Raw genomic sequence first — 70553 nt, 5'->3', positions numbered from 1 at the left:
AACCGTTAACTCTGTTTCTCTCTCCAGAGATGCTGCCAGTCCGGCTGACTGTTTCCAGAATTTTCTGTTTTATAATATTTAGTTTTACTTAAGTCAGTCACCCTAAACCAAACCAGTAAGGATAATTGTAAATGAATGGAATATGATCCCTAAATATTAAAAAGACCAAATCGCACCAGGAATGTTTTTGTGAGATGTACCTATACTGGGAAAGGGAAAATTACTTGACATAAAAGTGCCTAATTAAAAACATTATCTTTTGCTTTCCTCCAGGAAACACATGTCAGATATTTATGTCTCCTTCCTCCTTAACAATTGTTAAATCTTTATTGAGCCGTTGTCCCTATTTGAGGAGGCATTTGTAATACTTCTTTCCTTGGATTGAGTACATGAATTAAGATTGGCATCTGATAGATGATTCTTCTGTCACCCCTTGCCTTCAACCTTTCTCCATGTTATCAACAATTCTACGCTGATTGCTCCCCTGTACTTTCCGCCCTTTGCATTTTATGTTGCCTATGTAGAAAAGCATGGATTTATACAGTACCATTCACATTCTTAAGGTGTCCAAAGAACTTCAAAGCCAATACATTATTTCTTGAAGTATAACCATTGCTGTTATATAGGGTATGTGGTAATCAGCACACAGAAACATCCTACAAACAACAAATTATATTGCATTTAAAGCACAGAAACAGGCCATCCAGTCCAACAGGTTTATATTCCACATGAGTTGGTGCTTTAAATGACCGGTTAATCTGTTTTGGGTGCAAGCAAAATGTTGGCCAGCAAAATTCTTCTGCGAATACTACAACAGGATCCTTTATCTCCAAATTAGAACAGCGGATCATTAAGGTGTCAGCTGTGGCTCCGTGGTAATACTCTTGCATCTGACTCAGAATCTGTAAGTTCAGGTCCCACTCCAGAGACTCATCCAGATAATCTGTGCTAAAACTCCAGTGCAGTACTGAGGGAATGCTGCATTATCAGAGGTGCTGTTTTTCAGATGACAAGTTATGCTGAGGCCCCATCTGCTGTCTCAGGCAGACATAAAAGATCCATGGCACTATTTTGAAGAAGAGCAGGGGAGTTCTCCCCAGTGTCCTGGCCAATATGTATCCCTCAACCAGCATCTCAGAAACAAATGATCCAGTTATTTATCTAATTGTTGCTAGTGGGAGTTTGCTGTTTGCAAATTGGTTGCTGCATTTCCAACATTACAACAATGATGACATTTCAAAAGTAATTAATTGGCTGTAAAGCGCTTTGGGATGTCCTAATGCCATAAATGTGCTATATAAATGCAACTTCATTTCTTTTTTTATCTGATAGCAATGGCAGAACCACCAACAATTCAGCACTCCCTCAATACTGTATTAAAGCATAGACTGAGATTGCATGCTCAAATTGTTAACACCTGAACCTTCTAGTTTAGTAAGCAGAGCTATCACTGAACTAAGCAGGCAGAATAGTGCCGGTACTACAAATATACCCCAGTCCTTCTCCCCAGTGCTACCAAATCTCAGATTGCACTACAATGCTACAAAAACCCAAGAGAGATGTTGAACCCCAAATAGTACCACAGAGCAAGACCTCTTTCCGTGGCTGCAAACATTAGAAATACTACAGTAGTGCTGGCAATCTCCCTTACCCTGTTCTGCCAAATCAAAGTGCATGCCGTTCATCCCCAAGTGTTGCCAGAAAAGGGACTATGTGATCTTGTGGACTAGTTGTGATTGTCTAATGTGGTCAGAGATGTATTTTCCATATTATTTCACCCCCGCTCCCCATTTGCCTGGGTTTTTATGTTTTTTTGCCCCCTCCAGGAGATTATTGGTCTCCAGGCAGGTGGGGAGAATCTGTATTGAGATACACTAAGCATAGTATAGTGTTATGATCAGGTGAGAAAGGTATCTAGGGGTCTTTTACTGTCTTCACCTGGTCTTATTGTAACAGGGTTTAATTTGAAACACACTGTGTTTTGAGCTTCCCCCTTTGATGAATCCTTGTTCACCACTTTCCAATTATAAGGCAAAGAAATGAGCAAAACAGGCTTTCTTAGGTTTAGAGAAGAAAAGTGAAATTTATTAAAACTTAAGCTCTAATTCGATTAACGCTTACGGATATACAACGTGCCCACGCTAGCATGCACACGCGATACACACATGCAAATAGGGAAGAAAAGAGCAGAAGAAAAAATAAATGGAGAGGTTTGAGGCAATATCAGAAGAGTTTCTTGTTTACTGTGCTTCGAGCTCACTGTAGTCCTCTTGTAAGTGGTCTTGCTTTTCGTTGGGGCCCAGTAGTCTTATTAAACCTTGTCACTGTAGGAGACTTTTCTCTCTTGGGGTTCATCTGTTTTCAATGGTTTCCGAAGCTGATGAGAGCAGACAGGAGAGAGGTGTTCTTAGTCCAGGAGAAAACAGCTCTCTGATTTTAAACTCCCTGTTGGAAGTTCAAATTCAAAAAACTCCAACAGTCAGCTAGTCATGTGAGCAAACTGGTCTGACCACTTCTGTGTATTGGGGAAGCAAGGACTGGGTCCCTTGTTGCAACACTGTCCGTTACTAAGCAAATATCTTTCCAGTCAGGGGCTCCAATTGATTTTTAAAGCAAGTTCTTTCTTCAACAACAATAGTTTAAAATCAATGTTCATGTGGCGAAATTAATTTCCCTCATTCTTGGCAGGTGGGGGGCTTGCCTGACACCTCCACACCCAGGGGAATGAAATGCGATTTGAAAAATAAAAGTGCATTTCATTACAGGGGTTGAGAGAAATGCAAGATACAGAAAGATACCATGCATTTCTCGCATTCAATTCCATTCATTCATTAATCTTGAAGGCTATTAGAATGGTCTTTTCCGGGGTGCCAGGGCTGCTTTAATTTCCCCATTTTTTTCTCAGGAGAGTTAAAAGTGGGCGGGTCAATCCTGAACTCTGAGTCATGCAAAGACTTTTGACTTCAGGGGATGGGTGGTTCCCTTTTCCTCTGATTGTGGGGGAGGATTTTTGTTAATCTCCCCTTTGTTCTCTGGGACACACCTACTTGCAGGTATTTGTGCAGACTTGACTGCACTCTCCTGTGACACTTTGACTAGGTGAGGCATCACCCTCACAGTTTCTGTGTTCTCTAAAGGTCTCTTTTTGTCTGCAGGTTCCTGTAAATGCTGTTAGAAACTCTGGTGGGGTTCTTCTAGAGTTTGCATTTACATAGGAAGATGTGGAGTCTAACTTTTCAAATTTTTCAGGGTCGGTTGACCGGACAGTAGGAGTTTTCATCCGGGATTCCTTCCGGACATCCTTTAACCTGCCCTCTTGTTCACTTTTTCCTCTTTTCTTTCTAAACTTTTGCCAGCCGTGTGCTTGCCTGACTCCTTTTGTTCTCGGTGGGGCTCCCTTACAGTTCACCAGCCATCGGCTGGCGGGTCCTCCTAACACCAGTACAGGACTTAGGGAGGCAGGTTTCACTGTAGGTTGGGGTTTCCCCTCAACCTGACACATGTGGCAACTCCTGGAGTACTCCACCACATCTTTGTGGAGTTTTGGTCATTCAAACTGCTGTCTTATGTGGGTTTTGGTTTTTCGTATACCAGCATGTACAGCCACTGTAGTCTCGTGGGTCCTTCTTTATATTTCTCCCTGGTACCTTTGTGGTACCACTAACTGGTGAACCACTGTCCACTCCTTGCCCTCACGTCTGTGAGAACTCCATTTCCTTATCAGTACCTCATTCTTTAAAGAGTAGCAATCAGGGACTCCCTCTGCTTCACTTTCAGACTGGGCAGCCTGTGCTAATTCTCGCAATACTGGGCCGGCTCACTGAACCTCAGCTAGGGAAAATCCATTTTATTCATTCCCTGGGTCCCTAACTTTCCAAAGAAAGTCTCGGACAGGCAGGCCTCATGGTCATTTGCCTGCAGTGCCAATGCAGTCTCCTCTGGGGTAGCTGATTTGATCATGGCCTGATCCACTACACATTCAGGGACTCTGCAGGGGACCGTCTCCTGCCACTGCCCTGTTTCTCTGACCTCCTGTGGTCTTTCTTTCACTACTGGGGGGTTACCACCTTCACCCCCGCCAGATCATTACCTAGGAGCAGGTCAACCCCATCCACAGGCAAACTAGTGACAATCCCTACAGTCACCAGTCCCGAAACTAGGTCGCACTCCAGGTGCACCTGGTGTACAGGTACAGGCATACACTGCCCTCCAATACCATTCACCACCATTTTGATCACTGCACTCTCTGGGGAAAGGTCAGGCCTTTTCCCAGTAAAAAGTATCAGGTGGCCCCTGTGTCCCTGAGAATTACTATGGGCTTGCTTGCTGCACTCGAGGGATATGGGGTTACTTTCCCTTTAAACACAATCCTGATAACCTTCAGGTTTCCTATTATTTTTTCCTGCACTGGCCGTAGTAAGCTTCCTGGGTTGTACTCTTACTGCAGTTAAAGCCACAGCTTGTTCTGTGTTTTCCATTAGTGTCCTGTCTTCACTGAGCGGGTGTACCCTGATTAACCCTACCAGTTTTCCCTTTAGTTTCCAGCAGTCAGCTCTTAAATGCCCTGCCTTATTACAATGGAAGCACACAGGTCTCCGGGTCTCATTCTTGCTCACAGCACCTTCCTCTTTGGCTGGAGGGGGTCCCCTTGTGTCTCCTGATTTCCTTTCTCTTCCAGGACTGCCTGGGCAGATATCACCTTCCCACCCTTCGTCCTTTTCAGATTTGTGGGGGTGCTTAGGAAAGGTTCTCCCCTGGGAAACCGACTTATAAATTAAAGCAAACACATCGGAGAGAATGGCCGCTTACCGGGCTCCCAGAACCTGCTGCTCCTCGACGTGGGTCTTTATTGAGAATGGAAGAGAGTTTTTAAATTCCTCTAACAGGGTTACTTCTCCTGACAGTCTCATAGCTGAGCTGGATTTTTAAAGCCCTCAGCCAGTGGTCAAAAGCCAGCTGCTTACCTCTTTCAAACTCCAGATAAATTTGATTGGCTTACTTTTTGAGGGTTCTGAACTTTTGGCGATAGGCTTTGGGTACTAATTCATATGACCCGAGGGTAGCGTTTTTGGTCAGTTCATAATTTGGTGAACTCTCATCTTGCAACAAATAATAAACCTCATGGGCTTTTCCGGTTAGCTTGCTTTGCATTAAAAGAGACAAGGTCTCAGCTGGCCATTTCAGCTGCTTTGCCAATTTCTCAAAAGGCACGAAAAATGCTTCCACATCTTCCTCATTGAATTTTGGAATTAATTGAGCAAGTTTTAGCAATCTCGTACCCAGCCCTGCATTCTGCTCCTCCATATCAGCCATGCTTTCACCAGGGTTACTCTGTCGCCCCCTAGTTTACTCAAGCCGCTTCAGTTCGCTCTCTTCGGATTCTTTCTGGAATATTCTTTCTCTCTCTCTCTCCTGCCTTTCATTTTCTTCATGTTCCTTTTGGAAGGCTTTCTCTTTCTCCCTCTCCTGCCTCTCTCTCTTTTCCTCTTTCTTCTAATTTAAGTTTCCTCTATTCCAATTGTATCTTTGTTCACAGTACCCTGTCGGATTCTGCTTCTGAGCTTGTTTCTACTACTTCAGATTCAAGGGAAAAATGGTGGGCCACTAGCTTTAGGAGTTCAGACTTCCTAGCCTTGCCACATACAGTGATGCCACACTGCTCAGCCATTTTTCTCAGCTGCTTCATAGACAATGCTTTTAACTTATCCCAAGTTACTTCACCCTGGCTTGGAGAACTACTAGCTTCAGTTGCAGACATGTTAGTTTCCAATCACGCACAACCACAAAAAAACCTATATTGAAATTTGCTCTTTTTGATTGGGAACAATTCGGCTTCCCACTTCCAATTTCTCCCATTCGTCTGTGGGTAAATTTCCGGACGCTAGCACCCAAATGGGGCAGGCTAGATTGATCAGTGGATCTTTTCCAGCCTATTATATTCATATTTTCATACATGGAGTTCGTCAATGGATGTGGTAAGTAATCACAGAATGTTTGAGCACAAATGCAGCCATTTGGCCCAATGTACCTGTGCTGGTGCTTTGACAGTTATCCAATTAGTGCCACACCACCTCAACCCTCCACTCTTTCTCCATAACCCTAAAAATCTTGCCTTTTCATCTGTATATCCAATTCTTTTTTGAAGGTAAAGGGGCAATATTTAATAAAAATAGAACGTGTTGGAAATACTCAGCAAGTCAGGCAGCATCTGCGGAGAGAGAGAAAAATAGTGTTTCAGACTGATGACGTTTCATCAGAAATCATGTAATTGCACTGGAGAGGGTGCAGAGGAGATTTACGAGGATGTTGCCAGGACTGGAAAAATGCAGCTATGAGGAAAGATTGGATAGGCTGGGGTTGTTCTCCTTGGAACAGAGAAGGCTGAGGGGAGGTTTGATTGAAATGTATAAAATTTTGAGGGGCCTGGATAGAGTGCAGGGGAAGGACAGATTTACCTTAGCAGGGAGGTCAGTGACTAGGGGCCATAGATTTAAAGTGATTGGTAGAAAAATTAGAGAGGAGTTGAGGAAATCTTTTTTCATCCAGAGGGTGGTGGGGGTCTAGAACTCACTGCCTGAAAGGGTAGTTGAGGCAGAAACTCTCAACTCATTCAAAAGGAGTCTGGATATGCACCTCAAGTGCCGTAATCTGCAGGACCATGGACCGTATGCTGGAAGGTGGGATTAGAACAGGTGGATCGTTTTTCAGCTGGCACGACACGATGGGCCAAGTGGCCTCTTTCTGTGCCTTAAACTTTCTATGATAGAACTGGCAAAAGTTAGAGATGTGCCACGTTTTAAACAAGACCGGGAAAGTGGGTAGGGGAGGAAAGAACAAAAGGGAACGTCTGAGATAGGATGGAAGGTAGGAGTGATTAAATGACAAAACGAATGATGATGCAGGGTGAAAAGGGGGTGGTAGTGGGACACATAAAGAAACAAAAGTTGAGTCGTGAGGAGGTGTAAATGGTAACAGTAGAATCATTACCATCATTTGAAAAAATAGGAGCAGTGGTTATGATTTGAAATTGTTGAACTCAATATTGAGACTGAAAGGCTGTAAAGACCCTAATCAAAAGATGAGGTGCTGTTCTTTGATCTTCTTTGAGCTTTATTGGCGTAGTGCAGGAGGTCGAGGTCAGAGTGGGAGTGAGGTGGAGAATTAAAATGCAAAGCAACCAGAAGCTCAGGGTCATGCCTGTGGACTGAACAGAGGTATTCCACAAAGGGGTAACCCACTTTATATCTGATCTCTCCATTGTAGAGCAGACCACATTGTGAGAAGTGAATACAGTGTACTAAATTAAAGAAGTACAAATAAATTGCTGTTTCACCTGGAAGGACTGTTTGGGGCCCTGGAGAGTGGGGAGGGAGGAGGTGAAAAGGGGCATAATATACCTAATTCCCCTTTACAAAATACTGTACACGTTGTGCTGTCAGCAATCCTGAAGGGTGGCTAATGAGTAAATTAAAGTCAGGACAGATTTGTTTTGTGTTTGTCTAATTTCATCATCAATTAACTTGAAGTAATGAAGAGGGTTGATGGCGTATTGCAGTTGATGTGTATATGGACTTTCAAAAGGTATTTGACAAAGTACCACATAATAAACGTGTTGGAAAATTTTAAACCCATGGGATTAAAGAGGGACAGTGCCAGCATGGATACAAAATTAGCAAGGAGAGAAAACAGAGTACTGGTGGACAGTTGTTTTTCAGACTGGAGGGACATAGCCAGTGATGTTCCCCAAGGACCAGTATTATGGACACTGCTCTTTTGAAATATATTAGTGACTTGGACCTGGGTATACAGGGCATATTTTCAAAGTTTTCAGATGATACAAAACATAGGGCGGCATAGTGGCGCAGTGGTTAGCACTGCAGCCTCACAGCTCCAGGGACCCGGGTTCGATTCTGGGTACTGCCTGTGTGGAGTTTGCAAGTTCTCCCTGTGTCTGCGTGGGTTTTCTCCGGGTGCTCCGGTTTCCTCCCACAAGCCAAAAGACTTGCAGGTTGGTAGGTAAATTGGCCATTGTAAATTGTCACTAGTATAGGTAGGTGGTAGGGAAATATAGGGACAGGTGGGGATGTTTGGTAGGAATATGGGATTAGTGTAGGATTAGTATAAATGGGTGGTTGATGGTCGGCACAGACTCGGTGGGCCGAAGGGCCTGTTTCAGTGCTGTATCTCTAATCTAAAAAAAAATCTAATCATAGTAAATAATGACCAGGCTAGTAACCAACATCAGGGGGACATAGACACAATGGTAAAATGGCTAGTCACAGGAAGATGAAACTTAACACAGAAGCTTATGAAGGTAGAAAGAATAAGGAAAGGCAATATGAACTAACTGGTACAATTTTAAAGGGGGTGCATGAATAAGGAGACCTGGGTATATATGTATACAAATCTTTGCAGGCGGCAGGACAAGTTGAGAAGACTCTTAAAAAAGCATAAGAATCTTTGGCTTTTTAAATAAAGGAATAGTTGTGCTAAACCTTTATAAAACACTGACCTTATCTGGAGTATAGTATTTAGTTCTTTAAGACCTTGCAGAGCATGTAGAAGAGGTTTACTGGAATGGTATTCAAGAAAGGAGGGAGACAGAAAGCAGGAAACTATAGACCAGTTAGCTTAACATCAGTCATTGGGAAAATGCTTGAGTCGATTATTAAGGAAGAAATAGCAGGACATTTAGAAAAACATAATGCAATCAAACAGAGTCAACATGGTTTTCTGAAAGGGAAATCATGTTTGACAAATTTGTTAGAGTTCTTTGAGGATATAACAAGCAGAGTGGATAAAGGTGAACCAGTAGATGTTGTGTATTTGGATTTTCAGAAGGCGTTTGATAAGGTGCCACATAAAAGGTTATTGCACAAAATAGGAGCTCAGGGTATTGGGGGTAATGTGTTGGCATGGATTGAGGATTGGCTAACACACAGAAGGCAGAGAGTCGGGATCAATGGGTCTTTTTCAGGTTGGAAAGCCGTAACTAGTGGGGTGCCACAAGGATCGGTCCTAGGGCCTCAGCTATTTACTATCTACATTAATGACTTAGAGGAAGGGACAGAGTGTAGTGTATCAAAATTTGCTGACGATACAAAAATAGGTGGGAAGGCATGTTGTGATGAGGACACAAAGAATCTGCAAAGGGATATAGATAAAGTGAGTGGGCAAGAATTTGGCAGATGGTGTTCAATGTGGGAAAGTGTGAGGTAATCCACTTTGGTAGGAAGAATAAAAAGGCAGATTATTATTTAGATGGAGAAAGACTACAAAATACTGCAGTGCAGAGGGATCTGGGTGTTCTTGCGCATGAAACACAAAAGGTTCACATGCAGGTGCAGCAAGTAATTAGGAAGGCAAATGGAATTTTGGCTTTTATTGCTAGGGGGTTAGAGTTTAAAAATAGGGAAGTCCTGTTACAACTGCATAAGGTGTTGGTGAGGCCACACCTGGGGTACTGCGTACAGTTTTTGACCCCGTATTTAAAGAAGGATATACTAGCATTGGAGGCAGTTCAGAAAAGGTTCACTGGGCTGATTTCTGGGATGAAGGGGCTGTCTTATCAAGAACGGCTAAACAGGTTAGGCCTTTACTCATTGGAGTTCGGAAGAATGAGGTGATCTTATAGAAACATGTAAGATTTTAAGGGGGCTCGACAGGGTAGATGTTGAGAAGATGTTCCCACTAGTGGGGGAATCTCGAACTAGGGGACATAATTACAGGATAAGGGGACACACATTTAAAACTGAGATGCAAAGGAATTTCTCCTCTCAGAAGGTGGTGAATCTCTGGAATTCTCTGCCTCAGAGAGTTGTGGAGGCTAGGTCACTAAATGTATTTAAGGAGGAGGTAGATAGATTTTTGAAATCTCGGGGAATCGAGGGTTAGGCAGAGCAGGCCCGAAAGAGAAGTTGAGGACTGGGAAAGATAAGCCATGATCTTATTGAATGGCAGGGCAGGCTTGAGGGGCTGAATGGCCTACTCTTGCTCCTATTTCTTAAGTTCTTATGTAATGGTACCAAGGATGAGTGACTTGAATTATGTGGAGAGACTGGAGAAGCTCGGACTATTCTTACAGCAGAGAAAGTAAAAGGGAAATGTGATAGAGATGTTCAAAATTATGAATGGTTTTAATAGAGTAAATAAGGAAAACTTTCCACTAGCGTCAGGATGGATAACCAAAGGCCTCAGAATTAGGTTAATTGGCAAAAGAACCAGAGGGAGATGAGCAGATTTGTTTTCACGCAGCGAGTTGTTGAGATCTGGAATGCACTGGCTGAAAGGGTGATGGAAGCAGATTCAATAGTAACTTAGAAAGGGAAGAACTTTGTTGGGCCATGGGGAAAGGGCAGAGTGTGGGGGGGAGGGATTGGGACTATACGGCTCTTTCTGATGAAATGTCATCGACCTGAAATATAACTCTGTTTCTCACTCCACAGATGCTCCCTGACCAGCTGAGCATCTTCTGTTCAAAGAGTCGGCACAGGTATGATGGGCCGAACGGCCTCCTTCTGTATTAATTCCCCTTTGGGAAATACTGGAAGCAGTTTAGGAAAAGCAAGCCTGAAGGAGTCCTCCCGGACGGGAGGTGGCGCTGCGGCAGGAGGAGCGCGGGAGTTTTAGTTGTTCGGCTCTGCGGGGTGGGTGTGGGATGAGTTGGGTTTCCGCTGCGGCCCATGTGAGCCGCTCCGCCATTGTGTGAGGGAGGGAGAGCGAAGAGCGAAACGGAACAGAACAGAGCAGAGCGGCGGCGAGACGGCCAGAAGCGAGCGACGAGTCGCCATACAAGTTGAGGGGAGAAAATCCCCGGCGGCACCGCGGATCGACCCACCGGGACTCCGTCCGTCCGCCCGCCAGCCCGCTCGGTCGGTCAGGGGAAAAAAAATTCTAACCCGCGCGGCGCCCTCCCGCACCCTCCTCAGTCAGCGCGTTGTGCAGGCCGCTGGAGCCCAGCTCTCAGCCTCGGGACCCGCGTACCTACTCTTCCCCCCTCCCCCTCCCCATCCCCCGGCCTCGGTTCATGAAGAAATGTCGGCCACCAGCGTCTTGGATCAGGTAAGGTTATCAGTTGTATAAAACCTACCCTGTTCATCCGTTAAATCGTGCCGGGGTTTGTGGATTTTCCGCTGGCCGTTTTGCACGGAGGGGTTTAGGCCGCAGCCTTGGCAAGAGATTAATGTTTTTTTTCTCTCTCTCTCTCTTTACCCCCCCCCCCCCCCCCCCGGAAACCGACTGGCGCAGAGACCGAAAGGCCAAGGAAATAAGGGTAAGAAATCACGATCTTCTCCGCCCGGCTGTCTGCAGCCTTAGGCTGTTCTGTGTACTTTATTTTAAAATTGTGGCTTGGCTATTGGGGTGTGTGTTGGGGGGGAGACTTTATTTGAGAATTTATTCGTCTTAATAGATCTGTACCTGTGACAAGGCTGGTATGTTTGAGGAAGGGAAACAAGTACAGGCCTTAAAGCCTGGGGCTCGAGTAGGACCAAGCTTCCAATGTATGATAGTTTTAACCGCCGCAACTCTCCCTTTCCTCCTCCTTCCCTCTCCTGTCTCTTTGGTGGGCGGGAAATCGGTGCTGAGAACTTGATTTTTAATTCATAAAGATTTATGATATAAAATAGCCGTTTTCCCATGAACAGGAAGAATGACTAATGCATTTCATTGCCATCTTTATTATAGATTTCAGTTTGTAAGCTAGACAATTGCATTGGTGATCGCAACTATTTTTACTTTTGGAGGTTCCGATTTTCAATTCCCAAAAAATGCGAATTTGACACTAGACGAGAGTTATAAAAAGAATTGTACAAATTGTAGTATTTGCAAGACACTCCCTTAATTGGGGGAGGGGAGGAAATTTCACCATTTTTGTTGAATGAGTTTAGTGTCTTTGTTTTGCAATCAAAACTTTTTTACAGTGCACTTGTCAATAAAAGGATTGCTTCTGTATGTACATTTTGTAAATTCATTAACACTTTCAACTGTTTGGAAATATGTAACATTTTTGGCTGCATTTCTTTCCCATACTTGTATTGCAAATATCTGAGTTCAGTTGTAAAGAGTTCATGAATAGTTTTGACATTTGTAATAACTAGGCTGGCCAAAGATCCTTGCTGTGGCCTTTTTTTCCTCTACCAAGTCTTGGAACTGCCCATCCTTTGTTTCTACTGCTGTTAAAAGTCTTCCCTCTCAGCTTTTGTCTTCACGTCCTTTATTATTAGCAAGGAACCACAGACTTGTCAATGCTCATTCATTTGGAGCAAGCTTATAGTTTGAGGTGTAACCTATTTTGATGCATCTCTGGGGGGGAAAAAACTCTGTGCAAATGCGTTTACAGTTATAATGCTGACCTTATTAATCATAGATGTATAACTCCCAAAAGTTTCCCTGCTGTTGGTTACTCGCTTGAGAAGTAATCATCTTCTGTACAGCATGTGTCCCCTGCCCATCATAAATTCATTACCTAAGTGTTAAATCGCCCTGACCTCCCAGACAAATTACAACATTCACTTTCTGTGAGGCCATTCCAAAAGCATCCGTCTTTTGCTTGTCTGTTTTGCTGTACCAAAATGCTAACCGGTCACAAGCCTCAATCACGCAGTTTAAATATGCGTAGTATCTGAGGAAGCTATTAATGTAGAGGTGAGTCTCATGGCCACAATTCTTGTAGTGAATTAAAGTAAAGGCCTGTTAGAATGATCATGCTACATTCTTAAACTTGTGTCTTGTAAATTAATATGGTCTCTGGTATCCAGTCTATGGAAAAATCCTTCTGGCTTCTCTGCTAGTTTTGCTGTCTGAACTATAAACACATGGTTAGCAGATTCACAACTGTTTCTGTTGGTCTACATCTATGTTCATAAAAGCATGTGGGGCATATCACATTCTGTTTGTTACAGGGCTTTCTGGAGCCATTGGTTTATTTTTAATAAAAGGAATAATTTACCATTCCTAATTAAAATAATGGGTTGCTGAGTTAATAATGCGGTATAGCTGGGTATGTCTTGAAATGTCTGAACTAAACTTTTTAAATTAATTTCCAGTTTAGTTTCTCCTCCCTCTTCCCCACTGCCCCACCCCCAACAAAAAATTTCCGCTACTCTTAAGATGCTGTCTCCCACTGGGGTACAATTGGCCACCACTAGATATTGTGTTGGCATGCTGTTCAACTGGGAGAACCATGAAAACTGGGTCAGATCCTGTTTCATGGCTGATGCCCAAAGTTGTGCGCTTGTCCAGCAGGGGTCATTGGGTAGTGATTGGGGCAATTACCTTGACTAATTTGACACTTCGTGGCCCAGGGCTGCTGAAGCAAATTGTCTAACCTCTTACTTGCATTCTGGCACAGATTGGGTAATTTAAACCAGATTTCGGAAGTCTGGCGAAGCACCACACAAGGCAGTGCATTTATCAGCTGGAGCAGTAAATAGTTCTACTTTACTTATTGCATTTTCTTTTTTGGAGTTTGCAATTAGCTGTAAAGGTGTCTATATAATAGCACCCTTTATTTTACTGCAACCTGTATATTGCATTTATTATGGGAAGATGCTTGGGTTTTGTAATTCAAGTTGTGCCCAGTTATGAAAACATGTGATCGGAAAGCCAAGCTGCTATACATAGGTCTTGAGTTTGTTATCTTGGCAGGAATGCCGTATCTTTGAACAGTTGCACCATGTGCTTGTCTGGCCTACTGAGTAAATACACTGCATGGTGAGCAAGTGAGTCATGCTGACCAGACTCTTGGTTGGAAGTGCAGGAGTAGGTGCCTTAAGGATTGGAGTGAATTTGTCTGATGATTCCCTAGTTGCTGACAGTTGCAGGCATATGACTTCAGGAAAGAATACAATTGGAGAGGGAGCAAGACAGAAATGTGTTAGGTTTTAGTCTTCACCTGATTCTATTTCAATTCATGATTCTATTGTATTAACAGATCCAATGTTCATATAGCCTTTGAGGCGAACAGTGCTCTCCAGTCTGCTACTGGAAGACAACTGCTGTTAATGACCTAATAAGAATTCCAGTTTTCATTCAGTCTTTTTCCCCCCCAATTTTATTATAGTGCAGAATGGAGCAGTTCATCAAAAGGATGCACTAAACGACGATGACTTTGAGCCTTATTTGAGCACTCAGACCAGGCAGGTGAGTGTGCGAGAATTTTATTAGCAATTCATGCGGTGGTGGGGAGATGGATAATGTTCGATCGGTTTTGCAATATGAAACACTGGAGGCTGTGATGGGAGGAGGGGGAGTTCTATGTTCTTGCAGTATAAAATTGGCAATGCTTTAGCATGAATGGTGAATTTAATTTGTTTTGGAGCAGGTTTCCTCAGGTGGGAATTTGTTAGGACAAATTAGAACAGAAATTTTCAGGGGTTTTTTTGCAACTGCCATGTGCGCTCGAATCCAGAGTGGAAAGATTTAAACTGTCTGTGGGTGTTGCCACCATTCCTGGATTTGTTGCTGGGAGGTGTTGCACATAGATCTGTTCTGTTCTTGCCTTTTTCCTTTCTCAACATTTCATCCACAACCTTGCCTCAGTTCCACAGTTACATAGCTGAGATTGGGAACCTAATTTTCTGTTAAGGTGAGAAGCAGCCTAGGTACAAATGCCAATGTAAGATTTAGAAATGGGGCCTGTTTTCTTATCAATCCAGCTTTTCCCTTCCTCTCTTGGAAGTGTTGACCCCTTGTAGGATTGCACTTCCAATCATACATTCAGGTACTTGGCCATTTTTCATTTGTGAACCTTGACATTGTGTGATGACAGGCTGTTCTCCTGTCCAACTCTCTCTCCACTTTTAAACCACTTCTTAAAACCTACCTCTTTAACCAAGCTTTATATTAAAGGCACTATATAATGCAGGTTGTTGTTGACAGGCATCACAACTGAGCCTGAATTTTCTTTTGGCATCCATACATGTACTTGCCAGTGTTAGTGTTTGGGATTAGTGTAGCTGATTTCCCACAGGAAGGACTTGTAAGATGAATTATCACGCCCCTGAATGAGAGACACTAATGGGATCAAACCGTTTATTTACTTTGCCACGGGGAGAGCTTGGGGCTTTCTTTATAACCTGCAGAAAAACATTTCCATTTACCAAATTAATATACAGCAATCATACTTCAAAATTAGATCCTTGATGGGTTGACTATACCAATTGGCAACAATACTATTTATGTGGCATCTATACATTTCACCAGGATGTCTGTGCTTCACAACAAATTACTTTTGAAGTGAATTCACTTTTGCATGCTGAGCCGGCAGCCAATTTACACACTGCAAGATCTCACAAAGGGCAAATGAGTCCAGTATATTTACTGGTTGAGGGAGGAACACTGGCCATGTTACCAGCAAACACCTGCTTGTCACATGCTAACATGGGATTTTAAGTCCAAATGGGCAGGAACATGTGACCTTACTTTAATGTCTAATCTGAGATCTGGCATCTCCAACAATGCAACACTGCACTGGATGGGCATCTTGGATCATCTGCTTAAACCTTGAGTGAGTCTTGAGCTCATGTTTTTCTGATCAGGTACAAGAGTGCTACTAATGGAATCGAGCCATGCTGAGGACAGATATTTCACTGGTGTCTCATTTTGTAATGAATCTTGATGTATCTTAGGTGATTGTATGTTTCAGCTTCCCATTTCCTTGTCTACTTTCTACTAGTTTTGTTGACAAATCTTGAGCTGCCCATTTGTTTTGAAGTTATGGCCAATTCTGGAGTCTAAGAGCTCATTTTTACATGTTGGTAGTGCATGTAAACTCCTGGTGTTAATCCTGAGGCTCAATAATTTCCATCTTCACTGTCTGCGACGCATTGTGGGTATATCCTGGCAGGGCAAAATCACAAATGCAGCTCAAATCCTCAAAGGCAGAGCTCCCGAAAGTGTTGGCACTAATCAAACAGGTGGCTTCGGTGATTGGACATGTCCATAGGATGAAAGACAGTTGAATACCCAAGAACCTTCTGTATGGTGAGGTAGCCAGGGCCAGACAACCAGTGGGCGCACAAAGCTCTGCTTCAAGGATGCTTGCCAGCATGACATTGAGGCCCTAAATGTCGACTATTGCACCTGGAAGTCACTATCAGGTAAAAGAGGGAAATGGCGACACATCCTGCGGACTGGTGTGCACTACCACGATGACCAGTTGCTACAGCAGCTTAGCAACAGGCGCCAGTGTCAAAAATAACAACTTTCAGCATCACTTGGGAGCTTCACGTGCAAAACTTGTGGCAGAACCTGCCTCTCAAGATTGGACCTTCACAGCCATCAGCAAAGGTGCATCAAGAGAAGGCGCCCCAACTAAATGGATTGTTTGCTGTGTGTCCATCATCTTTCATAGATGGAAGGGTGCCAACCAATCCTGGTGTTTCTTTGCCCACCCAAATGTGTTCAACTGTCCGAGGGGTTGAGTTGCTGTGATTTATCTAAAAAAAAATCCTTTTCCGTTACTTCCCGCCACCATTAATCTTTAATGATTTGTTTGTTAGGGAGGAGGATTAGGGCTAGCTGCTATGTGTGGAAGCATCAGGGGCCTAATCAAACACTGAGGAGTGGCAAAGTACTGTTGCGGCCTACCAGTTTAATTGTATCTCATGAAATAGAGGAGTGGCTGAGTGAGAAGTGGTAGTTCTCATTCCATTATTGGGTGGTTTTATTCACTTCTTTTGTCCTTTTAACTTTTCTGAAAACTTCCAATGAGAAGCTAAAACTAATTTTGGTTTGCTAATGTATTCATTTGAGCAGGTCCCATAGTGTGTATAAAAAAAAATCTATATTTAAAAAAAATCCCCACCCAGATGTTTGAAATGTCTTACTCAAAGTGTTTGAAAGGCAGGCTAATGAGATTGTGGTTACCTGGAATGAGAGGAATTAAAATACAAAGGGGAAGAATGCTGGCAGATCTTAAGATTTAAGTTTATTTGCCTATCTTTCAAAGAGCTTCAGTGTGTTGGAAGCTGAGCCGGAGACACTTCGCAGGGTAGATTAGAAAGGTGTAGCCCATTACAAGGGCTGGTTACTCCATTTCTAAAATGTTTTCTGAATGCTCTCCTCCCTAGCAACCCAGTTGTTACTTAGCCATCTAGACCATAATGACTGGTTCATTTTTGGGGCTGCGCTGAGTTAGCTGATTTTAACCAGAGCAGCACAAAAGGGGCTAAAATTGACCTCCGTGTTCCTGGCGTAGAGAATCTACTGAGGTTCCGACTCCCCTCCAGTGACACCCCCAGACCCCTGCTGGTAGGCATTTTAAACTTGTAGACATTTAGTGAAAATAGCATTGGGTTCAGTTGTGATCATGGGCAGACGTGGGGGTCAGCTCCCATGTTAATAACATCTGGCTCTGCTTCAGCGTTGCATCCCTTCTCACTGTCCTAATGGACTACTTGTCAAATATCTAATCTTGGATGATTCACAGCTCACCAGTTCCACATCAGGAAGATCAAGGCCATCATTCTTGAGCCCCCACTGCAAGCTGTTCTTGCTTTCCACTAATTCTTCATCCCTGTGCCCCTCCACGGCCACAGTTTCAGGCTCAGCCAGACCATTTGGAGCTTCAGTGTCCTGCGCAACCTTGAGCTCAGCTTCAGACTCATCCGGTCTATCACAAAGACAATTGAATTTCATCTCCACAACATTGTTTGCCTTAATTCTTATCTCCTCTTAATTGCTAAAAGCTTCATGCTTTAGTTACTTCTAGAGGTACCAGTTTCCTTACTGGCCCTGCTGCCAGAGCCATTCAATTTAAGATCCTCAACCTTGCATCCCTCAATGGTCTCATGCTGAGCTATCCCTATAACTTCCAGACCTAAATTGCACACCGCCCCCACTGCACAACAACCACCACCACACTTCACCCATTCCTCTGACTCTGGCTTTTTGTTCATTTACCAATCTGCCACTGTAACTGCCTGGTGCCTTTTCTTTGGAATTCCCTGCCTAATGCTTTCCTTCTCCTCCTCCTTGAAAAGCATGTCCTATCTTTTCAATCAATCTTTTGCTCACCCCTCTCTTCCTGACTTGTAAGTTTTGCCTTCACCATAGATGCAGCCTTTGCTTAGCATTCCCTGCTGCTCTTGGGTGCAGCAAAATATATACCTGGATAATGCCTTTTTTTTATTCATTCATGGGATGTGGGTGTCGCTGGCTAGGCCAGCATTTATTGCCCAACCCTAATTGCCCTTGAGAAGGTGGTGATGAGCTGCTGCCTTGAACCGTTACAGTCCATGTGAGGTAGGTACACCCACAGTGCCATGATCCAGTGGTGTGATTTTAAAAAGTCCTCTTGTGATCTTATATACATGCCCCAATCTTTTTGGAAATAGACTTTAAAAAAAAAATCAACACGTTGATACCCGATATGTTTTTTATTCATTGAATTTGTTTTACAGCAAGTAAATATATCAGTACGAATTGTCTTTGCCTGAATGTACCTTGCTCCTTCACATTAGTGGATTGTCTTTTTTAACCACTAACTACCTTGCTGTATTCTATTACTGGCCAAAGCTGCCCTTTCAGCTTTCTGTTTATAACTAGACTGACTTTGTAGCCTTTATTGGACCTGACTGCTAAATTATAGGTGGGTGTTCTCTTGTTTCCTGTCCGTTGGGAAAGTTGTGTCTTGGTTTCTGACTTGTGATTCACTCAAGTACTGCTCTACAACCCCTCTCCTCTTCTATGCCACCTTCCCAACCCCCAACGGAACTAGCTTAATGCACAGCTCAACAGCAAGGGATATTCCGTTGCCCTAAGGAGTGAATATTTGCTCGGAGCAACTAAGGTGAGATCATGACTGCTCCTGATCTATCATGGCAAGTAACTTCAGTCTGGCTTTAATGCACATTTTCAAAATGGAAGCAGTCTTACCATTTTCTTCTATACCAGTGCATATAAACTTTGAAGGTGTGACGCTTAAAAGTAGCTCATTACCAAATTCCTTTCTGTGAAGGGGAAAAAAGTCGAAAATCCAGAAATGTGACACTGGCTTAATGTCCAATTTTGTTGCCGATATTTGTGGAGAACCCTGGGACATTCTATGTATATGAATACAAGTTGTTGATGCTGTCCATAGCCAAATTGCCTTCGAGCTTGCGTCAGATGACTGGTCACTTTCTAGTGCTCCTGATGTCTGAGAGAGGAAAGGGGAAATCATTGGTGCCCCTTCTCAGTCAGTTACCTTGGGTTGGGTAGGATGGGATAGTACAGCAGCACTAGATGAAAGATAAGTTTACAGAAGTCATTTTTCCCCTGAATGTCTGACAGTTTTGTTAGGAAGTTGACTGTACTATTCACTTATTAATGGGATACAATTGGAAAACCCAAGCTTCCCCGTCCCCTTCCACTTCAAGTAACAGTTCTTTGTTCTGTTTTTTAAATGATGAACCATTCCTCCTTTTGAGTTCTCAACTTTCTAAATGAATGCTTAATGGGAGTTGTGGCAGCAGGATTGAAAAGAAGAGTTGTGCCATTTCTCCATTACAATTTTGTAATTAGAATGTAGTATAATTGTGCGTATAGTTTGTGCTCCAACAGTCAGAACAAAGGCTACATTTGTGTACTTCCATGGAGATGCTTATGGCCAAATTACTTTGCAGAATTATAAAACCACTTGATCAAGCAAAGTCCATTACAGTTATTTATTAAAAATGGTTCTTTAGAATTGGATCAATCCTTGTTCACTTTCTTATGTTGAGCCATTCATTGTAAAGTTATTTTTAACCTTTTGTATGTTCAGTAATGGTTCTGGTTATTTTTTTCTATTCATTTGTTGTTTCTCTTGCTATTAATCAAGTTTATCTTCTTAATTGTGGAGTGAAGGAAGAATTTCACATTTTTAAACAGTACGCTTATCTAGGTGCAAAGGAATGGAAGTCATTCACCCATTTTCACAGCCAACACTCCCAACTTGGGTATAAACACAACCAGATACAGAGTAAAGTTCTCTCAACTCTGCCCCAAACCTCGTTCTTCAGCCCCTACCTCAGAAGAGCATGCCCTAATATACTGGTGATGTTTATCTCTGATTGCTGCACCAGCCAGCCTGAGGCCACAGTAAGATTGGCAATTAGTGCTCAATTAGGGATAGTATTGTGCTGGATCTACACTGCCTAAACTCACTTCACAAAGGATAGATGCAGGCGGAATAGACTTTAATTCCATCAGTTGTGTTTAGTCCAGTGTGCCATTGAAACTCCCAAACTTCCGGGCAGTATAATTGCATACATGTTGATGTTTTTCAGAGGATTGAAGAAAATCTTTGCCATGCCATTGTAAGTTTTCTTAATTAGATTGACACCGCTAATTCTCATGACGTAAATGTTTCGAATTTAGGATGTAAAATCTTTACGGTGTTTTTTTATATTAAGATTCAGGTTTGCATACGATTTCTTCATGCAGAATCCCAACCTCAAATTATGCTCTAGGAGGCACCAGACTAGTAATGTAGGAGATCATTGGGAGGGAGTAGCATTGAATTATTAACCTCCCGGTTGCAAACTGTTAAGAGGGGCTTGGATGTTAGTGTGGAGACTGGGGAAAATTTAAGGAGGGTAATTCATAATTTTTCCAACTTATGCAAGGTATAAATTTTTACTGTCTTTTACATTCATGTTCCATAATTCAATGTTTTAAGCCAGGAAAGTCTATTAAGTAATTCCCAGTGGTAACTTTAGTAGGACTGAGGAAGTTTTATAACTGTCGGCTGCGGACTCTTGATTGGGGGGGGCGCAGGCATCAGGTTGGTTTCTTTACGTCCCCCAGCAGTGTTGACTCAAAGTGGTTCACACAACTACCTCAGCGCATTGTGAAAATCTAAGTGACAGTGCTAAGCACTTCTTTTGCTTTCTGCCTCTGTGGGCTGAATTTTGGAAGGTTACTTAGACTGTTAAGATACTGATTACTTGTAATTTATGCAACTTCTTTCCTTACTGAATACTTTTTCAATTTATTTTTACAGAACAATACCTATACTGCCATGTCTGACTCCTACCTACCCAGTTACTATAGTCCATCTATAGGGTTCCAGTATTCATTAAGTGAGGCTGCCTGGTCTACAGGAGGGGATCCACCTATGCCCTATCTGACGTCGTATGGACAGCTGAGTAATGGAGAGCATCACTTTCTACCTGATGCAATGTTTGGACAGCCAGGAACTTTGGGCAACACTCCTTTCCTGAGCCAGCATGGGTTTAACTTTTTTCCTAGTGGTGTGGACTTCTCAGCTTGGGGCACCAGCAGTTCTCAGGGACAGTCCACTCAAAGCTCAGGCTATAGCCCTAGCAGCTATGCCTACCCTCCTAGCTCTCTGGGCGGAGCTATGATGGATGGACAGTCAGCTTTTACCAACGAGACGTTGAATAAAGCACCTGGTATGAATAGCATTGACCAAGGTATGGCAGGACTGAAGATAAGTGGTGGTGAGGTCGCTAGTAACGTATCTAAAATGGTAGGTTCTGCTGTTGGGAGTAATCCTATATCGACTATTTCAAATAATGCAATACCTTCTAATCCCATGCCACCAACTACTATCGCTCCCCCGAAGCCAACTTCATGGGCGGACATTGCAAGCAAGCCAGCAAAACCCCAACCCAAGAAGGCAAAAGGTGGATCTAGTGGACCATCCCTTCCACCACCTCCAATTAAGCATAATATGGATATTGGTACCTGGGATAACAAAGGTACTGTGGCCAAAAGTGCTCCTCAACCGTCAACTCAAACCAACAGCCAGCAGCAAGGTCAGCCACCTCTGCTGCCGGTGAACCAACAGGTAGTGAACATGCAGCCTCAGCAGGTGCCCTCAAGCCAGCAGCAACAGGTGCCGCCGCAGCCAGTGCAGCAGCAGCCACAACCAAATCGCTGGGTTGCACCCCGCAACCGGGCAGCTGGCTTTGGCCAAAATGGAGTGGATGCTGGAGGCATTGGGCTGACGCATGGGAATTCAAATTCTGCTTCCATGGAAGCGCATCCAGTCTTGGAGAAATTGAGATCTGTCAACAATTACAACCCCAAGGATTTTGATTGGAACCCCAAACACGGACGAGTTTTCATCATTAAGAGCTACTCCGAGGATGACATCCATCGCTCTATTAAATATTCCATTTGGTGTAGTACCGAGCATGGCAATAAGAGACTGGATGGAGCCTACCGTACCATGAACGGGAAGGGCCCCGTTTACCTCTTGTTTAGTGTCAACGGGAGTGGCCATTTCTGTGGCGTCGCTGAGATGAAGTCAACTGTGGACTACAACACTTGTGCTGGGGTGTGGTCTCAGGACAAGTGGAAGGGACGGTTCGACGTGAGGTGGATATTTGTGAAGGACGTGCCCAATAGTCAACTGCGGCACATTCGCCTGGAAAACAATGAGAATAAACCTGTCACCAACTCCCGAGACACTCAGGAGGTGCCCTTGGAAAAAGCCAAGCAGGTTCTGAAAATTATTGCCAGTTACAAGCATACGACCTCCATCTTTGATGACTTTTCTCATTACGAAAAACGTCAAGAGGAGGAGGAGTGTGTTAAAAAGGTTGGTCACACTAAAAAATGTTAATTGGAGGATTGTCATGCGCTGGAAATTGTCAACTTGAGAAGTTCCTACAAACATTTGAGCACAGTGTTAAGTTTCATTTTTTTATATAGGCAGAAAATCCTGCTTCCTCAAACCCTGTTGATCCTCATTCTGTCTGAATTGACGACTTATAGAATTAGATTTATCTAAGTAATGTCACTAGAATTTCAGTAAACATTATGGGAGGGATGTGAAATATTCATTGTCCACTTGAATTGTAACTCCTCCCTGCATTAACATCGATTTTGTCCATCCATACTTGGGTAGAGTCGGGAGGGCATTGAGTTGAGAGAGTAGGATGAAGTGGTGAGAAGAATTTAAGGTGATGAATTCGGGGTGTCGCACGCAAAGTATATCGTACAATAAAAGTGTATTGGCTCTATGTGATTTTTCTTTTCACTAATAATTTGCAAAATAAGACTAGTGACAACACTGGCCACTTGCACAGTTTAATGAATGGTGCAGATAAATAGATTTGAAGGATTGGGATGCAGATCCTGACCAGACTTAGATAAATTGCCTGCACATATTTCCCCAGAAATGCTAGTGTGCATTCTATTCTGCCTACTTTTGTAGAAAGTAGGAAGATGTGGTAAATACCACCTATTTCAATTAACTATAAAGACCATCTGAAATCTGGAGGGGGTGAGTTGGTTCAATGGTTTAGTCTCTGGATTCTCACCACTGGGACTTGGGTTCAAGTCCAGCCCAGGCTGATGGGTTGGACATTCTTCTAACTATGTGCAGTGATTTAATGGTAGTCTCAGCCCTATCCCAATTGTCTAAAATGTTCCCTAATTTGGGATTGTGTTGACAATCTGAGAAAGCTACAGTGGCTAGTCTAATAAATGGAAAAACTTCATTTGTACTACAGGGGCACTTTTTTAACGGGGCATAGTAAAGGGACTGTTACTGCACATCCAAGCATGCTGTACCTGATCCAGGTGTTTGTGATGCTGACATTGTGAATTACATACCACATGTCCCACCAATCAGCATTAATGTGCTTCACGAGTACCAGCAGATGGATGGATATCTATGGTTGGGTTATGGCGACATGCCAATCTGATGCTGTTCATGCAGTCAAATACAACTATTGCAGATGATTGATTATGAAAGTAATGGTAGACACAATACTGCATAGCAAATTATGTGTACTATCCAGGACAAAGACCACGTGATAGGCACCCCATCCAGGTGCTTAAACATCCACTTCCTCTACTACTGGTGTATTGTGACTGCACTGTGTACTGTCAACAGGATGCGCTACAACAATTCGCCAAGACTTCTTTGGCAGCACCTCCTAAACCCACAACCTCCACTGTTTAGAAGGACAAGGACAGCAGGATGATGGCAACACCATCACCTCCGTGTCACTCACCATGCTGACTTGGACATACATCGCTGATTCGAAATCCTGGAACTGCCTACCTAACTGTATTGTGGGATCACCTTCACTACATGTACTATAGCTGTTTAAGAAGATGGCCCACCATCACCATCTCAAGGGCACTAGGGATGGGTAATAAATGCTAGCCTTGCCAAAGAATGAGGTTTTTTTTAATTGCTATAGTCCAATTTAAAAGGGTAATTATTTTGAAAAATACATTAGACTGAAGTATTTTTAACAAGTGAAAATGAAATATTGAGGCTGGCTTATGTCTTTCATCTGCATCAGATAAAATATTCATTAGTGTTCTGAGTGGAACTGAGGGTTTGCATGCTGTGTTAAACCTAGGTTAAAATTTTGCATAAAAGCACCTTTCCTTTGGTTGTGGTAGGCAGTTTCAAATAGATCCAAGTTCACAGCCCTAAAAAATATTGTCCAAAATTTGAGTCTGCTGGGTTCTAGTTTCAGGATTGTTATGAAAAATGCCAAATTGCTGCATTGGAAACTACTCTTCCGAAGTTTGGGGTGGGGAGGAGGGTCTTTACTTTCTATCTAATCCTTGCTGTGTTGAGTTTGAAAAGTTCCTGATGTTGAGTCTAGGTGCTGAAACTGTCCTTTCCTTGATGTTAACATTGCCCTGAGCTCAGAAGGTTGTGGGTTCAGTCCTCACATCCAAGAGTTTGTGCATGTAATTCTGTCTGATACTTGAGTGTTATGAATGACTGTGCTGCATTGTCAGACATGCCCTCTTTCAGTTACGGGGTCGAACTGAGACTTTTTTGGGTGGCTGTTGACTATCCCATGGTGCTGTTTGAAGTGCAGCAAATTTATTTTATTGCTGTTTGTAGGACCTTGCTATGTAATTAATGAATTGATTGTGAAGTGCTTTGGGGTATTCTGAAAGGAATAGAATGATAGGGTGAGATGAGGTGGAAAAGGCTCGTGGAGTATAAACAGTGGCATAGATCCGTTCAGCCAAATGGCTGCTTGCTGTTAATCCTGTGTAATCTATGCCACAATCGGCACATCAAATCATTTTGTTTAGTTCTTTGATGTGCCACAGTGCTGTATAAATGAAAGTATTTATCATCATTATCTCATCGTCAATGCATACATTTCCAAGAATTACCCAGCATGAATCATCAATCTCTAAGTGGAGTGATATTTCTGTGAGAGTGAAGTCAAATTTAGCAAGCATTTTGTGATGGTTCAATCTGAAATGGCTGATAAAAGCTCTACTCTGTACCTTTTTTTAAAAAGATCATGATGTGTGCTTTTTCAAGGCAGAGGTTGACATTTTCAGACACTTACCAAGCAAGTAATCGAAAATGTGCCCTCGCTTCATTTGACTGTTTGGATTTTATAACCACATGCTGTTCTGCACCTTTCCAGTGACTGAATTTATCACCTTGCTGTGTATTCATCATCATCTGGGCACTGGAAACTTGAATTAAAAACTTCTAATTAATGAACCTGTAGTGTTGACGGGAGCTGTTTAAGAATAATGCATCATCTTACTTTAGATTTGCAAATAGATTGCAGCACGAGTTAGATGTAGACTAAAGCTAACATTTCATACTCCAGCAATGTACTGGAAGCCTAGCCTCAAATGTCGCTATGCGGTAGTGTGACTGCCATTTCCCATACAACTCACTAGCTGTTCTGTGAGAATATCATGGTTTGTGCACTAAATTGGTAGTGGATTAAAACTAGTTTCATTTGGCTGTATCCCACAGAGAAGGAAAACTTTCATCTTTCAGTCTAAGTTGGGTTCAAGATCAGTCTTGCGGATGAGACATTAAACCAAGGCCCTATCACCTTTTCAGGTGGACGTTACAGATCTCTGGGCCTATTTTGGAGAAGAGCAGGGGAGTTATCCCTGATATCCTGGCTAATACTCATTCCTCCATCAGCATCACAAAAACAGATTATCTGGCCATCACATTGTTGTCTGTGGGACCTTGCTGTGCACAAATTGGCTATCGCTTTTCCTACATTACAACAGTGACTGCACTTCAAAAGTACGTCATTGGCTGTAAAGCACTTTGGGACGTCCTGAGGTTGCGAAAGGTGCTATATAAATGCAAGTTTATTTTTTCAGGCTTTTTTTTTGGTCCTTCTGATTCTGGTCTGTGCATCCTCCGCTACCACCATCAGTGAGAGAGTTTCCATGGATCTCAGCCCTGCTCTTTGGCACGCACTTCCCAAAACTACTCTATGAAGCACAGTTGGAAACCTACATTACAGTTGCTATATAAATGCAACTTTGTTATTTGTAAGGGCATTTAGAATAATGCTGTGCCCAGTAGAAATTGCTATAGATTCAAAGGATAGGCCAAGTACTGTCTGATTTGTAAGATGTACTGCAAATGGTATGTTACAGTAGCCTGATGTTCTGAAAATTTTATTTTGCCACTGCACGTAAATAATTGCTTGGTATGAGAAAACTGCTATCTAACAAGCATTGATCCCAAGAATACTGGAAGTAGGGGAGAGTGGTTTAGTGGTGGATAACCAGTTGTGAACTGTTCCATCACTCACTTGGCTGCATGAAAATCTCAAACTTGCCAAAATAGGACATAGATTGTGTGATTTCTTCTAAAGTAAATACACAATTGTGGCTGTCATTACGAGACTCGGGGAAGAGCCTGAACATGGATAAAGAAATGATTGCTCCTGATTTTTCTCTTACCCTGTGGGCTGCTTGAATGCTGTATTGGGAGTCACTTGCCCAGCCTCTTGGATAGAGAACTGAAGAAACAAAAAACAAAGAACCTGCATTCATACAATGCCCTGTCATGTCCTCAAGGCATCCCAAGACACTGCACATCAAATTAATCATTTCTGAAGTGTGGTTACTGTTCTGTAGGAACATAAATGAGACCTCATATTAAGGAAGGAAAAAAATGGAGCAATTCCTAATTGGTGAAAGAAAATTTTATGTAAATATATATTGAAAAAGTATCTAATGTAGCTGGCTAGCTTGTATTGAAATTTAAAAATCATTAAGCCAACATTTTGTATGCTGTCCTCTTGTGCCATATTTGCAAGAGCTAAGCTCTGTTTTACTAGGTTTTTACATTTTTTTCCTTCTCCCTGGTGATCTCAGCAGCATTACTAGGAGTGCTGTTAGGTGCTGCTGTAATTGTTCTCATAAGGGCACACTGGGATCACATTGTCGAGGGCCAGCAAATAACAATTCTGAAAACATTGGAATGTATTGAATCTTAATTGGAACTTAAAATTTAGTGAACTCCTGCTTCAATAAATATGAAGCAGAGATGAAATTTATTCAGCAGTGATGAGGCGTATTACAGTAGGTGCTACTTTGGGACAAAGATCTGCTTTTACAGCATGACATATATTCAAATTCTGGGAGAATGGCATCAGGGAGCTGACTTCGTGTTTAAGCTACTAACTGGTTCTGCCAATAGACTTATTGGTCCAGTTTCCCGAGGGGTCTGAAAGTTTGTACTTTGGATATGGAAGGTTGAGTGTATGATGGTTGCCTGGAACACAAACTGACCTGATGCCAGTATAAAGCACTCATATTAACTTGTAATTATGAATGGAGCCTTTGTCAATCATTAATTGTGTTATAACAGCACCGTTACACTAAAGAAGTGTTCCTCCATTGATGCTCCCAAATATGAATTATAAGACCTTGAGAATTCCAAAAGCATTGCAGGTATTCATGAGTCTTGCCATCTGGATTCCATTTGAAATTCCTGCACACCAAACCATTTCTGTGCATCTTTATTTTTTTATTTATTTTTTATATATATAATTGGGGTGCTAAAGGTGGAAAGTTAGGCATTAGGCCTGCAGAAAGCTGTGGAAATTTAGCTGCTGTGTTGAGACTTTCCTCATGAAAATAATACATGCATTGTCTCAATGTTGTAAAGATACGAACGGGTGAACAGTATAGGGGGGATATTTTTGCCACAGTTGAGAAATAGTGTCCTCTTGTTTTCTTAATTCGTTGATGAATGGCATGACTTGGGGGGGGGGGTGGCGGGTGGAGTCTTATGCATCCTGCACTCCTGAGCCCAATTAAGCCATTGAAGGAAGATGGTACAATTAGTGATTATTTTCTGTATATCTTGAAAAAGAAAATGCTGACTTGCTAACCAATTCCTATAGTTTGTTGACTATCTAAGAATCTTTGAATGAAATTTATGCAGAGCTGATGGCTATTTGATTTAAAGGGGCTGAAAACCCTGGGTCAGATGCCATATATCCTAAGATGCTAAAGACAACTTGGGAGATATTTCTCTGAGGAACTGGCTATAGTCATGAAAAAAACATACACACTGAGGTTCTGTGGATCAAACACAGCACCTACATTTAAAAAACAGGGGAATAGATCTGACCCAGGAAAACACAAGTCTCAGTAACATCAGCTGGTAAAAGTTTACAAAGGACTGGGCTGGAGAAGTATATTTAAAGCAAGAGATTGTTAAGAGACGACATGACTTAAAGGAGTTTCTGCTTGATGATCTGAATAATGCTTTGAGCATATTGCAATTGGGGTAACTAATGGCACTCTATACACATTGTAGTTTATTTGTAATTTCAGAAAGTTATTGACCAGGTTCTGTACTTTTAATAAAACTAAATAATGAGGGATAAAAGCAAAATACTGCGGATGCTGGAAATCTGAAATAAAAACAAGAAATGCTGGAACCACTCAGCAGGTCTGGCAGCATCTGTGGAAAGAGAAGCAGAGTTAACGTTTCGGGTCAGTGACCCTTCTTCAGAACTGAGTTCTGAAGAAGGGTCACTGACCCGAAACGTTAACTCTGCTTCTCTTTCCACAGATGCTGCCAGACCTGCTGAGTGGTTCCAGTATTTCTTGTAAATAACAAGGGAGCCCAACTACGTGAGACTGGATAAGTCAAAACTTGATGCCAAAGCTCTTGTATGAATATTGGCCACTTGGATCACTGTTGGCATCCATGGACTAGGCCCTATACGTTTCAATGCCTTGGAACAAGAGAGTATTGGAAGCTTTTTTCTTTTTAAAGATATCATGTTCTCCAGACTGGAGTCAGCCTGGACAGGAACACATACTTAACTGAAATGACTTATGGGAAGGTAATTTTAGTTGTGTCAGTGAGTGAACTATTTTTGAGAGGAAAAGGGCTGTACTTTTTTGCTTCATAAATAGTTTGCAAGTAGAATAGTAAGTGGCAAGATGTCAAAGGCAGTAACTCTTAAGAGACATTAATATATTCATTCCTGTAAATAAAACTTCAGGAACTTTGTGTAATGCCCACAAAGGAATCAGAATATCTTTTGTGTGAGGCCTTGTGAAAGTAGTTTGTGAGTTAAGTGTAGAGAAATGGGTGTAGTGTGAAAACTTGACATGAAAGTAAATTTGTGTCCTGGTAATCTCTTTAAAGTGCTGGAATTTCTTTTTGCTTGTCATGAGATATGAGTGTCACTGGTAAGGCCAGCATTTGTTGCCTATACCTAATTGCCCTTGAGCAGGTTGTGCTGTGCTGCCTCCTTAAACTGCTGCAGTCCATTTGTTGTAGGAACACCCACAGTACTGTTAGGAAGGAAGTTCTAGGATTTTGAGCCAGCAACAGTGAAGGAACGGTGCTATAGTTCCAAGTCAGGATGGTGTGAGACTTGGAGGGGCGCTTGCAGGTGGTGGTGTTCCCATGCATCTGCTGCCCTTGTCCTAGGTGGTAAAGGTTGTGGATTTGGAAGGTGTTGCTGAAGGAGGCTTGGTGAGTTGCTGGAGTGTATTTTGTAGATGGTACACACTGCTGCCACTGGGTGACAGTAGTGGAGGGAGTGATTGTTTTGAAGTGGTAGATGGGGTGCTGGTCAAGTGGGCTGCTTTGTCCTGGATGGTGTTCAGCTTCTTTGGTGTTGTTGGAGCTGCATGGATTCAAGCAAGTGGAGAGTATTCCATCACACTCCTGACTTGTGTCTTGTAGATGGTGGATAAGCTTTGGGGAGTCGGGAGGTGAGTTGCTCCCTGCAAAATTCCCAGCCCATGACCTGCTCTTGTAGCCACTGGTTGATGCTGTTAAGTTTTTGGTCAGTGGTAACCCCCATGATGTTGCGGGGTTCAACGGTGGTAATGTCAAGTGAGATGGTTAGATTCTCTCATTTGAGATGGTCATTGCCTGGCACTTTTGTGGCAAAAATGTTACTTGCCACTTGTCAGCCCAAGCCTGTCCAGGTCTTGCTGTATACAGATATGGACTGCTAATGTATCTGAAGAATTGCAAATGGTACTGAATGCTGTGTACTCATCAATGCACATCTCCATTTCTGACCTTATGATGTTTGGGCTGAGAACAGGACCCTGCAGAGATCTTGCAGTGATGTTCTGTGACTGAGATGATTGGCTTCTAACCATCTTCCTTTGTGCTAGGTATGACTTCAACCAGTAGTTTCCCCTGATTCCCATTGATTTCAACTTTGCTCGGGGTCCTCAATGCCACACTGTCAAATGCTCCCTTGATGTCAAGGGTCATAACTCTCACCTTGCCTATGGCTGTTTCTTCCATGTTTGAACCAAGGCTGTAATGATGTCTGGAGCCTAGTCTCCCTGGTGTATCCCAAACTGAACATCGGTGAGCAGGTTATTGCTGAGTCAGTACTGCTTGAAAGCATTGTCAATGGCACCTTCCATCACTGCTGATTGAAAGTAGACTGATGGGGCAGTAATTGTCCAGATTGGTTTTGTCCTTTTTGTGGATGGGACATACCGGGGCAATTTTCCACGTTGTTGGGTAGATGCCAGTGTTGTAGTTGTACTGGAAGAGCTTGGCTCGAGGCGCAGCTAGTTCTGGAGCATGAATCTTCAGTACTACAGGTGGAATGTTGTCAGGGCCTTTGCAGTACCCAGAGCCTTCAGCTGTTCCTTGATATTACATGGAGTGAATAGAATTGGCTGAAGACATTTTATTATTCATTTTATGGGATGTGGGCATTGCTGGTAAAGCCAGCATTTGTTGCCTATCCCTAATTGCCCTTAAGGTGGTGGCATCTGTGATGCTGGGGACCTCAGGAGGAGGCCGAGATAGATCATCAACTCGGCGCTTCTAGCTGAAGATGGTTGAAAATGCTTCAGCTTTTTCTTTTGAACTGGCATGCTGGGTGCCCCATCATTAATCGTGGGGATGTTTATGGAGCCTCCTCCAGTTAGTTGTTTAATTGTCCACCACCATTCACAACTGGATGTGGCAGGACTGCAGAACTTTGATCTGATCTGTTCATTGTGGGATTGCTTTGCTTTTGTCAATTGCATGTTGTTTCTGCTGTTAAGCATGCATGTATGTAGTCCTGTGTTGTCGCTTCACCAGGTTGGCACCTAATTTTTAGGAATGCCTGGTGCTGCTCCTGACATACTCTCCTGAACTCATTGAACCAGGGTTCATCCCTTAGCTTGATGGTAATGATGGAGTAAGAGATATGCCAGGCCATGAGGTTACAGATTGTGGTTGAATCAATTCTGCTGCTGCTGATGGCCGACAGTGCCTCATGGATGCCCAGTTTTGAGCTGCTAGATCTGTCTTGAATTTGTCCCATTTAGCATGGTGGTAGTGCCACACAGCATGATGGAAGGTATCCTTAGTGTGAAGGCGGGGCTTTGTTTGCACAAGGGCTGTGTGGTATTCACTCCTATCAATACTGTCATGGGCAGATGCATCTGCAACAGGTAGGTTGGTGAGGATGTGGTTAAGTAGGATATTCCCTCTTTTTTTATTTCTCTCACCACCTGCCACAAGCCCAGTCTGGCAGAAATATCCTTCAGGACTCCGCCAGCTTGGTCAGTAGTGGTGCTACCGACTCACTCTTGGACATTGAAGTCCCCCATTCAGAGTGCACTTCTATGCTCTTGCAACTAATGTTCAACATGGAGTACTGATTCATCAGCTGAGTGAGCGTGGTAGGTTGGTAATCAGCAGGAGATTTCCTTGCTGATGTTTGACCTGATGCCATGAGACGTCATGGGTCCGGAGTCAATGTTGAGCACTCCCTCCCAACTGTATACTACTGTGCTGTCACTTCTGTTGGGTCTGTCCTGCTGGTGGGACAGGACATACTTAAGGATGGTGATGAAGGTGTCTGAGACATTGGCTGTGAGACATTGGTGAATGACTGTCAGGCTGTTGCTTGAGTAGTCTGTGGGACTGCTCTCCCAGTGAAGTAATTGAAGAGGGTGCAGAAAAGATTTACGCAAGTGTTTCCGAGGATGAGGGACTTCAGTTACGAGGGTAGATTAGAGCACCTGGAGTTGTTCTGCTTGGAGAAGAGAAGGTTGAGAGGAGATTTGATCAGGTTTTCAAAATCGTGAGGGATCTGGATAGAGTAGATCAGGAGAAACTGTTCCATTGGTGGAAGGGTCAAGAACAGGATGACATTAATTTAAAGCGATTGGAAAAAGAACCAGAGGCAACTTGAGGAAAAATCTTTTTACGCAGCGAGTGGTTAGGCTCTAGAATACACTGCGGGAAATTGTGGTGGAGGCAGATTCACTTGTGGCATTCAAAAGGAAATTGGATAATTAACTGAAGAGAAGATTTTCAGAATGATGGAGGAAAAGGCAGGGGAGTGGGGTTGGCTGAGTTGCTGTGAGAGCTAGCACAGACAGAATGGACCAAATGGCCTCTTGTGTTGGAACTATTTATGATTCTTGCATGCCCCAGATGTTAGGATTTTGCAGGGTGTACCTTTGTCGTTTCTAGTGCCTAAGTCAATGCCAGGTGGTCTGTTTTTTTATTCTTTGGCTTTTCTGTAGCGGTTTGAAACAACAGAGTGGCTTGCTTGGCCATTTCAGAGGGCAGTTAAGAGTCAACCACAGTGCTGTGGGTCTGGAGTCGCATGTCGGCCAGACCAGGTAAGGATGGCAAATTTCCTTCCCTAAGGGACATTAGTGAACCAGATGGGTTCTGGTAGTCTCATGGTCACCATTACTGAGGCTAGTTTTTTTTTTAATTCCAGATTTATTAATTGAATTTAAATTCCAACAGCCATGATGGGATTTGAACTCGTGGCTCTGGAGCATTAGTCTGGGCCTCTGGTTTACCAGTAACATTACCATTGTGTTACTGTTCCTATATAGCATGTCTGTCCAAATCTGAAACACAAAACTGTTTCTTGCATTGAGCAGAGATCTTTTATTAGATTCTGTTCTCGTTAAATCCTGATAGACCTGATATGTACTTCGAGCATTTACTGTCTCCTTGCCATTTCTTTCCATACCCCTGATTTCCCCGCCTCAGAATTAAATTGCTTTTCTCCCCGTCTCTCCTGAAGGTGCTTACTTTGCCGGAGTACTGATCCATGGGATCCCAGCCTTCTGATCCCTTGCCAGAGTAGCCATTCTTCATATGAATGATAGACAGTGAGTACTGAGTGAGCAAAATATAAAAAACTGAAAGAATTATTTGAGTAAATATAGAAAGCTAAATCTTTAGACATAAGTTAAGTAATATCACTAATTGAGGAGGCAATAGATGCAGTTAAACGTGGGGTGGACGATGGCATTGCGCTGTGGAACATTCCAAGGCATTGTGTTATGGAATGGTACGATGTAGTTTTTTTTTTACCAGTGCCACTGATGCATGGCTTCACGATCAATCCTGGTTTCTTTTTATCAGATGGCCTTACGCATGCGGGTTTCAATAGATAGCCCATTGGATCTGAGAATGTTGGCTGTGTTTTTTTTTCTCTCCTCGTTGAGGGACACTGCAGATTCATAGCACAGTGATCTTAATGATGACTGAGATCAGTCATCTCGGCGCAGGCCAAGAAAGAACATGAGATCTTCTGGTCTGTGTGGCTTAGCACTATAGAGAGCAGTGCCTTTACTCACCTAGGGCGGCACAGTGGCGCAGTGGTTAGCACCGCAGCCTCACAGCTCCAGGGACCCGGGTTCGATTCTGGGTACTGCCTGTGCGGAGTTTGCAAGTTCTCCCTGTGTCTGCGTGGGTTTCCTCCGGGTGCTCCGGTTTCCTCCCACATGCCAAAGACTTGCAGGTTGATAGGTTAATTGGCCATTATAAATTGCCCCAGTATAGGTAGGTGGTAGGGAAATATATAGGGACAGGTGGGGATGTGATAGGAATATGGGATTAGTGTAGGATTAGTATAAATGGGTGGTTGATGGTCGGCACAGACTCGGTGGGCCGAAGGGCCTGTTTCAGTGCTGTATCTCTAAACTAAACTAAACTAGGTCATCGGGCGTAAGGACTGTTTTCTGTTTTTATTACTTTAAGAACAAGTGTCTTTATATTGTTGACCACCTCACCGACAGGTGAGGTTTCTTATGCTCCGGAATTTGTCCTGTTTACACTGCAGCCTGCATATTTGAAGAACTGATGCCACATTTAGGACTGCAATTTTAAAGCAACTTTACAGCTTCAGTACTAGAGAAAGGTGTGCATAGGTCAGAATGCAGAAACTGCACAAAATCCTAGGAATGAGGGATTATTCAGCTCCTCAAACTTGTTCTGCCGTTCATTTAGATCATGGTTGATCTGCACTTTAACTCCATCTGCCTTAGTTTCATAATCCGTTAATACCCTTTCCGAAAAAATCTATGAAATCTCAGTTTTGACATTTTCAATTGATTCCCAGCCTCAACAGCATTTTGGCAGAGATTGAATTTTAAAAATTGCAATTCATGGGATATGGGAGCCACTGGCAAGGCCAAGATTTATTGCCCAATCCTAATTGCCTTTGAGAAGTTGGTACTGAGTGGCCTCCTTAGACTGCTGTAGTCCGTGTGGTGAAGGTGATCCCACTGTACTGTTAGCAACGGAGTTCCAGGATTTTGACCCAGTGACAATGAAGAAACAGTGACATATTTCCAAGTCAGGATGGTGTGTGACTTGGAGATGGTAGTGTTGCCATGCACTTGCTGCTCTTGTCCTTTTAGGTGTTAGAAGTCATGAGTTTAAGGGGTGCCCTTTGAGTGAATATTTGTTTCCTGACCTGGCCTCTGGATGTCTTGGCTGTAATTTTCAGGTAGTGCCTACTTGTTTCTGGGTTACCTCACCAGAGAAAATAGTTTCTCTCACTACCATATCAACTCCTTTAATCATTTTAAAATACTTCAATTAAATTACCTCTTCATCTCTGTACAGGGGCTACAAGCCTACTCTATGCAACTTTTCCTCATAATTTAGTTGCACTGTGACACATCTAGAGCAACCTGCGACATGGGATAAAGCACTTTTGAGGTGGATCTACGTATTGCCAGAAATATTGGCACCGAATTATTTACTCTAGTCGTTGGTGAATGCCACAAGCACCTCGCTAATTTCTCTCTTCATTACCCTTGGGACGCATGCGATTCAGGCACTTTAGAAGGCTGCTGATTGCATATCTGTGGGTCTCGAGTGGGTCATATAAATAACCTCATTCATACAACCAGTTGCAGGCAGAAACAACCACTAGTGATCTGCCTTGATCTCTTCCTGTGACTTGTTGAATACACGGTTCATTATGTTGCAGTGCTTGAGCCCTGATGCAAAATAGAGCAATTGTACGTCACCAGTCCAGCATTAATATCAAAGAGCTCCTGGGAATTGTACAACTTTAAATTGACGACCCTCTGATAGAAATTAAATGTGTTTTTTTTTAAATCTTGTAATCCACACCTTAGAGGTAATACCTAAACTGGCTGGGGCTCTTCTCCAGGAAGGAGGAAGCTTAGAGTGACCTGAGAGCAGTCTTTAAGATTATGAAATGTTTTGATAGGGCAGATGTAGGGTATAGTTGCGGCAAATAGCACAGATGCATTTAAAGGAAAGCTAAATAAAGCACATTAGGAAGAATGGAGGGGAAGGGTATGCAGATGGTGGGTTGGGGGGGTGGGGAGGAGGCGATGAAGTAGAGTGGAAGGAGGCGTGTGTGGAGCATAACAACACATGTTCGGTTGAATAGCCTGTTTCTGTGCTGTACACTCAAGCATCACATTCCTGTCGACTTTGTGCGCATGACTGGCTGTGCCTGCATGGATTCGATAGTCTCCAATTTTGGAGCTTACTTTGAGACTAAAGAGAAAAGATTTACATTTATTTAATACCTTTCACTACTGCAGGACGCACCAAAGTGCTTTACAGCCAATGACTCACCGTTGTAATGTATCAAATCCGGCAGCACATTTATGCACAGCAAACTCCCACAAACAGCAATAGGATACGTGACTAGATAATTTTCAATGATATTGGTATTAGAGGTCCCCTGCTATTCTTAGAAATAGTATCATGGGATCTTTAATGCCCACTATAGGTGGAAGCAGGATACATATTGTTTGGCACAAGACGCAGAGTAAATGTTTTTTAATTCATTCATGGGATGTGGGCATCGCTGGCCAAGCCAGCATTTATTGCCCATCCCTAATTGCCCTTGAGAAGGTGGTGGTGAGCTGCCTTCTTGAACCGCTGCAGTCCATGTCGGGTAGGTACACCCACAGTGCTGTTAGGAAGGGAGTTCCAGGATTTTGACCCAGTAACAGTGAAGGAACGGTGATATAGTTCCAAGTCAGGATGGTGTGTGACTTGGAGGGGAACTTGCAGGTGGTGGTGTTCACATGCATTTGCTACCCTTGTCCTTCTAGTTGGTAGAGGTCGCGGGTTTGGAAGGTGCTATCTAAGGAGCCTTGGTGCGTTGCTGCAGTGCATCTTGTAGATGGTACACACTGCCCCACTGTGTGTTGGTGGTGGAGGGAGTGATTGGCACCCCATCTCAAACAATCAAGCAGGCTGCTTTGTCCTGGATGGTGTCGAGCTTCTTGAGTGTTGTTGGAGCTGCACCCATCCAGGCAAGTGGAGAGTATTCCATCACACTCCTGACTTGTGCCTTATAGATGGCGGACAGGCTTTGGGGAGTCAGGAGGTGAGTTACTCGCCGCAGGGTTCCTAGCCTCTGACCTGCTCTTGTAGCCACGGTATTTATATGGCTACTCCAGTTCAGTTTCTGGTCAATGGTAGCCCCTAGGGTGTTGATAGTGGGGGATTTAGCAATGGTAATGCCGTTGAATGTCAAGGGGAGATGGTTAGATTCTCTTTTGTTGGAGATGGTCATTGCCTGGCACTTGTGTGGCGCAAATGTTACTTGCCACTTATCAGCCCAAGCCTGATATTGTCCAAGTCTTGCTGCATTTCTACACGGACTGCTTCAGTATCTGAGGAGTCGCGAATGATGCTGAACATTGTGCAATCATCAGCGAACATCCCCACTTCTGACCTTATGATTGAAGGAGGGTCATTGATGAAGCAGCTGAAGATAATTGGGCCTAGGACACTACCCTGAGGAACTCCTGCAGTGATGTCCTGGAGCTCAGATGATTGACCTCCAACAACCACAACCATCTTCCTTTGCGCTAGGTAATACTCCAGCCGGCGGAGGGTTTTTCCCCCGATTCCCATTGACCTTAGTTTTGCTAGGGCTCCTTGATGCCATACTCGGTCAAATCATGCGTTAATGTCAAGAGCAATCACTCTCACCTCACCTCTTGAGTTCAGCTCTTTTGTTCATGTTTGAACCAAGGCTGTAATGAGGTCAGGAGCTGAGTGGCCCTGGCGGAACCCAAACTGAGCGTCACTGAGCAGGTTATTGCTAAGCAAGTGCCGCTTGATGGCAGTGTCGATAACACCTTCCATCACTTTACTGATGATTGAGAGTAGGCTGATGGGGCGGTAATTGGCCGGGTTGGACTTGTCCTTTTTGTGTACAGGACATACCTCTACAATTTTCCACACTGCAGAGTAGATGCCAGTGTTGTAGCTGTACTGGATCAGCTTGGCTAGGGGTGCGGCAAGTTGTGGAGCACAGGTCTTCAGTACTATTGCCGGAATATTGTCAGGGCCCATAACCTTTGCAGTATCCAGTGCCTTCAGTCGTTTCTTGATATCACATGGAGTGAATTGAATTGGCTGAAGTCTGGCATCTGTGATGCTGGGGACTTCAGGAGGAGGCCGAGATGGATCATCAACTTGGCACTTCTGGCTGAAGATTGTTACAAATGCTTCAACCTTATCTTTCGCACTGATGTGCTGGGCTCCCCCATCATTGAGGATGGGGATATTTGTGGAGCCACCTCCTCCAGTTAGTTGTTTAATTGTCCACCGCCATTCACGAATGGATGTGGCAAGATTGTAGAGCTTAGATCTGATCTGTTGGTTATGGGATCGCTTGGCTCTGTCTATCGCATGCTGCTTACGCAGTTTGGCACGCGGATAATCGTGTGTTGTAGCCTCACCAGGTTGACTCATTTTGGGGTATGCCTGGTGCTGCTCCTGGCATGCCTTCCTGCACTCTTCATTGAACCAGGGTTGGTCTCCTGGCTTGATGGTAATGGTAGAGTGGGGGATATGCCAGGCCATGAGGTTACAGATTGTGGTTGAGTACAATTCTGCTGCTGCTGATAGCCCACAGTGCCTCATGGATGCCCAGTTTTGCATTGCTAGATCTGTTCAAAATCTATCCCATTTAGCACGGTGATAGTGCCACACAACACGAAGGAGGGTATCCTCAACGTGAAGATGGACTTCATCTCCACAGCGACTGTGCAGTGGTCACTCCTACCAATACTGTCATGGACAGATGCATCTGTGGCAGGCAGATTGGTGAGGACGACGTCAAGTATGTTTTCCCTTCTTGGTTCCCTCACCACCTGCCGCATACCCAGTCTAGCAGATATGTCCTTTAGGACTTGGCCAGCTCGGTCAGTAGCGGTGCTACCGAGCCACTCTTGGTGATGGTCATTGAAGTTCCCCACCCAGAGTACATTCTGTGCCCTTGCCACCCTCAGTGCTTCCTCCAAGGCGTGTTCAACATGGAGGAGTACTGACTCATCAGCTGAGGGAGGGGCGGTAGGTGGTAATCAGCTGGAGGTTTCCTTGTCCGTTTTTGACCTGATGCCATGAGGCTTCATGGGGTCCAGAGTCGATGTTGAGGTCTCCCAAGGCAACACTCTCCCTACTGTATACCACTGTGCCGCCACCTCTGCTGGGTCTGTCCTGCCGGTGGGACAGGACATACCCGGGGATGGTGATGGCAGTGTCTGGGACATTGTAAGGTATGATTCCGTGAGTATGACTTGACAGTCAAGCTGTTGCTTGACTAGTCTGTGGGACAGCTCTCCCAACTTTGGCACAAAGCCCCCAGATGTTAGTAAGGAGGACTTTGCAGGGTCGACAGGGCTGGTTTTGCCATTGTTTCCGGTGCCTAGGTCGATGCTGGGTGGTCTGTTCGTTTTCATTCCTTTTTATTGACTTTGTAGCAGTTAGATACAACTGAGTGGCTTGCTAGGCCATTTCAGAGGGCGTTTAAGAGTCACATGTAGTCTGGAGTCACATGTAGGCCAGACCAGGTAAGGGCAGCAGATTTCCTTCCCTAAATGAACTAGATGGGTTTTTACAACAATCGGCAATGATTTCATGGCTGTCATTAGACTCCCTTTTTTTAAATTCCAGATTTATTAATTGAATTCAAATTCCACCTTCTGCTGTGGTGGGATTTGAACCCATGTCCCCAGAGCAATACCCTGGGTATCTAGGTTACTAGTCCAGTGACAATACCACTACGCCACCGCCTCCCCACTTAAAAATCACTATAACCGTCCTTTGATATAGGCACGTTGTGCCACATTTAAGTTGGAACTTGCCTGCAGAGCCCTATTTAAACTGTTTCTAGCATCTCTTTGAAGTAGCTCAAAGAAAAATGTAATCCAAAATGCTTCTATCAGTATTGTTGAAAAAGCTTGTAGTCAACATGTATGATTTAGCACAATTATCAATATAATGCTTCAAAAAATCTGTAAACAAGATCCACAACAATCTCTAAGAAGGAAGATTTAACTCTGCATGAATTAAACATACACATTTAAGTATTTGGGTGAGTGACATTATGGAGGAGGTAGATAGCAGGTAGAAGTCCTTCCTAATGGTCCGCGTTGGGATAAATAACCTAAACATACGGCCCGGCCCTGAAAAGCAAATGTTGGGTTCCTCTTCCCTAAGCCAGGATGCTGAGGCTTGTTTCATGCCTGTTGTCCTGTATTTGATGAGCCACTCCTTGGTCTCAGTCGCTCGGTTACTAAATTCAATGAGTCATTGAGTGACCCAGAAAAATTCTGTCTTTTGCTTGTGGGTGGAGATGATATGTAAGTGAGAAAGAATAATGTTAGCATTTGATGGATTTTAGAGAAGATGCGCACTGTTTTAATAGGGAAGACTACATCTAAATAGACGAGTAGAAAATTGGGTCACAAATTGTGGTTGAGGAAGTAATTAATACCATGTATGAAAGGAACATTTTGGCCTAGGAAATAGTTTTTTAAAAAAAAGAAATTCTATTATCTCTGTTCATTCCAGATAACTGGCTTGGTTACTGTGTACTGTAGCTGTTGCATTGAATAGGGCAAGGAGAATATCGAGAGTTAACCTTTTATTCATGTAATGCGCCGCATCCATTTCCTTCCTTTCACCCAATTTTCTATAGTTCCGTCAGCCCTCTCCAACCTGTAGGTTTGTGTGTATGTATAATATGCACACAGTTGATTTGTTTTTATAGTTACCTGATTCAGACTTACAGCTTTGATATTTCCCTCTTAAGGAATAGAAAACTGATTTGAGCATGAGGTTGGTAAGTCTTGTGATATCATCAGAGTCATACAGGGCCAAGTTAGGAAGAAATATCCAGCTAATAAGGCTAGTTTAATCTTTTCAGCTGTGGTCTCAAAGTAATTCTGAGTGTGCCGTGAGTATACTTCTAAAGTGTGTAAATGAACTGATTTTTCAAATACGAGTTTACTTCAGGCCAGAGTCACTAATATTGATACTTCAGTAAATGCTGATGTCTGTATTGTATAGTATGTATTTACATTAATTTTCTTCAGTTTTCCAATGGAAGCAGCCTAGAAACCTTTCAGTGCTGACCGCGTGATAACAAGGAGATTAAGACAACCTATTTTGCTAGCCAGACGACTGATATATATGGAAACCCATCACTGCTTGAGTCTCCAAACCAAACTACTGAGAATTCCACCCCCCCATTTTATGATAGAAAGCATGCTGTCTTCCCCAATAGAGGCACACCCACTGGCATAGCCCAGAGTTTAGGTGAGGTTGGTAGGCCTAGGGATGAGCAAGTGTGCGCAGCAGCACTGCTGGAGTATAAACGGCTAAAAGTGCACACAACATCAGCAGGCTGCTAACCTCTTGTTCAACCAGTGCCTTATTGGTCTCCAGAGTTATCATTGGCTTGTAGGGTTATCAGGAGCCAAAAGGGAATATTTCCAGCCCTCGGTGATTGATCTGCCCCTTCCAGGTTTCTTTAGTCAGTCAGGCAGGCTGGTCAATTGTCAGTGGTATTCTTAAGTGTTGCAGATGTACCTGGCTTGGATATTGGATTACTGAGCCTGCCGCAGAGGTTTAACTTGGTTTAACTTGGCGTTTTATACAACTTGTGCCAGTTTGGTGTTTTATTTCTACCCAAAACTTTGCTTGCCACTTTTCCTTTTCACTCCTCCTTGTCTGAAGACATTGATTCTTACAAGGATATGGTTTAACGATTGCACAGTGGTACCCTAGCCAAGTGGCCGTACCTCATAAGCGATTCCCAGCAGGCTGTTCTACTGATGTAAAATAAAATGAAGTTCTGAAGAAGGGTCTCTGACCTGAAACGTTAACTCTGCTTCTCTCTGCACAGATGCTGCCAGACCTGCTGAGTATTTCCAGCATTTTTTGTTTTTATTTCAGATTTCCAGCATCTGCAGTATTTTGCTTTTATTTTGTTCTACTGATGTGTTGGGGCCATCATAGTTGTGCATGACACTATCCTCACCTGACACCCAGCTCTGGTGAAATGGGTAGTGATCAAGAGCAGGCTGACTTTCAAAACCTAAATATTACCTTTTATATTAAAATGTTATGTATTGGTGTTAAAGGTATCTACCTTTGAAACAAATCTCTCACAATGCCATCTACTTTCAAAAAAGCCGATAGCTTCAACAAACCCAATTATAAAGCAAGGGGATGTTTTCTCTTTGTGGATTTCCTGGGTGCAATTTATGGAGCCCTGGAGCTGCATAAAAAGTATAAATCTATTTGCTTTTATCACACAGCATTGCTGATTGAGCATTTATCCACCAATGAGGTAACAAAACTAAAACTCACCCTTTCCAAATCTTCATGCCCACAATATTCAAACAGAATAAACCAGCTAATAAGAAATTGGAACACAAATAGCAGAGATTTTCTTCCCCATCCATCCCCTTTTAGTGAGGTACCAAAGTCAGTTGAAGGGCTCCAGTTTTTTGTTTGGCTGAGATACCGTTCTCTTTTTAGTGTGTGGACTTTTACATAAAAAAGTTGGCGTTAACCAACCCAAGATAATTAAAAATGCAAAAATTCTAATCGTGAGCACTGGTTATGGATACAAACAAAATTAACATACTTAGTTCTCGTGCACCAGTAGGTGCTACTGCAAACGTTGCTGAGATTGAGCTGTTGGAAGGGGGGGGAAATGAAAAAAATTGGATCAAATCCAGAAACATGGGATAATTTCTTTTATCACATTATATTAGCTACATATTTTCTGTATTTCTGTGGGTGCACGCACCACTGCAAAAGTAGGGAATGTCAGTGGTGTGGGGACAGTAATGTGTAAGATTTAACTTGATTTTTTTTTTAACTTTCCCGAAGAGCTTTAAGCCGTAAATGTTAATTAATCACCGCCAAATAGCAACAATCATCTACTGCCATGTACCCTTCCAAAATTGCAAAGTTTATGCAAACTAGATATATTTGAGGATTTTTAATCAAATTTCCATGGTACATTAGCCCTTATGCCAAAATTATTTTCATCTCAATTTCACCTTTATCAAATGAGAGGATTAATTTCTAAACTTGTTACAGAAATTGGAGAATATATTTGATTCAGAGTAATCTTGGAATTAAATTAGAACATCTCACCTTTGAATTGGTCCTGAAAGTTCCGGCAGTCTTGAGATTTATTTGAATTTCTTTCCTAATCTGATAAGTGTGACATTTATTGGTTAACCCTAGGGTTCAAGAAACCCAAGCTCTTGATATTGCACTGACCCCGTGGTGTTTATATGGAAAAAAAGATAAACTAAACTAAATTATGCAGTGGATACCACTTGCACTCACTTCTGTAGAGCCAACTCCTCCTATATGTTTAAGATAATTGTGCATTGTGAAAACTGAGTGAAAGCTTTTTGTAAACGGCATACATAATTGAAACTCTTAATTCACCAAAGGCTGTTAAACCTTTAGAAACTTATGGTGTGAAATAAATACTGCATACGTTTAGTGAATGGGGAAAAGTCTTTGTGTTTCCAACCATTAATTTATCATTGCTTTAAGGATCTGTTGTGCAAGAGAGCTAATGTTTTGCAACACTAAAAATCCAATTCGTGCTCTCATTGAGTATTGGCTTCTGATGACCAGAATCGGTAATCATTTTCTTTCCAATTTTTGTCCTGGTTGCACCAGGAGGATATCATGTAATTATCAGCAGCACTGGTCTTGCAAAAAACTATTTTAATGAATCACAAGTGGCAATCACCTTGACACATGCATCATCACAGGAGATGCACTCTGCAGCATGCAGTTTGGGCTCCCTGACTAGTTTTGCTGTTGTACTGTTATAGGATTCCTATAAAGTCAGCATGATGTTCCATTCTCTGCCAGCTTGGAATGGCTGTACTGGAATTTGCATTAATGCAAATAATAAGCTCTAGTGAATGCCATAGTGTATATGTGCCCTAGCTGAGCAGCCTGTTTGTATTGGTGATGACTACTGTTGCATCACCCGTGGCTTGTGGATTTTGCATGCTGGAAAAGTGATGTTTTGCAATTTCCAGATGTCTGGAGCTGTGTTAAATCGGCTGCAGTGCAGACTGATGCACAAAAATGGTAGCGGTGAGAAAAATTAAAATATGTGAGTGAGCTACAGTAATGAGAAAGGGGCGGCGCAGTGGTTAGCACTGCAGCCTCACAGCTCCAGCGACCCGGGTTCAATTCTGGGTACTGCCTGTGTGGAGTTTGCAAGTTCTCCCTGTGTCTGCGTGGGTTTCCTCCCACAAGCCAAAAGACTTGCAGGTTGATAGGTAAATTGGCCATTATAAATTGCCCCTAGTATAGGTAGGGAAATATAGGAACAGGTGGGGATGTGGTAGGAATATGGGATTAATCTAGGATTAGTATAAATGGGTGGTTGATGGTCGGCACAGACTCGGTGGGCCGAAGGGCCTGTTGCAGTGCTGTATCTCTAAACAAAACAACCCACAATGGATGTGTTCCAGAAAAAGGCATATGTTGGGATAACTGGAAAGACATAATTGTAGGTTTAATCACAACTGTATATTGCTAATGTAACTTGCAGTAATTAGCTCTCAAATTTGTTCTAACTTTAGGGGAAAAGAATATTTTTTGCACATTGAGGATAGTTTTAAAAAGATCATTTAAGAATCTTTTACCAATGCAAAAATCTAGGGGGAGAGGTAAGAAATTTTTTTGCACATATGTGGAATGCACTGTCTGGAAGGGTGATGGAAGTAGATTCATTACTAATCTTCAAATAGTAATTGGATAAATAATTGAAAAGGAAATGTTTGCACCGCTATAGGAAACAAACAAGCGAGTGGTACTTCCTCTTTCAGAGAGCCAGCACAGGTATGATGGACCAAATGGCCGCCACCTGTGCTCATTCTTTGATTCAATGTTTATGTACTAAATCAGCTTTCTTATCAACTCATTCCCTCTCCCAAAGGCGTTGACTCCTATCTGAGACGCAATTTGCGAACTCCCAATAGAATATCGCACCAGAATGCATAAAAGTACAAAATGGTGTGATTGCATATATATGTACTAAATATAAAAACTGTTACAATTCTGTAGAAAGTGTTTTGAAAACTCACTCAAAGCTAGTGATCCAAAGCCATCAGTGAATGCTAATTGCAAAAAAACTTTAGTTTTTAATGTAACCATAATTCAGGTCTGAATAATGTATGTACATGCTTCCTTGTGTAGGAGTGTTTGGATTAATGTCCTCTTTTACAGTGCCCTGAGATCTTTATAGGGAAACTCTGTTGAAGTTGTGTTAATCTGCAATGAGCCCCAAAAGAACAAAGCAAATTAATGATTTTAGTGCAGCTTAGAATGAACTTGTCATCCCAGGGTATGAGGTCACTCACCTTGCCAACAATAAGCTTGTCAAAGATTGGCTAGTGGGATTCTGTCTTTGATCAGTCCATCATATTTGGAGTTTTACTTTCTGGCCTTTGGGAAAAAAATGACAATTGATAGTTTGATGATGAAAAAATAGTTCCCAAGTTGTTGCCACTATCTTGCTCCTCCTCTCCCCTAAATAGATGGTGGCAGAGAGGGGCAGAAGAACAGAAGTACATGGCTTTTTAAAGCCTCTCTCTTAATTCAAAAAAAGTTAGTATATTTGGGTAAAAATTGAAATTTGAATGGCAGATTGGGGAATGAAAAGAACAGCAAGTTTAAAAAGTGACCGCAGGATGAGCTGAAATGTTTTATCTAAAATGTTAAGAATTGAGGTTAAGTTCTTCTTGAGTAAGTTCTTCCTGATAAGGGTGGTATTATTACTATAAGAGCCTGTTCATTATGCTGGACCTCCCACCAGTCTTGAGAAATAATTAGAAAATTACGCACTTGGAATGACGCACAATTTGATTTATTTTCCTTGTCCAAATTTGTCCCTACCCATGGCTTTTTTTGGGTTTGGGTGTATGATTTCAGCGGTTCCTCTTCCTCACCCTAAATGGCCATCCTTCACTTAAGGACTTAAAAATATATGAAAAATGACAGACACGAAAAGAGCTTCTGGTCTGTCCGCCCTGCCCCACACCGTTGTAATTCTTGTGCATCACAACACAAACTCCCCGTCCCACTGCTTAGAACAATGTAAACCCCTGGGAGAGGAGAAAACTTAGGCCAACTTTAGAAAAACTCTGGCGTATTCCTCTTGGATCCCCTTAGCCAATCAAAGCTAGTCCAGGAGTCTGCTCTGGTCCAGATTTTTCAACACAAGGTACCTCCCTCTTGTACGAGGTGATCTCCCTCTGCCCCAGCCAGAAATAGGTCCAGTGCTCAATTTAAAGAAATTCATTGAATCAGCATTCACCACATGAGCTGCTAACCTGTTCCACAGGTCCACTTTTCTCTGGTATAAAGAAACACCTCCTGACATCTAACCTATTTCTGCCCTTACATGTCTTACAAGAGTGACCCCCGGTCCTCCCTAACTTGTTCAGCTGAATTAGTCAATAAATGCCAAGTTATTCTACTGTGGAAGCATAACATTTACCCCTATACTCATCTAAAACGCATACTTTCCAGCAGGGCTGCCCATTGGTGGCAATTAGGATTTTAAGTTCTGGCTCATTTTCTTCCACCTTCCTCTCACCTTTGTGCCCTTGTTCTCTAGCTTTCCTTCCCACCAGCCCCTTCCACAAGCCCAACAAGTCCAGGGCAATTGCTGCATCCTTGTTCTGGTCAACAGTCTTCCTAAGTTGGGAGCACCAAAAAGCAGCTAAATTGGGCATTGGTCTCATCTGTTTTTGACGGGAACATGCTATGTGCAAGTTGCCTGTACGTTTTCTTACAAAGATGGCAGTCTTTCAGAAATAGTTCATGGTTGGGAAGGCTTTTGGAGTCTCCTGAGGACATTGGGCATGGTTTAAATGCAGCTTTGTACTTCATTTCTCACCTGTGCCAGTAGTTAATACGGCACCTACTAGACATTGCACCTGGGGCTATATATTTTGTTTTACACACTTGTTTTACCAACTAGACCATCAGCAGATTTTAATTGATTGCCACTGATCAAAGAAAAATGGATGCTAGATTTATTAAGAGCTGATTGATAATTAATAGAATGAAAGATTGTTCCAACACAGACACAGCCCATTGATTCTGTGCCCGTGATAGTTTTACACATGTCATGTAGTCCAATACCCCTCTCCTGCTCCCTTCCCATAGCTATTTGAAAAAGAGAAATATTAAAGGATATCTGTTTGCCCCTTTTAACCACCAGCAGTGTAAAGAATATTTTCCTCAAAATTTCTCTTTTTTTCCTAGTTGTGTGATTTGTATTGTGCTATCACTGAAACTGAAGCAGCTTTGGGGAGCTGTGTATTTAAATCTTTTTCTTTTTCTTTACAGGAACGTCAAGGTCGTGTCAAGTAATGGTGTATTCTCTGGAAATGTGATGTCGACCTAAATGTCGTGTCCTGAATTTTCTCCAAGAAATTGAGTGATAATGAAGATCCCCCTCTTCCCGTCCTGTCCCTTCCTTCCCACCCACCCTCTTTCATTTTCAGTGAATTCTACGACTTTCAGACTTGTAGTTGTCAAACTTAATCCTCTTCTATAGAACTATGGTAATGATAGCAAGAACTAGGTGGGAAAAAATGTTTAAAAATACTCTTTCTCAACTATCAGTTGTGACTTTACAAAGTGGTACAACTTGTTTTCCTTCTGTTAAAAAAAAAAATTAAAATCATTTTTTTGATTTTTATGGTCCGTGGGCTACATTTAAATGCATTTCCTTGGGAAAGAAACCAGCTGCCTCAAAGCATCTGCAATGTCGTCGCACAGCTGGGTCAGGACGTGGACAGATTCCTTCTCCAACTCAAGGTTTAATTTATGGAGCCCAAATTGATTGATCCAGGCCTTTTTGAGAAATGCCCCCCCCAACCCCGCCCCACCTTTTTCTGAAAATGCTGCTCATTTCGTTTTGAAAACGCTCCAGGAAAGAGCGGTTACTTCTCTGTTTATCCTTCCTTTTTGTTGCAAAAAAAATTAAAAATGGTTACTGTTCACAAAAGTTAGTGAGCAAGTTTTTTTTTAAATTGCTGCCAATTAAGTCTAAATCCACCTAATTAAAAAAGAAGACTGGACTAAAGGAATACTGTAAGGAATTTTTTGGACACTGAACTTTGAGAAAACAAAAACTGCTTAATCTTTTTTTCAGTCCGCATCAACAGTGAAAAGCTGGGAATTTTCCCTTTCTTCATTATTAATCACTTCTCAGTAATAAATGTGATATCCTGTTCAGCAGAATGATTGTGTTTGCTTTTTATTGTCTTTCCTCCCTTCCCTGTATTTGTTTTCTTGCAGGTGCAGTAACTGTTGGGGGAGATTAGAGGAAGTTCTATTCTGGTTCTGGCTCTTGCTATATCTTGCCTGATAATGTTTGTTGTTAACACAAGGTGCCTGAAATGGACTAAAATCTCTAACCTTGAGCACACAAATTCAGAGGGGAGTGGGGGAATCTCCAGAAATTTGAGCACAGAAACTAGGCTGATGCTTCAAATCAGTACTGAGGGAGTGCTGCACTGTCGAAAGCGCCTGCTGAATTTCCTACATTACAGCACTTCAAAATGATTTAATTGGCTGTAAAGTGCTTTGGGATATAATGAGACCACAAAAAACACTATATAAATCTGTTCTTTCTATTATGCCAAATTTTACATTGACCTAATGATTAGGATCTAGCTATTTCCATGAACTGAATGTTCAATGTCTTGCAATCTGTGTCCTGTCCCAGACCAATGAGGTGAAAGTTTGCTGTCTCTCTGGCTGGTTGTACCAGTTCTATGTGAAATGACTTTGGGCAGTCACAATCCAGTTCCCTGTTGGTCTGGTTCTGTAGCACAAAACTGCCTAATTTGGCAGAGCCAGTCTTGCTCAGAGAGGCCTGTACAAGTGCTGGTGTGGGAAATGGAAAATGTTGCAGTGACAGGATGGTGGTCTGCTGCTAGAACACTACTCTGCATCTATCTCTTGCTGGGCATATTCGGTGCAAGCACTCAGTGCCAAAATTGGCTAAAGCCCCTCATGTTGGCCACAAAGATTCCAGGAAGGAAGTGATTGTAATCTGAAGTGTTGGTTTCTTTAGCATTGGGATTACATTCCTTTTTTGGAAACTGCAACTCTGGATGTACAAATCTTTACAGTAAAATCCCACTGCAACGCCTGCAATGAGCCAAGTATTCCAAATACATGTTAAGTAGTGAAATTCGCATTTGTTTCTGGAGATAAAAGTAAGGGAAGCTAGTTTAACTATCCTCCCTCCTCGTCGAGGAATTTCTGTGAAGTGATGGAGCTAATGGCACCATATGATTGTGTTCCTGTCAGTAGTTCTGCCTCTGGCATCATACTTGAATGACAATTCTTTGTCCCAACTCCTTCTTTCACCTTTGATTTAAAATCAGAGATCTCCAAGCAGGGAAGACTTTGGGTGCGTAGATGCCCCAGAGGGGTTGATAGAATTATAGAATGATAACAGCATAGAAGGAGGGCATTTGACCCATCGAGTTTGCACAGCTCTCTGCAAAAACAATTCAGCTAGTCCTCCTCCCCTGTCCTTTTCTTGTTGCCCTACAAATTTTTTCTCTTCGGGTGCTTATCCAATTCCCTTTTGAAAGACATGATTGAACCTGCCACCACCACGCTCTCGGGCAATGCATTCCAGATCCTAACCACTCGCTGTGTTTAAAAAATTTAAAAAAAAAGTTTTCTCATGCTGCCTTTGGTTCTTTTGCAAATCACTTTAAATCTGTTATCTGGTTCTCAACCACTCTGCCAAAGGAAAAGGTTTCTCTCTATCCTGTCTAGACTACTCATGATTTTGAATGCCTCTATGAAATATCCTCTCAACCATCTCTCAGGAGAACAACCCCAGCTTCTCCAATCTATCCTTGTAACTGAAGTCCCTCATCCCTGGAACTATAGGGAGAGGAGATTTAAAATTAGCACAGTGGGGACGTGAGGGCTGAATGTGTGAGGGAGAGTTTCCATTTTGGAATGGCAGTGGTAGAGAAATGAGGCAGCAGCGGACAGAAATGTACCGCTAAAATAAACCACGAGAAAATATTGGCAGGCAGGTTTCATAAGAGGGACTGCAAATGGAGTTTTGATCAGGAAACCCACAGGTCTGGATTTCCCCACATACTACGGAGTTTTAACTCCAGAGTAGCGTCTTTTTTTCAGCAGTATTCCTGCCTGGAAATCAGCCTAATTAAAGACTTAACTCCATGTTGGGCAGAGAGCTCACTGGAGGAGGCCACAGGAGCAGGTAAAAAAAACCTGCTGCGTTAGTGAGACAATGGTGAAGGGGGTCCGATCACCAACCCTGGAGTATGGGAGGGGGGGGGGGGGGGTTTTGCTGATAGGAAAGGATTAACTTGGAGGGGGTGCTGGGGGGAAGCATTCCTGCTCCTGGCCCACAAGCGATTTTTCCCCAAAACTGTCCTTGTCGCCCTTGAGCTGCCACCTTTCTGAGGTCTGGGAAACCCGGCTGGACAGATTTAACCTGTAAAACAAGTTAACTGAGGCTTTTTCAGCCTTATGATAATGTCTCCATGTCCAACCTGCCTCCTGGCAGGAGGTTTGCCGCCTGTCCTCTGCCTTGCCTCCATTAAGTGCAGAAGTGGCAGGTTAGGATTGGGTTTGACGTTTTAAAAAATTTTATATCTCAGCTGAGCTCAACCCAATCATTGGGCATTAAAATCACCCCCAACATGTCTGAAGACAGGCCATTATGCTGAGAATTTTGATGGATAAAAGCTTTGCAATGTTGACACTTGGGAGGCACATATTTTCCATTTTTCTTAGAATTTGAGGAGTCAGCTTGTGTGAGTTTGGTAACAATATTTTTGCTGAGGAGGAGCGCATATTATGTGAGCCCATTTTTCTTTCCTATAATTCCATTTGCAGTACACAGTTCTTTTTGATATATTTGACCCTGCTTCCATTCTGCTGTGGCTGGAAGGTAAGAGTATTTGTTCCATAGACTCTTATTGCTGCTTTATAATGGGCCGATGCTTAGAGACTGACCCATTGAGAATTGCCACTGGTGTTTTGTCCTTCACTTCATTTAGGGAGACATTCAGCCTCAACACTGTCTTTCCCACAGTGAAGATAACTGAGAATTGAAACTCATTGTGCAAGGAATTCTAGGTCAGACCCAGGCTGCTCACTGATTAAAAGGCAGCTACTTTTGATTGATTGTGGTAAAGCTCCAGTGTGAAGATTATTCAAGCTTTTCAGTTCATGTGTCTGTGCTGAAATTGGGAGTCAACCTGACGGTGTGTGTGTTATATTGATCCATCAGCTCAATTTGGAGCATATGTGCAAAGTTGCTCGCCAGCATTTGCAAGGTCAAACTCTAGTGGTATCTCATCAAACCAACTCTACAAATTGCTGTACGTTTTATTGTTTTAACTATAAAGACGATGTAAAATCAAAGTACCATAGGAACATACATCCTAGGGTCTTAAAGGAAGTGGCAGCGGAGATAGTGGATCCATTGGTTATAATATTCCAAAATTCCCTGGATGCCGGAAAGGTTCCAGTGGATTGGAAAAAAGCTAGTATAACGCCCTTATTCAAAAAGTGAGGGAGGCAGAAAGTGGGAAACTATAGACCAGTTAGTTTAACATCTGTCGTTGGGAAATTGTTAGAATCCATTATTAAGGAAGTAATAACAGGACATTTAGAAAGTCAAAACTCAACCTATCAGAGTCAGCATGGTGTTATGAAGGGTAAATCGTGTTTGACTAATTTGCTAGAGTTCTTCGAAGCTGTGACAAGCAAAGTGGATAATGGGGATCCTGTAAATGTTGTATATCTGGACTTCCAGGAGGCATTTGATAAGGTGCCGCACAGAAGGTTAGTTCACATGGAGTTAGGGGCAATTTATTAGCTTGGATAGAGGATTGGCTAACCAACAGAGTCGGGATAAATGGGTCTTTTTCTGGTTGGCAAGATGTAACTAGTGGGGTGTCACAGGGTTTGGTTCTCGGGCCCCAACTATTTACAATCTATATTAATGGATGCAGGGATAGAAGGTACTATAGCCAAATTTGCAGATGACACTAAAATAGGTGGGATAGTAAGTTGCAATAAAGAAATAAGAAATTTACAAATGGATAGGTTAGGTAAATGGGCCAAAATTTGGCAGATGGAGTTTAACGTGGAAAAGTGTGAAGTTATCCATTTTGGTCGGAAGAATAGAAAGGCAAATTATTATCTAAATGGAGAGAAACTTCAGAGTGCTTCGGTGCAGAGGGATCTGGGTGTCCTCGTGCATGAATCGCAGAAAACTAGTATGCAGGTACAGCAGGTAATAAGGAAGGCAAATGGAATTTTGGCATTTATTGTAAAAGTAGGGAAGTGTTGCAAGGCATTAGTGAGACCGCACCTGGAGTATTGGTACAGTTTTGGTCCCCTTACTTGAGGAAGGATGTAGTTGCATTGGAGGTAGTTCAGAGGAGGTTCACTAGATTGAATCCAGGGATGAGGGATTTGTCTTATGAAGATAGATTGAGCAGTTTAGGCCTTTACTCTCTAGAGTTTAGAAGAATGAGAGATCTAATTGAGCTATATAAGATGATTAAGGGGATTGACAAAGTAGATGTAGAGAGGATGTTTCCTCTTGTGGGGCAATCTAGAACGAGAGGTCATAGTTTTAGGATAAGGGGTAGCAGATGTAAAACAGAGATGAGGAGAAATAACTTCTCTCAAAGGGTCGTGAGTCTGGAATTCACTACCCTAGAGTGCAGTGGATGCCGGGACATTGAGTAAATTTAAGGAGGAGATAGACAGATTTTTAATTAGTAGTAGGTTGAAGGGCTATGGAGAAGGGGCAGGAAAGTGGAGTTGAGGCCAAGATGAGATCAGCCATGATCGTATTGAATGACGGCATGCTCGAGGGGCTGAATTGCCTACTCCTGTGCCTATCTTATGTTCTTATACAGAGAAAATGACTTGAAAATGGGAACTGAATTCTGTCTGTGTGCACTGATTTAATTATCTCCTGCTTGTCAACTCCAATTCACCTGAAGGCTACATTTGGTCTTGAGTCCCTAAATGCAATGCTATGGGAGATGGACTACTTATTATAGCTACTTAAATAGACCCTACAAATTGCAATTGTCAATTTTCTAAATCTCAGCCTGCCCCTGGTTTACTTCAAACTGCTCTATGTACTGTTGAAAGCTGATGGTGCTGTATTTACCTGGTGCCCGCTATTCTAGCAAGACTTCTGGCCAATTTTTTTCTTGACTTACATAATTGTTGACTTACTAACAGACAGGTAACAGCTAGTTGTGCTGTAAAATTAGTTACTGCCATACCAATGTAAATGTTGCAGCCATAAGGTTATTTTTATTTAAATCACTGCATGCAAGTCTCGCTTTTTTCCCAGGTCTGTTGATTGTAAAGTGCTACCTTTGATTCGATAATAAGCCACCCAGTTCTTTAGAATTGCATAGAATTTACAGCACAGAAAGTCCATTCTGCCAAACTGGTCTTTGCCAGTGTTTATGCTCCACACAAGCCTCCTTTGATCCTACTTCATCTAACCATATCAGTGTATCCTTCCATTGCTTTCTCCCTCATGTATTTATCTAGCTTCCCCATAATGGCATCTATGCTCAAGCACACCATGTAGTAGTGAGTTTCACATTCTAACCACTCAGTGGGTGAAAAGCATAGGAGCAAGAGTTGGTCATTTAGCCCCTCGAGCCTGTTCTGCCATTCAGTGAGATCATGGCTGATGTGCGACCTGACTTCATATACCTGCCTTTGCCCCCTATCGCTTAATACCTTTGGATAGCAAAGATCTATCAATCTCCGAGTTAAAATTTACAGTTGCTCTAGCATCAAGTGCCATTTGATGAAGAGAGTTCCAAACTTCTACCACCCTTTGTGTGTAGATGTTCTTCCTAATTTCACTCCTGAAAGGTTTGGCTCTCATCCTTAGTCCTAGACTTCCCAACCAGGAGAATAGTTTCTCCCTGTCTACCCTATCTGTTCCCCTTTAATATCTTGAAAACATCTATCAAATCACCCCTTAATCTTCTAAATTCCAGGGAATACAACCACAGTTTGTGTAATGTCCACGTAATTTAACCTTTGGAGGCCCGGTATCATTCTGATAAATCTATGCTGCACTCTCTCCAAAGCCAGTATATCCTTCCTAAGGTATGGTGCCCAAAACTGCTCACAGTGCTGCAGGTATGGGCTAACCAGGTCTCTGTATCGCTGGAGCATGACTTCTGCCCCCTTGTATTCTAGTCCTCTGGATATAAAGGCCCGCATTCCATTAACCATTTTGATTATTTTCTGTACCTGTTCATGACAGTTTAATTATCTATGTACCTAAGCCTCTTTCAGCCTCCACTGTTTGTAGCTTTTCACCATTTAGAAAGTACTCTGTTCTATTCTTTTTCTCCTAAATTCTTCATTGGCTTTATTAGTATATTTACGGTTTCTAGTTTTGATCTCCCCATAAGTGGAAACATTTTCTCTACGTCTACTCAATCCAACCCTTTTGAAACTTTAAAGACCTCTGTAAGGTCACCCCTCAATCTTCTTTCTAGAGAACGAAACCCTAGCCCGTTCAGTCATCCTGATAATTACAACCTCTCGGTTCTGGTATCAGACTGGCAGAACAATGCATTCTTCTCTGAGGTTGGGATTTGACTCAAACAAATTCATAAACTCATATAAAATTGATTATTCTTGTAATAATTTTAAGAATATCAAATGCAATTGTACAGAAATTAATCTGGATTTGTAAAATTTCAGGAGGTAAAATTGCAAGTGAGCATGAGAAATACTCAATTGAAGGTTTTGTGCGTCTGTCCTTAGTTCTATATTCCATTTGGATGAGTTCCAGCCAGTTGTAGATTGGATGTTTTGCTTCATAGGTACAATTATTATTTACAAATGTGAAAAGTTTGGTTTTGAACTCTGCAATGTGTCTTAATTGTTTTTATTCTTCCTCCCGACTCTGCTGAATCTGGGTGGATTTGTGCTGGAGTATGTTGTCCCCATTTCCAAGGGCCAATCTTCTGTATGCAAAACTGAATTGTTATGACCAGGTGAGAAGGGGTCTAGGGGTTCCCTTTCAGCCTTTGCCTGGTTTAACCGTAACAAGGTTTAATTTTAGAAACACTGTTTTTAGCTCTCTCCCCCCCGACCCCTCAGTGAATCCTTGTTCACTGTTCCAATTGTAAGGCAAAGAAATCAGACAGGTTTCCTTAGATTTAAACAAGAAAGGTGGAAGTTTATTCATCTTAAACCTTAATCTGGTTAACGACTACAAATATGCGACACAACCACGCTAGCATGCATATGCGATAAACACATGCAGATAGAGACAGAAAATGTATAAAAGAATAAAGGGGAAAAGTTTGAGGCAATATCGGGATTATAATTACAGTCCTTTAAGTTCAGTGTGGAGTCTTTGGTTACCAGTAAATCCTGCTGTTCTTTGGGGCCCAGTTCATGCATCAACTTGCTTCGATGTTGGAGTCTTCTCTCTTGAGGTTTACGTGACTTCCTTGGGTCCGGTGGCTTGGGAGGAAGTGAGAGGGGCAGCCAGGAGAGAGGCTTCCTTGTTCCAGCTTCAGTTGCAAACTGCCTTCTCAATTCAAACTGTCCTGTGGCTAGTTCAAAAAACCTGGACCAGCCAGTTGGTCATGTGACCAGCTGGTTTAACCAGCCCTGGCTTTGTGGATTGTATCAGCTTAGCAGTCCCTGGAATGCACTTCCTTACACCTTCAATGTCTGGTGATGAAAGTCCATTTGGGTTAATTGGATCAGGGAGGAATTCTTTAGTCTCTGCAAGCACGGTCTCTTGGTATGCAAATGTTCTTCCAGCCAACTGTCTGATGATCTTCAAACAAGTCATTTCTTCACTCCAGCAACAGTTTAAAATCAGTGTTCATATGATGAAATTAATATGCCTCATTCTTGGCAGGTGGGGGTCTGCATGACAGAATACATTGGGACTGTGGTGAAATTACTAAATAATGATTAGGAACCCAGGCTGATTTTTCTGTCCTTTTCTTCCCCCTCCCCCACCACCATGCTCCCACCCCCACTTCTCTGCGATGGACCAATGTGCCACATATTCCAATGCCACAATTCTTCAGCTGCCAGTTTACCAATCTCAACCGTGAACAATTATACAATTAGAATGTTTCCCCTCAGCTTGCTGCCAGGGGACCAATGGAAACTCAAGAATCAGGCTCTGTGACCCCTCAAATATGGAGAGTTAGCCATGGTTAAGCGAGTGGTGTTTTTGCCATGAGTCAGTCAGTTGTGAGTTCAATTCCCATTCCAGGATTTGAACACATAATCTAGACAGACATTCTAGTGCAAGACTGAGGCTGTGGTGTGCCACCCCCCCCCCCCCCCCCCCCCCCCCGCACCCCCCAGAGACACTCTGAACAATTGTAGTACTCTCACAACCTAGGCTGAAATCCAGCTACCTCAGCACAAACGCTGGCGACACTGCAGCCTGCATTTACCCACTAAGTCATTCGGAAAAAATAGACTTGCAATTGTATAGCACTTTTCATGACCTCAATTTAAAAAAAAACACTTTATAGTCAATAAAGTACTTTGATGTGCAGTCATTGTTGTAATGTAGGAAACATGGCAACCAATTTGCACACAACAAGCTCCCACAAACAGCAATGTGATAACCAGATAATCTGTTTTTGTGATGGTCAATTGAGGGATAAATAGTGGCTAGGATACCAGGGATAGCTGCCCTGCTTTTCTTTGAAATAGTGCCATGGGATCTTTTATACATCTACTTCAGAGAGCAGACAGGGCCTCAGTTTGGCACCTCTGACAGCACACCACAGCCTCAGTCTTGCACTAGAATGTCTGTCTAGATTATGTGACTGACTCATGGCAAAAACACCACTTGCTTAACCATGGCTAACTCTCCATATTTGAGGGGTCACGGAGCCTGATTCTTGAGTTTCCATTGGTCCCCTGGCAGCAAGCTGAGGGGAAACATTCTAATTGTATCATTGTTCACGGTTGAGACTGGCAGCTGAAGAATTGTGGCATTGGAATATGTGGCACATTGGTCCATCGCATATTGATAGCTCAGTGTTTTGCCCAGTGCAGTGGTGGAGGGGACGCACTGACAAAGAAGAATCCGTTTGCTGTACATTTTATTTGAGGTCACTGATGTCTCTACGTAACAACAACAACTCGCAATTATATGGCACCTTTAATGTAGTGAAACATCTCAAGGTGTTGCACAGGAGTACTAGCAAAACAAAATTTAATACCAAGACGCATAAGGCGATATTAGAGCAGGTGACCAAAAGCTTGGTCATAGAGTTGGTTTTAAGGAGGGAATTAAAGGAGGAGAGAGAACTTCAGGGAAGGAATTCCAGAACTTAAGAATTATTAAGTACTGTAAAATGCAACATCATTTAAAGACCATCCTTGGAATTTGGACTTTCTTGAGCAGTAAACCTACCTAACAAAATATCGATTAAGGATTTAAAAAAAGGAGACAAACAGCAGTTTACATGAGGCAACAGGTATGTGTAAATAATCTCTGAGGTGGTCGGCCAATTTAAGCTCTGCATCAGCAGTGGTTTTTATGGTGACCAAAACCTAGTGAAATGAAGAATGACATCAATCAAGAGTTTTTATATTTTCTGTTGACTAGGAGAATGGGAAGTGCAACAAGAAACTGGGGAAAGTTGGTTAATTGGCTGCAGCCAGAAGCCATTGCGATAGAGATTGGGACATTGGGAAATTGGCATTGAAAGCCCAGGGCAGTTGGTACTGGTAAACAAATGTAACCTGCCATGGTCCCAGCCCTCCGTATAGCAAAAATATTGAACATTGGATAACATTAAATAAAATATTTAGGAACTCAAGCACCTGTAACAGACAAAATCAGAGAACGCCTTTCACAGTGTCTTCACAAATCACATCTCACCACATGTGTTCAGTGGACATAACCATCATCCAAGCTTCAATCTTAAGAAGTCTCTCTATCTTCAGCCTTGGGTGTTCTGCAGTACTTGAAATGTCCCATGGCTAGCATCACTGGAAAAATGTTCAGCACCACAGCTGAACAAGTGATAAGCTTGAACCCACAACCTTCTGCCTCGGCGGTAAGGGTGTTACCATCTAAGCCACAGCTAATCGTATCAGCATACTGCAAAAAAACAACCCTTGACCCCATAGTTCTTGCAAACTACCATCCTGTCTCCAACCTCCCTTTCCTGTCCAAAGTCCCTGAATGTGTTGTCACTTCCTAACTCTGTTCCCATCTTTCCCAGAACTCCATGTTTGAATCCCTCCAATCAGGTTTCCACCCCGGCAACAGAACTGAAACAGCTCTTATTAAAGACACAAATGACGTACTATGTGACTGTGACAAAGGTAAACTATCCCTCCTTGTCCTTCTCGACCTGTCTGCAGCCTTTGACATGGTTGACCACACCAACCTCCTCCAATGCCTCTCCACTGTCACCCAGCTGGGTGCAACTGCTCTCACCTGGTTCCATTCTATCGATCTAATTGTAGCCAGAGAATCACATGCATTGGCTTCTCTTCCACTCCCATATTGTTACTTCCATAAAGATTTATCCTTGGCCCCCTCCTGTTTCCCGTCTACATGCTGCCCCTCAGTGACATCATCCAAAAGCACAGTGTTAGTTTTCACATGTACGCTGATGACACCCAGCTCCACCTCACCACCACCTCTTCAACCTCCACTGTTGATAAACTATCAGAGTGCTGATTCGACATCCAGTACTGATGAACAGAAATCTCCTCCAGTTAATTATTGGGAAGACTGAAGCCATCGTTTTTGATCCCCACTCCAATCTCTGTTCCCTAGCTACTGTCTCCATCCCCCTCCTTGACAACAGCCTGAGATTAAGTCAGTCTGTTTGCAACCTTGGTGTCACATTTGACACTCAGATGAGCTTGTGACCTCGTATTCCCAACATCACCAAGACCAACTCCGTAACATTGCCCGACCTTGTCCCTGTTTTTGCTCATCTACTGCCGAAACCCTCATTCATGCCTTCGTTACTTCTAGACTTGACTATTCCAATGCTCTCCTGGCTGGTCTCCCATATTCTACCCTCTGCAAACTTGAGGTCATCTGCTGTCCATGTCTTAACTTGTGCCAAGTTCCAGTGCTCCATGAATGACCGACATTTCTTCTCAGTCAAGCAATATCTTGATTTTAAAATTCTCAACCTTGTTTTCAAATCCCTCCATGGCCTCACCCCTTCCTGTCTCTGTAATACCCTCCAGCCCCACAATGCTCCAAGATATCTGTGTTTCTCTAATTCTGGACTCTGGAGCATCCCTCATTTTAATCACTCCACCATTGGTGGCTGCACCGTCAGTTACCTAGGCCCTAACCTCTGGAATACCCTCCATACACCTCTCCACCTCTCTACCTCGCTTTCCTCCTTTAAGACACTCCTTAAAACCTACTTCTATTACTAAGCGTTTGGTCATCTGACTGAATATCACCTTAGGTGGCTTGCTGTCATATTTTGTATTATAATGGTCCTGTGAAGTGCCTTGGGATGTTTTATTATATTAAAGGTGCTATATAAATATAAGTTGTGACCCACAGCACAGAACTCTCCCAGATTTTTGCCTTTGTGGAATATTTAAATATGTAGTGTGTGACCACATGCAAAATTTAAATCCCTGTTCTCATTAATTTTCCATTTATCTCAAGCTCTGATATCAAAAGGAGCTTGGGATTCTGATTTAGAATGTATTGAGCATTGTGAAAAAGTACTTTTATAAATGTCCGGGCTCATGAACTTTAAATAGAACAAACTAATGAATAAGGAGGAATTGTTCTCAGTAACAGGAGGGATGGTAACCAGAGGACACAGGTTTAAGATAATTGGCTAAAAAAAATCTAGGGGAGACCAGGAGATTTTTTTACAATGCAACTAGAATGCACTCCCTGAAAGGGGAGTTGGAAGCAGCTTCAATAATAACTTTCAAAAGGGAATTAGATAAATTTTTGGAAAGGAAAAAATTGCAGGGCTACGGGGAAAAAGCAGGGAGAGTGGGACTAATTGGATAGCTCTTTCACAGGTACGATGGGCTTCCTAACATCCTATGTTGTAAGCCTGTTGAATTAAATACCAACTGGTTTGAAATTAATACCAATGTAAAACATTGGTTTTAGCTGTACTGGATGGTAGCTTCTTGGTCAGTTCAGCCCCTGATATAAAGAAACTCGTGAAGCAACTTGAAGTACTTTATTTTAGTCACCAGATGGAGCCATACTCCAACTTTCTGATGTATGTTGAACTTTTCCTTTATGAGGCTGCCTCACCACTCTTAACATCTGCTGTTGGTGCAATAGGACCATGGATCCAACCAACACCATCATAGGGGAGCATCACCACAAATAATGTTAACTTGAGCTTTTGGTCGATATATGTAGATCTATATATGAACACACAAGGCTGCAATAAATAAGGGACCCTTCCCCCACTTCTCCCCATGCAATTTTCTAATTCATTCTCTGCCTGTCCATTATCTTTGGTGATGAGCTCTGTTCTCATTATAACAGTCCTCAGAAGACAAGTATTAATTGCATTGTAATGAGCTGCTCATTATAGTTAATTCCCCTTCACATAGCATATTGTGTTAATATTAACATATTCGCTGTACCCAGCAATCTACCATGGCCAAAATGCTAGAATGGACAGGGATTTTATTCTCTCAGTTCTCAACTTTGCCTATGGGGGGTTGTTGAGCAGGGAGGGTGGTATTGGGGGATTGTACAGGTGTCACACACAAATCGAACAACACGATGGATGTGTTTTTTTTTATTCTTTTGTGGGATGCAGATGTCTCTGGCAAGGCCAAACTTTGTTGCCCATCCCTAATTTTCCTTGACAACTGAGTGGCTTGCCAGGCCATTTCAGAGGACAGTTAAGAGTCAACCACTTTGCTGTGGGTCTGAAGTCACATGTAGACCAGACCAGGTAAAGATGACAGATTTCCTTCCCTAAAGGACATTAGTGAACCAGATGGGTTTTTATGACAATCGATGATAGTTTCATGGTACGACTAGCTTTCAATTCAGATTTTTATTCATTAATTGATTATTTTTCTATTAATTAATTGCATTTAAATTCCACCAGCTGCTGTGTCCCCAGGGCATTAGCCTGGGTCTCTGGATTACTAGTTGCTGACCTATGCCACCATCTCGCCAATGGGACATCAGTGTGATCCAGCTACCCAATGACTGTGTGGCATCTGAGGTTCACTCTATCCTTTTTTAATAAGGCAAGAGTGCCCCAAAACTCTGTCCTCTTTGCACTCCATTCATTCTTCAATCAGATCAGCCATGATCTTGTTGAATGGCAGAGCAGGTGCGAGGGGCCGAGCGGCCTACTCCTAGGGATGTGACTAGTGGTGTTCCGCAGGGATCAGTGCTGGGACCTTTGCTCTTTGTAGTATATATAAATGATTTGGAGGAAAATGTAGCTGGTCTGTTTAGTAAGTTTGCGGACGACACAAAGGTTGGTGGAGTTGCGGACAGTGATGAGGATTGTCAGAGGATACAGCAGGATATAGATCGGTTGGAGACTTGGGCGGGGAAATGGCAGATGGAGTTTAATTCAGACAAATGTGAGGTAATGCATTTTGGAAGGTCTAATGCAGGTGGGAAGTATACAGTAAATGGCAGAACTCTTAGGAGTATTGACAGGCAGAGAGATCTGGGCGTAGAGGTCCACAGATCACTGAAAGTGGCAACGCAGGTGGATAAGGTAGTCAAGAAGGCATACGGCATGCTTGCCTTCATCGGTCGGGGCATAGAGTATAAAAATTGGCAAGTCATGCTGCAGCTGTACAGAAGTTTAGTTAGGCCACACTTGGAATATTGCGTGCAATTCTGGTTGCCACACTACCAGAAGGACGTGGAGGCTTTGGAGAGGGTACAGAAGAGGTTTACCAGGAAGTTGCCTGGGCTGGAGGGCATTAGCTATGAGGAGAGGTTGGATAAACTCGGATTGTTTTCACTGGAACAACGGAGGTGGAGGGGTGACATGATAGAGGTTTACAAAGTTATGAGCTGCATGGACAGAGTGGATAGTCAGAAGCTTTTTCCCAGGGTGGAAGAGTCAGTTACTAGGGGACATAGGTTTAAGATGAGAGGGGCAAAGTTTAGAGGGGATGTGCGAAGCAAGTTCTTTACACAGAGGGTGGTGAGTGCCTGGAACTTGTTGCCGGGGGAGGTGGTGGAAGCAGGTACCATAGAGACATTTAAGAGGCATCTTGACAAATATATGAATAGGATGGGAATAGAGGGATATGGACCCTGGAAGTGCAGAAGGTTTTAGTTTAGGCAGGCATCAAGATCGGCGCAGGCTTGGAGGGCCGAATGGCCTGTTCCTGTGCTGTACTGTTCTTTGTTCTTTGTACTCCTAATTCCTATGTTTGTATGTATGTTTGTATATTTGTGTGTTCCCATCATTGACCTTGTCCAATCACATCCACCCCTATCCATTATTTTGCTGATGATTCCATTCACCAAGTTCCTTGAGAACATACCATCTTGATGTTCACACTTTCCAGACCTCTCCAAATGCCATGTCTCTCCCTTGCGCACCTTTGTCTCCTCTGAACTCTTTAATGGGCCAATGAGAATCTTTCCTCTTTCAGTTCTTCAAATAGAATTTCTTCGTGTCTCTTGCAAGTTCACCTTCTCCCTTTGATGCAGGCATTTAGTTCCTGTCCATCAATTGACATAAGTGACTGCCTGAGCTGTGGCTTGGTGGGTAGCACTCAGGGGTCGGCACTGTGTCTGTACACAGACACCAGTGTCTGTGGTAAAAATTTTGAGGTCCATGACTGGCAATTTCAGGGATGAGAAATTTCCCATTGACTTCTTCTTTCCAGACAAGTCCGACTTAAAAACATTCACAGCTGTCAGTTTCACAGCTGACAGGAGCAGGAACAGTGGCTTTCAAACTCAGGACAAGTTCGGGTTTTTCCGGAGGGTTCCAATTTTTTTTTAAAAGCTCGCGGAAAACCAAGAACTTGTCCTGAGTTTGGAAGCCACTGTGGAACTGACAGCTGTGAATTTTTTAAAAAACTGACCAATCACACAGCTGCTCTGAGGAGAGTTCCCACTCTCTGCAACTGTTGCAAAGAGAGAGAGAGGGAGGTGGAGAGGGTGGGTGGAGGGGGGAAAGAGCGGGGGGAGGGGGAAGAGAGAGGGAGGAGGGGGGAAGAGAGAACGGGGGGAGGAGGGGTGTGAGAGAGAGTGGGAGAGAGAGAGATGAGGGGGAGAAAGAGAGGGAAGGGGAGAAAGAGAGGGGGAGGGGGAGGGAGAGGGAGAGTGAAGAAGGGGAAGAGAGGGGCAGGAGATGGACAGACACATGGAGGAGAGAGAGGGGAGAGAGGTAGACACAGAGAGGGGTTAGGGATTGACACAGAGAGGGAGAGAGAGAGTGAGAGGGGAGAGAAAGAGATCATGATCACTCCTGACAGATGGACATCTACCTGGATTCTCCACATGGCTACATCAAGTGTGCAGGCAGACATTGACGACTTGTGCAGCAAAAATAATGCCAGGTACTCACTAAATAGGGAGAAATGTGTTTTAAATTGGATTGTGTTTTGATGGCATTAGGTTGGCTATACACTTTAGATACAAATTAATTGCCACCATATCCGTGGCTCAGTCACTTTTGTCAAATGTCCGTGTTGCAACATGTTGGTGCATATCCCTGGTAGCACTTTCATCTTTGAGTCAGCAGATTGTGGGTTCAAATCCTACTTTAATGCTTGGATAATGCTCCCAATGTAATACTGAGGGAGTACTGCAGTGGCAGAGGTATTGTCTTTTGGATGAGATATTAAAGTGAGAACATGACGGCCTCTCAAGTGGACAGAAAAGATCTCCTGACACTATTGAAGAAGGGCAGGGAGGGTCTTTACCCCAGTGTCCTTGAATTTATATCCTGGCCTCAGGATGTTCCAAAGCGTTTTACAGCCAATGAAGTACTTTTGAAATGCAGTCACTGATGTACTGCAGGAAATGCGACAGCCAATTTGCGGGCAGCAAGCTCCCACAAACAGCAATGTGATGACGATCAGAGATAATCTGTTTCAGTGATGTTGTTATAACATGGAGCAGAGCATTAATTGAGGAGGGCTGTAATGTAGGGTTGAGAGAGCCTGGCGCTCGGTGAGAGGCTGTTACTGAATTATGGCAGCAAGAAAATATATGAAAATATTATACCTGCCGATCCCTTGCGTTCAACTCTCGCCAGCAAGGGAGCGTGAGGTGGTTTCCACGGAGAGAGATTAGTTTGGAAAGAATAAGGTTGGGGGCGGGGGGGGGGGGGGGGGTGGTGGGGGGAAGAGAGGAACTGCAAGGCGATGAGTTTTTAGGACTGCAGTGCTTGGAGACTGGGTAAGGGAGGAGAGGAAGGGGACGCTGGACATTGTTTATTGAGTTGTCAGCTTTTGCGGGCTTTATACACGACTTCAAAGTTACTCATTGTAGCGGATGCACCTTTGGGACATTCCGGGGCAGCTGGAGAGCAACTCTTTTCCCGATGGTGCCCTGCAGTGATGGATCTTGATCTTAATCTTTGCGTTTCACAGTTTATTTCCTCCTCCGATCAAGGCTGCAGTTTACAGCTGATTGGGAACGTCTGAATTATTGGAAATAAATTAAGAAACCTGGAACACCGGAAAAAGCAAAATGGGTTCTATTTATTTTTTAAAACGCTGATTTTTTTTTTAAAAAGTGCAGTCATCATTTCCTTTTGTTTTCAAAGTCAGACATTCAGAGTGCAGACTGTATGAGCCGTTGTCCTGGCGATGGCAACGAAGCGCCTGTTCATTCTGTGGGAGGGAGGAGAGTAAAGTTTGCAGGAAACTTTTTTTTTGTTTTGCGAATAGCAGTAGAAAGATGATTTTTTTTTAAATGTGTAAGACTCCTAATCACTGCAGATTAGACCCTGCACAAAGCCCCTTCAACAAGTAGAAGAGTTGGGGTAAGAAAAAACAGCGCGAACACAGTAGTGCAAATTGCGAAGCAGCTGAAACTTCTCAAAGGTAAGATGGAGAGAATCTTGTCCACACTAGAGATGAACGTAGTTTAAATCTCTGCAGAGGGAAAATGGAATTAATCTCCCATGTTATTCCAGGGGCCTCAGACCGGCTGAAACAAGACAGAATAGTCCATCCCGTCGCTCGCATTTATTTTTAAATCTAACCATTAATTTTATTCCCTCCCCTCCCAAGTTCCTTGGTTTCACCTCCCCCTCCCTCACTGCAGATAATGTTCCGTTGTCCACGTTCGCTTCTGGTGATTCAAATAATCTCTGCATTCGAAGAATTCGGGTTATTTTTTGTACGCTTTAGTCTAATTTGAACTATGACGATTGCTGCCACCACCCTGCGGAAGTGGTGGAAAGATGCACAGGGATCAATGTAACTAATTACAGGGGTCTTTTCCAGTTCATCCTCTATTCCAAATTAAATATTCGTTAAAGGACGACCTGTCACTTACGCTCAGAAAGGGCTGCAGTTGACCTCAGTCCCTTCAGGCTAGCAATCAGCCGGAGGTTCCTGCTCCTCACCCAATGACACCGGCTGGAGAGGTCAAAATCGGACTGAGATGTGATGCCTCCGCTGGTGGAATAGCCTGCTCAATCTCTAGTGCCACATGTGACTGGTCAGTGGGTGAGGTAGATGTAGAACCATATCCCAAAATCAGTCAGTACCTTCAGGAGAAGAGGTGAGATTGAGTAGAAGGGAGATAGAGTATTGTCTGGAGTTTAGGAGAATGAGAGGTGATCTCATTGAAGTGTATCAAATTGTGAGAGGGCTTGACAGGGTAGACGCTGAGAGGCTCTTTCCCCTGGCAGGAGAGTCCAGGACTAGGGGTCACAGTCTCAGGAAGGGTTGACCATTTGGGACTGAGATGAGAAATGTCTTCATTCAGAGGGTTGTGAATCTTTGGAATTCTTTATCCCAGAGGGCTGTGGATGCTCAGTCATTGAGAATGTTCAAGACTGAGATTGATAGAGTTTTGGACACTAAGGGGATCAAGTGATTTGGAGATAGGGCGGGAAAGTGAAATTGAGGTAGAAGATCAACCATGGTCTTACTGAATGGTGGAAGAGGCTCAAGGAGCCACATGGCCTCCTCCTGCTGTTATTCCTTAAATTCTTAGGTAAGAAAAGCAGTCTGGTGCATGAATACAGCATAGGGCTAATGGTGATCATATTTTAAACCCAATGCTGTCCTTATCTACAAGCATTGCTGCCTTTTGCAGACATTGCCTATGAAAATCAGCAAACATACTGTGGCAGTCAGGAAACATCACAGGTTAGCTTTAATTTTGAAGTAATATCACTGGAATTAACTCAGGGCTCTTTGACTCTATCTCTGCCAGAACCAATTACTTATACAATACACAGCATATAAGAACATAGGAGCAGGAATATGCCATTCAGCCCATCGAGCCTGCCCCACCATTCAATATGATCATGGCTGATCTTCCACTTCATTGCCTTTTTTCCACATTATCCTCATATCCCCTTATAGGAATATAGGATATGTTTTCCTTTGAGAGACTACAAACCCGAACTCAATCCCATTGAGCCTTTATCTGGAAAGAGTGGAACAGAAAGAGGTAGAGTTTATGTTTCAATTGTATAAAGCTCAGGTTTGATCCCATCTGGAGTACTATGTTCAGTTCTGGGTACTGCGTCTCAGGAATTAAATATTGGCCTTGGATGGGGTGCAGTGCAGATTTACCAGAATTATAGTGGAGCTAAAAGAGTTAAATTTATGAGCACAGGTTGTAATGGCAAGGGTTGTATTCCTTTGAGTTTAGAAGATTAAAGGATGATCTAATTAAGATGGTTAAAGGAGTTGATAGGGTAGATAGGGCGAAGCTATTTCACTCTAGTGGGGGAGTCCAGAACAAGGGGGCGCAACCTTAATATTAGAGTTAGGCTGTTCCAGAGGTGATCAGGAAGCACTTCTTCACACAAAGGGTAGTGGAAATCTGGGACAATTTCTCACAAAAAGCTGTTGAGGCTAGAGGGCAATTGAAAATTTCAAAACTGTGATTGGTAGATTTTTGTTAGGCAAGGGCATTAAGGATTACGGAATGAAGGCAGGTAAATGGAGTTAAGAGAAAGATCCGTCATAATCTAATTGAAAGGCTGAACAGACTTGAGGGGCTGAATGGCCTCCTCCCATTCCTATGGTCTGAGTTAGCTCATCTCAGCCAGGAAATTGCTGCAAGTGTTATCAGCAAACTTGGGCAAGATAGGGAGCAAAATCCCCCAGGATACCTGTTTCTAATTGGGTGGGGAAATGGCTGAAGAAAGTTGACTTGTGTATCTGTGGAACTTCACCCCAACAAAATCAACACCTTCAGGAGAGAAGGGGAGAAAACAAGGGTAGAGAAAAAAAGCAAATGCTTTCAGACATGTGGCATCTGTTGCCAGTCCTAATGCAACTGGACTGTAATAGCTTTGGGTTCTTGGTGAGGCCAATTTAGAGTAACCTGCAAGGTTATATATGTTTTGCCTTCTTGGAACTGTATCTGCACTTAACGTGGTATCTGTGTGAAATAATCTGGATTACATAGAAAATACAACACAGAAACAGGCCATTCAGCTCAACTGGTTCATCCTGATGTTGGTGATCCACACTTGCCTCTTCCAGCTATTGGATAAAATTGGTAACTAGTCATTGAGAGAAGGTCTCACAAGAGCACCACAGGCATTAGTCCAATGGAGTACCATTTAAGTAGCAATAAGTACCAGTATATTTCTATTGTGTGGCTCCCTGTAAGTTCCTGACTCACTCATCTCTCACTTATTTGTACTTCTATTGATTCCTGGAGCAGCTCTGCCCTGATACAGGGCATCCTCCCAAACTTCGGTATTGCATAGCCAATAAGTAACATTGACGCAGAGTAAATTGCAAGGTGCTACCTGAGTTTTTTATGTTTCTTTCCTCTTATAGTGGGGTTCATGTGAAGTTCTTGCAGTCTGTTTCACCTCTGTAGCCTATGTTTAAATCCAGCCTGGACTAATGGGATGCATATCCTCTCTGTCACAAATTCCACCTCTGATTCTACCTCAGCCCATCTGCTGCTCGAACCTTTATCCTGGCCTTTGGCACCTGCAAATGCAACGATTTCAATGCTCTCCTGGCCAACTTCTCATCCTCTCTGAGTTTCAGCTCATCCCAATTCTGCTGCACGTATCCAATCTTGCAATATCCTGCTTACCCCTATCCTACTGACCCTCATTAGCTCCCAGTCCCCAAATGCCTTTAATTAAAAATTCTCATCCTTGTGTTTATATCCCTTCATGGCCTCACCTTTCAGTATCTCTGTACCCTCTTCCAGCCCTAGAACTGACCCCACCACCTCCAAATTCTCCATTCCTCTGGCTCTGGCTTTTGTGCATCTCTACCCACTTTACCACACCACTGGTGTCTGTGCCTTCAGCTGAAATGCTCTGAAATTCTCTTCCTAATTCCTTCTGCCTTTCTATCTCTCCTTTAAGACTTTGCTTAAAGATCAACCTCTTTGACCACCGTTGCCAATATCTCCTTTCTAGCTCAGTTTGTCGTTTATACCTCTATGAAGCACTGGGATGAATTTCTGCGACATAAATGCAAGTTGTTGTTACACCACGTGCTCTTTGGTCATGGTAGGCATGGGTGTGTCTTGAGTTTGCAGCACAGTGGAAAGATCTTTATTCCACATATAAACTCTGCCTTACCGGAAATGGGAGTTGGAAATGGAAAGTGCCTCATTTCCCAGCCCAAATGAGGTTAGGCCTCAGCTGGAGGATTGCGTACTATTCTGGGCACCACACTTTAGGAAGGATGCCATGGCCCTGGAGAGGATAAAGAGGAGGTTTACCAGAACGATACCACTGATAAGAGAGTTCAGTTATATGGATAGACTGGAGAAGCTGGGATTGTTCTCCTTAGGCAGAGAAGGTTCAGGGGAGACCTAATAGAGATGTTCAAAATTATGAGGGGTTTTGATAGACCAAGTAGGGAAAAGCTGTTTCCTCTGGCAAGTGGGTCAGTAGATTTAAAATAATTGACAGAAGAACTAGAAGGGAAATGAGAAATTTCTTCAAACAGAGTGCTGTTAAGATCTGGAATGCACTACCTGAAAGTGTGGTGGAAGCAGATTCCATAGTAACCTTCAAAAGGCAATTGGATATGCATTTAAAGAAAACTAATTTGAAGGGTAATGGGGGGGAAACTGGGGAATGGGACTTATTGGACAGCTCTTTCAAAGAGCCAGCACAGGCATGAGGGGCTGAACAGCCTCCTTCTGTGCTGTAAGATTCTATGGTTCTATGAAATATCAAGTGGAAAAGGCATGGACGCCAAACAAACTGGTGCGTGAATATATTTTGCAAGTAGTGGATTTGTTCAATGTTGGTTCCCAAGCTGCTGTTGCATTGGTTGTTGAACTGTATGTCAATATAAAATAAAGAAAGAAAGACTTATATTCCGACTTTCATGACCTCAGGACATCCCAAAGTGCTTCACAGCCAAGGAAGTACTCTTGTAGTGTTGTCACTGTTGTAATGTAAGAAATTCGGCAGGCAATTTGCACTGAGCAAGCTTCCACAAACAGCTAATGACCAGGTAATCTCTTTTAGTAAAGTAGTTGAAGGATAAATATTAGATTCCAGTTGTTGCTGTGTGCTGTTATATAAACATTAATCTTCTCATTTAAGTTTATTGCATGATTGGTTTCACCTGCATCCTGTTATATTACAGATTCCGCCTGTTCTGCACATGGAGAGACATCGCACAACTGCAACTGACTGGATAGAGTAGGTCTATTCATTTGTGCTATTGCAAAATGCATTTGGATCATAACATTTTGGCAACAACTGGAATAATTTCTGGTGTGTAGAATCTGACCATAGAACAAGTTCCATTTTACTTGTACTGGAGTGTACAGATGGCCTGATCTTGTAATGATACTTCACCCACAATGGGGAGTGTTGTGTTAATGCAGGTGTCGCACTCACCTGTTTGCATGATCAAATGGTTTCCATTGGCCGCCATGGTGGAGCAGGCTTAACAGGCCAAATAGCTGACTCATGTTCCTATGTTCCCATCAAGATCCCTTACAGAATGAATATTATCATTCCTTGTGGAGACAACAGAGCCATCATCAGCACCCATGGGAGATGGACTGCCTCCATCAGTACCCTATAGTATAGCCTCAATACTCTGTAAATAGAAAGTGTTCCCCGCAGTACCCTGTAACCATCAAATGACCCCTCAGAACTTCATTAAACAGTAGGTCTCATCCCTCAAAACTCCTTAAACAGGTATGACCTTCAATATCTCATAAAAAGAAAATGTTATTCACTGCCCAGAGTGATACAGATTGGTTCTAAGTTTGATTCCTGGTCCGTATTGAGTGAGCTGACCAACTGTGTGACTTTAATTTCTCGAAAATAGATGACAGCATCCCAGGAATAGGGAGCAGTAAATCATCCAGGATTTCTGTTTCTGATCCAGTGATCCCTATCCCCACCCCACAGTGGAAAGTGCACATGTGTCAAGTGAGAATGGGATTGAGCTGGCCTATGATGCCCTGTTTGTGTGAAAAGCCTCCAAATTCAAGATCAGCACTTGCTGCACAATTTCAATCATGAAGGATGGCCCAATTGGATGAGGT

The 70553-nt window shown here is 42.9% G+C and overlaps 1 protein-coding gene across 1 annotated transcript; it reads left to right on the top strand.

The window, feature by feature from the left end:
* The first annotated feature begins 10646 nt into the window (after positions 1–10646).
* On the top strand, positions 10647–48064 carry ythdf2 (YTH N6-methyladenosine RNA binding protein F2). Its single transcript, XM_068011463.1, has 5 exons — positions 10647–11061; positions 11248–11272; positions 14063–14142; positions 20969–22534; positions 47165–48064. The coding sequence occupies exons 1-5, from the start codon at positions 11035–11037 to the stop codon at positions 47186–47188; spliced, it is 1722 nt and encodes a 573-aa protein (XP_067867564.1). The 5' UTR covers positions 10647–11034; the 3' UTR covers positions 47189–48064.
* Positions 48065–70553: the final 22489 nt, after the last annotated feature.

The sequence above is a fragment of the Heterodontus francisci genome, chromosome 31 (genome assembly GCF_036365525.1).
Source record: "Heterodontus francisci isolate sHetFra1 chromosome 31, sHetFra1.hap1, whole genome shotgun sequence".
Classification (NCBI taxonomy): domain Eukaryota; kingdom Metazoa; phylum Chordata; class Chondrichthyes; order Heterodontiformes; family Heterodontidae; genus Heterodontus; species Heterodontus francisci.
Note: the sequence above shows the minus strand (reverse complement) of the source record. Positions and strands in the feature narration are given on the sequence as shown.

What these genes read in the sequence shown, in the direction of transcription:
- ythdf2 (XM_068011463.1), top strand. Translation starts at nt 11,035, where the DNA reads ATGTCGGCCACCAGCGTCTTGGATCAG. An exon ending in TGAGCACTCAGACCAGGCAG is followed by an intron (nt 14,143 to 20,968) that starts GTGAGTGTGCGA and finishes TTATTTTTACAG; the next exon opens with AACAATACCTATACTGCCAT. An exon ending in AGGAGGAGTGTGTTAAAAAG is followed by an intron (nt 22,535 to 47,164) that starts GTTGGTCACACT and finishes TTTTCTTTACAG; the next exon opens with GAACGTCAAGGTCGTGTCAA.